The sequence below is a fragment of the Pleuronectes platessa genome, chromosome 9 (genome assembly GCF_947347685.1).
Source record: "Pleuronectes platessa chromosome 9, fPlePla1.1, whole genome shotgun sequence".
NCBI classification, from domain to species: domain Eukaryota; kingdom Metazoa; phylum Chordata; class Actinopteri; order Pleuronectiformes; family Pleuronectidae; genus Pleuronectes; species Pleuronectes platessa.
Window position 1 is genome coordinate 14128790 of NC_070634.1, and position 69193 is coordinate 14197982.

General features: G+C 41.7%; 7 protein-coding genes across 16 annotated transcripts in view; 3 read left to right on the forward strand and 4 right to left on the reverse strand.

Moving 5' to 3' along the window:
* Nucleotides 1–777: 777 nt before the first annotated feature.
* pole4 (polymerase (DNA-directed), epsilon 4, accessory subunit) lies at nt 778–3730 on the reverse strand. Its single transcript, XM_053430751.1, has 4 exons — nt 3353–3730; nt 1995–2079; nt 1751–1792; nt 778–1059 (listed from the first exon to the last, which is right to left on the reverse strand). Exons 1-4 carry the CDS (start codon nt 3629–3631, stop codon nt 1046–1048), a joined length of 420 nt encoding a protein of 139 aa, XP_053286726.1. The 5' UTR covers nt 3632–3730; the 3' UTR covers nt 778–1045.
* Nucleotides 3660–11600, forward strand: LOC128448168 (serine/threonine-protein kinase NIM1). The gene is made up of 5 exons (XM_053430728.1): nt 3660–3768; nt 5024–5053; nt 6929–7231; nt 7630–7898; nt 9465–11600. The coding sequence occupies exons 1-5, from the start codon at nt 3660–3662 to the stop codon at nt 10215–10217; spliced, it is 1464 nt and encodes a 487-aa protein (XP_053286703.1). The 3' UTR covers nt 10218–11600.
* A 3020-nt stretch (nt 11601–14620) lies between these two features.
* On the reverse strand, nt 14621–16725 carry ccl25b (chemokine (C-C motif) ligand 25b). 3 transcript variants are annotated; one of them, XM_053430529.1, is made up of 5 exons: nt 16570–16725; nt 16170–16262; nt 15493–15610; nt 15131–15245; nt 14621–15040 (listed from the first exon to the last, which is right to left on the reverse strand). In XM_053430529.1, exons 2-4 carry the CDS (start codon nt 16231–16233, stop codon nt 15131–15133), a joined length of 297 nt encoding a protein of 98 aa, XP_053286504.1. In that variant the 5' UTR covers nt 16234–16262; nt 16570–16725; the 3' UTR covers nt 14621–15040. The 3 variants fall into 3 exon arrangements, with proteins under 3 accessions (XP_053286504.1, XP_053286505.1, XP_053286506.1); XM_053430530.1 differs by having other exon boundaries at nt 16578–16701; XM_053430531.1 differs by having other exon boundaries at nt 16461–16575.
* On the forward strand, nt 16171–24730 carry gclm (glutamate-cysteine ligase, modifier subunit). 5 transcript variants are annotated; one of them, XM_053430523.1, is made up of 9 exons: nt 16171–16415; nt 17099–17218; nt 18242–19258; nt 20690–20752; nt 22062–22146; nt 22515–22571; nt 22653–22855; nt 22984–23098; nt 23386–24730. In XM_053430523.1, the coding sequence occupies exons 3-9, from the start codon at nt 19124–19126 to the stop codon at nt 23553–23555; spliced, it is 828 nt and encodes a 275-aa protein (XP_053286498.1). In that variant the 5' UTR covers nt 16171–16415; nt 17099–17218; nt 18242–19123; the 3' UTR covers nt 23556–24730. The 5 variants fall into 5 exon arrangements, with proteins under 5 accessions (XP_053286498.1, XP_053286500.1, XP_053286502.1 ...); XM_053430525.1 differs by lacking the exons at nt 16171–16415; nt 17099–17218 and adding an exon at nt 17246–17809; XM_053430527.1 differs by lacking the exons at nt 16171–16415; nt 17099–17218 and adding an exon at nt 17246–17788.
* A 4916-nt stretch (nt 24731–29646) lies between these two features.
* Nucleotides 29647–36067, forward strand: dnttip2 (deoxynucleotidyltransferase, terminal, interacting protein 2). Of its 2 annotated transcripts, XM_053430263.1 has the most exons (8): nt 29647–29781; nt 30800–32200; nt 32270–33159; nt 33601–33730; nt 33836–33931; nt 35025–35189; nt 35327–35436; nt 35630–36067. In XM_053430263.1, exons 1-8 carry the CDS (start codon nt 29671–29673, stop codon nt 35724–35726), a joined length of 3000 nt encoding a protein of 999 aa, XP_053286238.1. In that variant the 5' UTR covers nt 29647–29670; the 3' UTR covers nt 35727–36067. The 2 variants fall into 2 exon arrangements, with proteins under 2 accessions (XP_053286238.1, XP_053286237.1); XM_053430262.1 differs by having other exon boundaries at nt 30800–33159.
* spata6 (spermatogenesis associated 6) lies at nt 35792–50764 on the reverse strand. 3 transcript variants are annotated; one of them, XM_053430265.1, is made up of 12 exons: nt 50605–50764; nt 48712–48849; nt 48089–48137; nt 47919–47960; nt 47677–47801; nt 45954–46034; nt 42853–43287; nt 41363–41465; nt 41129–41169; nt 40569–40726; nt 39220–39293; nt 38291–38419 (listed from the first exon to the last, which is right to left on the reverse strand). In XM_053430265.1, exons 1-11 carry the CDS (start codon nt 50692–50694, stop codon nt 39257–39259), a joined length of 1299 nt encoding a protein of 432 aa, XP_053286240.1. In that variant the 5' UTR covers nt 50695–50764; the 3' UTR covers nt 38291–38419; nt 39220–39256. The 3 variants fall into 3 exon arrangements, with proteins under 3 accessions (XP_053286239.1, XP_053286241.1, XP_053286240.1); XM_053430264.1 differs by lacking the exon at nt 39220–39293 and having other exon boundaries at nt 35792–38419; XM_053430266.1 differs by lacking the exons at nt 39220–39293; nt 45954–46034 and having other exon boundaries at nt 35792–38419.
* A 902-nt stretch (nt 50765–51666) lies between these two features.
* agbl4 (AGBL carboxypeptidase 4) overlaps nt 51667–69193 on the reverse strand; it is a 266138-nt gene continuing 248611 nt past the window's right edge. The window contains exons 10-13 of the mRNA XM_053430423.1: nt 65040–65192; nt 61182–61344; nt 53193–53286; nt 51667–53044 (exon numbers count right to left, since the gene is read on the reverse strand). Coding sequence (XP_053286398.1) covers nt 52945–53044; nt 53193–53286; nt 61182–61344; nt 65040–65192 — 510 coding nt within the window. The 3' untranslated portion in view covers nt 51667–52944. The remainder of the gene's footprint in view (nt 53045–53192; nt 53287–61181; nt 61345–65039; nt 65193–69193) is intronic.

A 69193-nucleotide genomic window follows, 5' to 3' on the forward strand; every position in this document is an offset into this window, starting at 1 on the left:
TTTAATGGTGCCAAGACATTTGTGACATCAGAAATCCCCCCCTTAGCTCCACCCCCATATATCAACCTGAGCAGATCGGATCCACCTGAGCTGCACAGGAACCTTAAAAGGAAGCTACATCAGCCAATGGTCTGTCAGGTTCACATCTGTAGTTTGAGTCACTTGCAGGGAAGCTTGTCTACAAACACCTCACTTGCATTCTTTTAAATTTGCATGTTTTGAATAAGACACTAATTCCTTTCATCCAGTGCTGCTAGTTTCCCCAGATAAACATCTTTCTACACTCTCAGCTACACCCAACCACTGACATCATCACTTGATGATAATGGGAACATGTGATACTAAGTGGAAGCGTCCACTCTGTTGATGGGAGTCCTGCGGGGGTCTTTACTGAGGAAGGTTTGGTCACTTCAGATTGCTCACTCTGCTGGTGTGGCCAAGATTAGGCATTCAACTGAAAGAATCAATGATGATGCAGAAACATGAAGCATGTTGCTAGTGTTTAAGGGATACCATTACAATGAAAAAGTAAAAAAATATAAATATATCAGAACTGATTTGTTTGTCCTGAATGTCATATTGTGGATAAATAACGTATTGCTTCAGTAATATGTACACTCTGGCTAAAATGCATTATTGGTTTTAATCTCAAGCTCTTAAGTGAACTTGTACTCACTCATGACATAATATGACAATATTTGTGTTGCAAATCTCAAATATACTGGTATCTAAGGCTGGTGAAAACGATGACGACAGACCTTTTCAGTTTGACAGAAATTTAAGGTTTTAAACTTAAATTTATTCCACTGTGCAGTATTCAAGTATATACAAATAATGTACACATCACCATCGATGTTTTCAAAGTATGACAACTCTTAATGGCACATTATAGAAAAGAATTTACAAACAGCAACTGCAACTTGTGGACAGAGAGTGTCTTAGAAAAGTACCAGAAAGTTTTCCACAGTAAAATGTGTCCCTGTGATGGAGAGTTTCTTGGATGTTTGCTGATATTCAATGTCTTATTGGTCTCCTGAAGCGGTCTTTAATCCAGAGTGCCTGTAGATAATAAAGAAGAGTTAGTACTTGTACTGGCACATACTGAGGTCAACAAAGTCTATTATCTATGTGAATACTGAGTATGCTGAACATTATGTCTCTGATGGGATTTGATCCCTGCCTGTCACTTGATATTGAACGTAGTAAAAATAACGCAAACAGAACAAAAATGTCACTTAAAGTAATTACAGAACTAAATCAGATTTAAATGTACTGGATGTACCTTGCAGTGTGAACATAGGCTGGTTTATACTTCTGCGTAGGATCAACATAAAGCCTTTGTCATAGTTAATATTTAAACATGCTGGTCTGTCTGTAATTACACAGCCAAACGCCAGGTCCCAGTGAGGTTTCTATGATACTGTGTGTGTACTTCCAACAAGCAGGTATTTGGGGAGTTACAACGAATGAATGTTGAGCAATAATTGAAATAACTGTAAATTACACAGATTAGAGAGAAGTCAGCAAAGCAGATGATGTGTAGGACCATTAAATTCTAGCCAAAGGAGGGAGAGATTTGTGTGATTGTCCGGCCAAAGAAAGACATGGAAACGCTAACAGGTGTAACAGGTCTTGTGATCTGTGTTAACACAACATGAAGTACAGTTTCTAGTGAGGTTCACATCAAACTAGGATGAAGGCTACTGCATGGATAACAGGGATACGTTGTACCTACAGGGATCAGGCTTACCTTCAAGAAATGCAAATTCATCTATGGCCTCTATTGCATTGTCTTTGGAGGAAAAAAAATAAGAGAAGGGAAATTATTTGACTGAGACAAATGACAAGAGAAGATACAAAAGTTCAAACTGATTTATAAGTTTGCAAACGAAAGTTTAGTTTAAAGTCATTAACATCAATATCATGAACCCATTTTCAAGCACAGTCCTCCTGTGTGTTATTATCGCACAGGAGAATTTCTTTAAAGTGATTACCTAAGTCTTTTCTTTGCAGAGTTTTCCTCTTCCCTTGCTGGGCGTACACCAGGGCGTCTTTGGCAATCATCTCAACAAACAGTTCCTAAAAGAAAGAGAAACCATATTATTATTATTCAAAACTAAAACAAGGTCAAAAAGCTGCAGACGGTGATCAACCAGTCACCCTCCCTCTTTCACAAACACCTTGGGGCATCCGTCACAGTTGGACTGGTTATGGGTGGCATCAGGAGAATCCCAGTTTTGTCAGTGGAAAAAAACTTTTACTGTCTTGGTAAGCAGAACCAATCATAACACAGCTAGTTACGCTCTTGACATACACTTTTCAGCAGGCTGTGTACCTATCATTTGAGTGTGTGTTCATTGGACAAATGATCAACCCTCATCAGCCTGACTCGTGTTGCTCGGTGTTGGTACTTTTTCATTTCTGCCACAAACCTGTGAGTTGTGTTGATTTGTGCTCTGCTTCCATTCTCCACAGGCATAGAGGCTGTGCCACACTGTTTTAGCTTTAATGTTGACAAAACAATCGAAGCAGACACAAGACACTGCTGAGTCGGATGAGATTTAAGATTATTAATTAAAAAACAGGCTCATGGTAGTGTGTAAATATTGGTATCATGATATTTAAGCAGCTTTGATTTAGGTATGGTGACACTGCTCACTTTTAGCCATTGCTTCCTAACAAGATATATTATGTTTAGATAATTTATTCAATTGCGATTTCTTAAAAGCTCAGATCAGTCAGAAATGGAGTCTGGGTGGTTTCTTCGGTTCTACCACCACCTGACTGGTGGGTGGTTAGGTTACATAGGTAAAGACCAGCAGAAGTTATAATCCTGGGACCCCCGTTTGATGGTTGGTGCTGGGGAGGCCTCCTGGATGGGGATGTCTTCGGAGGGAGCCTTTGAGCACACTCCTGACGACTGGTGAGACAGTTTACTCAAGTTCCTATTTTTACTAGGGTCCATTGGTGTGTGAGTGTTCGTAATAGGAGGTTGGTTTTATGTGAAGCAGTTTGTGTTACATTTTGTTTAGTATTAAACGTTGCATATTGACAAAGTGAGTGATTGAAAATGTTAAACACTATGTTCTCTGTAAGATCTAGCTCCATGTTTACAATACAATAACACTAATGTTGATGATAATATGACACATTTACACTTCTTGCAGCCTATAAACAACAATCATTTCAAACATTTCTTCAGATCTTCAGTGGCTCAGTTGGAGTTTATACTTTACACTGATCATATATTATGGAGAAACACCATCAGTCTGTAGACATTTGTTCACCAGCTTCCGTTTAGATGCGAGCTAGTGTCACATGGACCGGATCCGCGTGGTGCTGCGGCTCTTACTGTGGCTTTAGCGATGATGAACACTGACTCCTGGCTGGCGAGGGACACGTCCGGGTCGGTCTTCATGATCGCCTTGATGCGGGACAGCGGGAGTTTGGACAGCCGGCTGTGGCTCACTGCGGCCGGGGGGCCTGTCTGCTGCGGACCGCTCTCCTCCTCCGCGCCGCGGCTCTCCTCCTCGCTCCCGCACCGGTCGTGGTCGAGCTCCGTGGAGGTGACAGGCGTCGCCACTGCTGCGGCCATTTTTAACACAATAGCTGTATATATGAAAATACACATAAACCAGTCGCTACAGTTAACAAGCTACATGTCGCACATGACAATAACATGCGCAGCGCCACATGTGTTTCCGTCCTATAGGCCTGCTAGCCTCCTCAAGCCCCGCCTCTCCCTCTCCCGCCAACTAATCTTCGTCGGTGATTGGTCAGATTATAAATACGGAATTCGCTATTGGCTAGAATTAGACTTCAATCAAAACAGGTTCTCGCTTTGGAGCATTTTTTTTTTCAGTCACCCAGAAGGAAACAGACTCGCGTCTCTCTCGCTTTTGATTGGCTTATCCTGGTACTCTTCCCTACATCTAACCTATCATCACTATTCATGCTAAAATCCAAACCAATCAGAGGCATGGGGAGGGGCGGGTCTCCTTTCACCGAGGTTGGGATAAGATAAAGCAGAGTGGATAAGTCACAAGCAGCAGTATGGATATTTAAATGTATTTTTAAAAATAAATAAATAGAATAAATCTATATATATATTACCCCCAAGTTGTCTGCAATGTTAGCAAACATGTGCTCATTAACACATAAGGCAAACATTATTATTATTAGAGTTTCAGGTAAGCAACTAACTAAGTTGAATATACTCAATAAATCTGTTCTCCGTGAGGGAGATGCTAAAGCTAAAGCTAGTGATTATGCTAAATGCTCCACTATGTTCACCAGCTTGTTGTTAACTTTGTCTGTTTTGGTGCAGGCCAGGTAGGGTTAGCGTGTGGTGAGTTGAGGAGATTCTGACGAGTGAAGTGGATGTGAAGCAGATCAGTAAACTTGAGGGCCGTAAAAACCAAACCAGGGAGCTGAAAGATGCTAAAATGTGTCAGAACACATAGATTGCAGCATCAGGTGAGTTCTTCACTTTGAGCAACTACATTGATCGTTCTGCATGGGGTCATATCTAGTTATTTCTGATTCCTTTTAGTAATAGAATATTGAATATTTAAATTTCCTTAACAGTCTAAACTTAATAATCAGAAAAATAAAGAATCAGCAAAGACTTGAACTTGAGGATAATTTAATAAAAGTACTTCTTTACCTCTATATTTCCTTTTCCACATATCCTCCTGACAAATTACATTTTCTGCTGATCTTAAACAGCTCCCTGAATTTGCTTTACATAATCTTTATGTTAATAATGTGAATAATTACATTTTCTGGCAAAGAATGTACCTGTTTGTTGATCATTAATTTTGACAATGATTTACCAGGGAACATTTGGAAAATAATCAAAAGTAATCTTAAAACTGTACTCTTAATAAAGGTTCACGTAGCTGAGTTTTTCATCATTTCAGAGGAGCTAATGAACAGACCACTAATGCACTGTTAATAGGATTGTGAGGAGTGACTTAGTTCTGTGAAGCTCCTGAGTCACAGTCATGTGTTTCAGCCTGAGGGACGGACTTGAAGGACCCGCAGCTCCCAGGTAAAATTACACACTTTGTGCTTTTCTATATCATTTTAATGTGTTAAATGACATCATTTTTAGAGGGTTTTAGGAATTATACTTAATGACTTTAATGATCATTAAGTAATGGTTTATAGTTTAGGTATACACGTCAATAAAATAGACTGGATTGCTAAATTCAAATAAATACTTGTTGCTGGTCTTTGTCCTTCTGCGTAATAACACATGCTTTGTATTTTTATCTCTTTAATTCATCTGTTACATGGATTATTTAAAAAATCCTCCATAAATGACTTATTAACATTTATTAATGATGCATCGTGGCCTGTTAGAATGTGACCATGACCCTTGTTTTACATATAACATTTATAACAGCACTGTTGTCTGTTAACCTGAATCTAATGATTGATTTACCTCGATGAAGCCATTGCTTGCAATTGTCATTACATACAAAGGCTCCTTATCTTATATTTTTGAATCTGCAAAAATAAAAACGATGGAGGGGTATTGAATGGCTGCTGAGTATATTTTACCCATGGAGACTTTTTATCCAAGGTAATTAGAGTACTACATTTGTGTTAGGTAAGGAAAGTCAGTTTCTTATACAGTAAAGTGCATTTCTTAAAGTCAAAGTCTACGTTCTTTAAGTTGAAATGCATATAGCCAAAAATAATGTGTGGAGATGATTCCAATAAAAAGAATAACAGAAAGTGAATAAAGAAGAGTTCAGTGCCAGTGGTCTGTGTTTGTATAACAAGAAGTTTAACCCTAATTTTGAAGCTCTGTTAATTCATATTATGCCGTCAAGGTAGACACTATCAGTATAAATAGCCGTCTGCATTCAGACGTGGCCCACTAATACTGTATCTAAAAGCAGTAATCCTGTGCTCTGAGCCGACCGTCTTCTAAATTTAACCCACTATGACCAGGAGGAGACACAGTGTTACACTTTAAATACGCAGTTTAAAAGTAATGTTTAAGAATAATAACTGTTGATTGTCATTACCTGCTTTATTAAAATGTTAAACACCTTCTTCACATGTGCTGAGAAGTTACTGTATGTATATCTGCGTAAAACACCCACATAGTAAATCCTCATGGATTAACAGTTTGACATGTGCCCCTTTTATCTGGTTCTTTGTGTAACGTAACACCGTTAAATTAAATATTTCACGTAAAAAGGAAAGACCGGATTTAAGGTTTACTTTTTAAAAGGCAGCTGTAATACACCTTCCTGTTTGGGTTCAAGAACTGTGTCTCAAGAATAAGACTTTCCTAGAACACAATGAAAACAGGAAGGTCGACACATCCTGTTCTTGTGCATCATTAAAAAAACGAAAGCATGCATGTGGAAATTGAAAATAGTCCAAAGAATATCAGCATCAGCATTTAGACCTACAAAACTTATGATAAAGCAAGTCTTTGTCAAATTAAATACAAAGAGCAGAGTGGCCACTGTATCCTGAGAACAGCTCAATCATAATGTAGTGAATGTCTAAAATAAATAATTAAATAATAATAAATAGCCATATATGTGAATAAACTTAAAATGTAAATAATAATTTATTGTTTCCATCCATGTCATAAATGATGTGCATCATTTTCACCACGTTACAAATTGAAGATGTGAGGCTGATGTAAGAGACCAGACGTTTTGCCTCATTTAGGACAAAGTGAGTTCACACGGAGGTTAAGCTCATTATCAATGTCCTGTACATGCAACACTCACACTATTTATCTACACACGTCTTGTAAGAGTTCAGAAGGCTAATACTGATTACTGAGAAAAAAAAGTAACAACACAAGGGAGTGTGCCTAAACCTTAAACATTTGTTTCTGCATTTTTCTTTTGCACTGATGTCAAACCCTTTGTTTCTTAAATTACTTTTCAAGCCATCAAAGCACGGCTATGGCCGAAGAAGAAATCAAACAAAATCTCCAACGATGAGCCTAAGAAAGAGGAAAAGCTGGTCAAACCAGCGGCCTCCGCAGCCAAGTGTGCCTTACCAAAGCTGACCGAAATGGAGAGATTCAGGCAGTCGCCATTCGAGAGGGTCGTCTATGACATGGCCCACAATGAGAAGATCGTCAACGACCTGATGCTTGGTCGAAGGATTGGCTTCTATGAGCTGCGAGGAGAGATCGGGCAGGGCAACTTCTCCACAGTCAGGCTGGGCATCCATGCCCTCACGAAAGGTCAGGAGGTTTGCACCTTGAAGAGTATACCTTTTGAACACTTTGTAAAAGTTCGAGGTTTGGTCCTATCAGTATCGATGACATTTGATCCCCTGATCCCTGACCCCTGCAGTGAATTTATTTTCTGTTATGAAAATGTGTTCCATGTACATGTCTGCACACAAGGAGGGTTCTTGATTCTTTGCCACATTTTTGTCATACTTTCGAGTAAGACTGAAACAATCTTTCAATTAAATTAGCTGCCAAGGAAATTCTTTCTCATATTTAGCCGTGGCATCCAATTCCTTATATTTGTGTGTGTTTAAGACTCATAAAACTTGTTCTTTATTCTCATTACTTCATCAGACCCTCTGTAAATCACTCTGACATCAGTGTCTCTCCCTCCTCTTCTGTCTCAGAGAGAGTAGCGGTCAAAATCATGGACAAGCTGCGTATGGAGAAGAAGAGTCAGTCTTTCACGGCCTCAGAAATCCGCAGCATGGAGAAGCTGTGCCACCCGAACATAGTGCGTCTTTATGAGGTGATGGAGGGCAGCAGGAAACTGTATCTTGTGATGGAGTATGGCAGCAGTGGAGATCTGTTCTCCCGGATCACCACCAGGGGGAAGCTGAACGACCTGGAAACCAAACTGGTCTTTGCACAAGTCGTGTCTGCTGTTAAACACATGGTGAGCTTCAGTTTCATTGTTAATCATCATTTGACGAAAAGCATGAATCTGTTCAAACTCTGTGTTTCATGTCCTTGAGTTTTGAGAGGTATTTATGATGCAGATGAATTATATGAAAAGTAGACAAGAGATCAAATTTAGGCTCAATCTGTAAATGTTCTGACCATAATCATCATTTGAGGTAGAATGTATTGACTTGAATGCATTTTAAAGTTTGGGGGAGATTTGAGACTTTATTGTCATGGAGCCAGTAGAGAGTTGACAGGAGATGGAAGGAATGTGATGTGATGTTTCTCAGTCACTCTTCAACCAGGGATGTTGTAATTTTGTGATACGCATCTTAAAAACAATAGGCAGCATAACTGATGATTATGAGTTAAGAAATGTCAAAACATTTAATCTTCTCTGCTTCTTTTCTGATTGTATGATTATAAAATCATTCACGCAAACAAACATTGCACAATATTTGAAATAAATCAATCAATGAATCAAAATATTTTCGTATAGACCATACTCGCAGATAACAATTTGCCTCATAGGGCTTCGAATCTGTCAAAGGTGTGTCATCCTCTGACTTCAACCCTCGACAAGGGTGAGAAAACAAAACGATGGGGATGTTTAAAAAATTCATGTGAAAATCCAGTGTATAACATAATTAGAGAAGAGTATCCATGCGTTCAACTTTTCTGCAAAAAGAAAATGTGTGACAGAGATGAAGATGGGAGGCGATGACATTTGTAAAGAACAAAACAAACTGAGAATCAATTGTTATCAAGTGTTTATAATGTTCCCTCAGATCCTTTAAGTGAAAAATATGTGAACTACAATATAAAAAAACATGAGAACTACATTGAACCCTGTATAGTACTGAGTCGTTTTACCCAAATGTACAAATTCTGCAGAAATGAATCATGTGAGTGACCCTTTAATTATATTTAGGATGAAATAAGATAATGAGATTGATGCAATAATAGCATTTCACACTTTTAGCTGTTCTACATCAAGTGAGTTTTAGCAGTTTAGCCGTGGGGTTTCCAACGTCGGGCCTCAAGCAACTATTAGAAGGAAACCATGTGAGAGGTTTAAAGTGGAAATTAAACTTTGATTGAACAGATGACGAAAATCATAGACATCAATAATATGGCACATGTTCCACAGCCAAGAGAATTGGAAACACTTGTTTCATAGCTCAGCAATTTGCAAGCTTACACTGCGTTTTTATATAAAGTTATAATTGGAAAATTCCACCATTTCTTGCAGATGTATAAAGAGCAGTATTGACTCTGATATGTGCTGAAGTAGAAGAAAAGGAAGAATAAGTAAAAAATATTTCACACTGATTTTAACGCACGTGATTTGCATAAATGTATTTTGTTGCCTTTCACTCAGATAATAATAATAATGATGGAAATTATTGTAATTATATTTGAATGCTATTTTTAGTGCTTTTACATAGGAAACAGATACTACTCATCATTAACCATCAGTAAAGGTAAAAGTAAATATATCCTGTTCTAATAGCTCTTCTTCCACTCACCTCTTAAAATGCTTCTTGTGATATTTCAGCATGACAACAACATCGTCCACAGAGACCTTAAGGCTGAGAACATCTTCTACACCACCAGCCACTGCATCAAGGTCGGAGATTTCGGCTTCAGCACTGAGAGCTGCCCCAATGAGCTCCTCACCAATTTCTGTGGCTCTCCACCTTACGCTGCTCCTGAACTGTTTAAGGAGAAAGGCTACTTTGGACGTCACTGTGATACCTGGGCGTTAGGTGTCCTCTTGTACTTCATTGTGACGGCCACGTTGCCTTTTTACGGAGACAACCTGGGGAGGTTGAAGCGCAGCATCCTCCAGGGGGCTTACAGCATCCCTTCCTATGTGCCCAACCCCTGCCAGCTGGTCATCAAGGGCCTGCTGCGGCCTGTGCCTGCCGATCGTTCTACTCTCACGCAGATTATAAACGATACTTGGCTGAGGGGGATCGAATACCCTCGCCCGTACGTCCCGTTGCCGCTGTCCCCGGCCCACTTTGCCCAGGCGGGGCAGGCTCTGTGTGTGGAGGAGCAGGAGGTTAAGGGTTTGCTGTCGGATCTGGGCATTGTGACAGTTCATTTGCAAAATAATCCCTGTTCGGACTGCAGGAGCCCATTGACCGGGACCTACCGGATCCTCCTCCATCGGGTCCATAAGAGGAGGTCGGTGGAGGCTGTAGGTTATTCAGCGCTTGATCCTGATGAGTACGGGTGCCTGAAGAACTGGTCTGCAGCTTCTGTGACCAAACACTCTCCTTCTGCTGTCTGTGTTCTACTATGATTATAAATAGCTGGACTGCTTCAGCTAAGGCCTCACAGGCCCTTTATCACATGCAGATGTGCCCATATGCAAGTATTCAAGTAGGATTGTGCAATATTGGACTAAAATGGTGCACACTAAGAGGTTAAGGGGTTAGTTGCAGGGTTCTCTCCCACAGTGTAAGTCAATAAGAGCTCACAGAGTTTGAGCTGTGGATTACTGTTCTGATTATATCTCCAACAACAAGCTCAGACAGGCAAAACATGCATCTGTACAGCTATGAGCATCTTCCAATCCCACTTAGTCAGAGCATAAATCTACTGAACTAATCCGAGGCCACAGGTAATCCTAATAGCACAGCCCCCGTCCAACCGAAATGAAACCTGAGACTGAGAGGGGGAAGAGACTCGTCATGGAAAAAAAAATACAAGGCCAGAACGAGAGACTTTTAAAATGTAAAATGTTTTTCTGTGTTTTGAACACAATGAATGATCTCTTAAATGCCTTCATAGAAAGTAGACATTTTCATGTTGTTAATATCTATGTTGGGTATTGGTCTAATATTTTATAATCTATGGCATTTTATTAACCACCTGGTGGAAGGATGTAAAATGGGTCAGGATAGAGCCCACGATATTATGGTCTGTTTTTTTTTCTTCACTTTCTGTAATAGTGTTTGATAGGGCATTTTCCAACAAGAACGATTATTGACTGGATCCAAATAGAAATCTGGAATTTAAATGTGCTTTCATGAGCAGCCCGTTGGCCCTTGGAGGAGGTATGTACTCTGAGTGCTGTTCTAGTCATTACAGTAATCAGTAAGGCCAAGTTGATTAATCACAAATAAGCAGGAGGTATGTTAACACAGGAAAATATTATTGTCGATCTTTATCCTCTGAGTACCAGGCTCGAGTCAGTATTTAAAAACAGACTTTCTGGGACTTTAAAATGACCCCTCGCCTCGTAATGAGCCCTGAGGTTTGGCTCTGGAGACAGTGTGCAGAGACTCTGGAGGCTTCTCATGCACATTCGTCAACCGAGCTGATAATAAAAGCTGATGCATCTGTGCACTTTAAAACACTTGATTTCATTCTGACCGGTGAAGTCAACATTTGAAAGCTCTTCCTCCACATAGAGTAAGGATCCTACAGTTCACCCTGCCATGGGAATGCTCCTCCAGGGTGCACCAGTCTGAGAGCCAGACATCACTCTTGGCCTGTTACCATCACCTTGAGAGGTGTTGGTTCTGCCAGTGTCTGCACACCCCTGCTGAGTTTCTGATAAGCTTTATGTTTTACAATGAAATGTGGAACCTAACGGCTTGTTCACACAGAAATGTGTGGGCAGGAGCAGACAAACAGAGAAACTACTGAGGTCCCTACGGGCACTAAAATAAGTCTTGACATGCACTTTGTTTATTTAGGAATCTTATCTGTCCACAAGTTTCACTTGTGGGAAAATCGGAGTTGTCATTGCCACTTATGCAATATTTCAACTGCAGGGTGATTTTCAGATAGGAAGCCATCACTCAAGTTTAATGAGCCACTGAAATAAAAAATGTAACATCAATGTACTGCATCTGATTGGAAATGAGATCACGATTGAGAAAAGAGCTGATGCATTGAGGGAAAGAGAGTAAGTTGTTTACACCATAGTAAATAATTGACCTAATGTGATCAAAGGTGTATGACCGAGACATATCAGGTTCATCCAACATGTATTGAAACACTAAAACAGCAATTGCCACAAAATACTCATGCCTGAATACGACTAGGGACTAAAGCCATTATTCAAATATCACCCATCCAACAAATACTTTCTCTTTTGTTCTTCTTTCCTTTCTGTCACAATTGTAGAGACTATTTTCTCTCGTCCTTCCTCCCTGGGATGCCAACTACCAGATATTAAAAACCAGGTCAGCATTTGTTTGTAACTTGGCAATGGAAGAGCAGCCTTGAGAATGTAGGAACAATGGCTCAGATTTAGGGGAACGAGTATCCAAGCTGCCATATGAAGACAATGTCCCCAAAACAATTATGGAAATTTCAGTAGTTCTCGTCCAGTGAAGGACCTCACATGGTACAAAATTGAGGGATAAACTGTCTGAGTTTGAAAATTAGGTTGTTTAAGTCACCAAAAACTGGAAAACCATGTAAATCGCATAGAACACAGGTTCGGTGATGAAGAAATTAGACTGGCAGCTTTTCCTGCGGGAGCTGAGTTATATAAGCAGTTGAAGTGAATGTAAACACACAAGACACCCACCTTTTGTGGATTTATATAAATGATTTGTCTGCCAAAAGGCAGTACTGGTACATTTTGTGTTACTGCACCCTCTAGGACATTACTGTGATGCAGGAGGTTGCACCGCATGTTCTGATATCAGGTATGACAAACGACGACTGGTTGGTCGGGGGGGTTCACCCCACAGCAGGATAAGGATCCGAAACATGACAGTGGCTTCACATGATGGAAGAGCAGCAGACTGACGCCTCGTATGGAGCTGGTTTGTGGTGGAATGGACAGAAACTGAAAGCACAGCAGCTCACACATGAAAAACATTTGTGGATACCTCTGAAAAGATGTTGGGACAAACTGTCTGAGCAATATTTTATTCCCTTCACAGAAGGAATGTCAAGTGTGTTGATGTAGAATGGTACTCAGTATAGGGGATTTCTCCAGCAAGGCCCGACAGCTGGCCTACATTCATTCCAAGATCCATGAAAATGACATGTGGAAATGTTGGTAATTATCTTTCTCGCAATGTTAAACAAAGTTAAAACGAAACTCCTGGATCTGCCTCAAATTGTAATGGTTTCTTCCCTGACACATACCACATCCTTCCAGACATTTTTGTGGAAACTCTTTATAAGTGTTATTAGGTTAACCTTTTCAGTATATACTCACTTACATCCCTTATACTGACCAGTATATAAAGTACTACCTGAGTTTTCAATACAACAAATTTACCATTGAGCACAAGGTCACTGGTCGAGAAAAGACCACGAGATTATACACTGGGAAACTAAGATGACTTTGCAGGGCCTATAGAGGACTGCATGTTTCTGAGAAATAATCTTCTTTCTAATCGAGCCCTGCAGCTTGTGGGATTGTGATTCAATGTTGAAATCACTCATTCAGGCAGATTCTTTCAACAGAACTGACTGTAAACTGTCTCCAGACATTATTCACAGGTGCATGGCATCATGATGGCCGAGGGGCAAAGACATGAACCATCCATTCTAGACTGTAGATAATGTTACTGGTTCAAAGCCAACATATAATTGTCATGTTTTTTTTACTTTTTAAAGTGCAGACTTTACTTTATCATTTTACTTTTCCAATACTAATACACCCAGAACTTGCTTAGTAATAATTATTATAAGTGATCAATGTTAGGAAGTGAATTTAGCATTTAGACATTGTGAGCTCTTACAAACAGATCAGAACTGATTCAATTTTACATAATAAAGGAAACAACATTAATTTGTCAGATTGTGCACCAATCATATACAATCTGAATTACATTTCATGTGGGAGTGCCTGGTATGTAGTCATCATGAGAGGAAGAATCCAGACCATGATAGAAAACATAAAATCAAGGGTTGTCAGGAGCAAAGTTACAGTTATCCTTGTTTTTCACACCATAGAGCATCAACAAAGCACTAATCAGTGACCAGCGTGGCACAGTTGACCCTGTTTTTGGTTCAGTGGATGAGAATAATGATTCGGTGAATGTGGAAATGATAATAAACGGTAACATTGGCTGAGACCCCGAAGCTGTGTCTCTCCTTCTCAGGTAGCTCCAGTTTTTATGTTCACCTTCAGTTGCCGTCCTGCATTCCAAAAGACCAATATATATGTTTAATTCAAAATGTGAGGGTGGAATTAGAGAGGTCAGATCATACTTCAATCGTTCTTGCATTTGAAAACATAGGGCCCAATTTGAAAAAATACAGGAATTCCACATTTTTGTATATCTATCAAACATTCCATATAAAACAGAAACATGCACTGATAGATGTAGATAAAGAGCCAGAGTTGGACTGGATGTCTGAGAATCTGGCAGATATTTAGCTGTTGAGTCAAACTTTTACAATCAGCGTCATAGAATAACCAATGAAAACCAGCTTAGTTTATCGTGAGTGAGTTGTGAAAGCCTTGCTTTAAAGTGTTAGATCTTATTGTCAGTTATAACCTTAGGTTGATGCCAAAACTAGGATAAGTGAGCAGTTACTGGAATAAAGCTGAGCCTGCTTTTTTTCTTTAACAGCCAGTAAAAACGTCACCTTTGGGGAATTGTGCAACCGTTTCCCTCCATGTGAACCTTGTGATCAACAAGTCAGGACAGAAATGATTTAAAACAGCTTCATGTTAACTGTCGTGTTACAATATGTTCTGATGAACTATTTCAGAATGCTGAGTATTTTATATTTTTTCTTTATTTGATATTGGGACACACAAAGCAAAAGGAGACTGCTGATACAAAAATATCTCTTCTGTTTCATAAAAAAAACTCAGAACATGCACACACACTTATACACAGGCCCATATACACTTATACGTTCCCTAGCTGCCTAATAGTGGCTCATTGGTACCAGGCGCTACTTATCACAGAGCAGTGAACAGCACTGGCTCATTTACATGAAATTTGAAATAATGGCTCCAATTTTCAGCAGATTATATGTTTGCGTAATAGTTATCTGTTTACAAGAGATACATTTTTCTTTTAGAAACAGGAAATAGCTCATCTACTGAAACCTACAACAAACAGTTCTCGGTTATATAAGAACAGCTGCTCTCCTCTCCCCCGTTCTGTCTTCTTCTTTTCCCCTTTCACTGGTCTGCAAAGTCAAAAGATATAGGATGAATAATTAACTCAGTGGTTGACATTGTCTATGAGGCATTAAAGTGCATTATTTAAGAATTTTTACCTAATTCTGCACTTGCACATCCATGGTCCTGATCAGCTCCTGGACCCAAGAATCGTTTGGATTGGCGCAGACAGTCCTTTGTTTATTATGTGACGGCTTCTTCTTCATCAGAAACCTGCACGATTCAGTGTAAAAGGTTTTAATATAATCAAGCTTACACATGTTTAATAAGCAGCCAAAGACATTTAATAGTGTACATTTCGTAGTCCTGCAGTAAGTCTATATCTCTCATTTCCTCAGAAGTTAGGATGTTTATTTTTCCGTCACCCTTTGCCAAATTAATAAAGTAGGACATTCCATCAATGTGCAAACAAAACGCTCGGCGAGGGCCAAACATTTATTTCAAAACATTTGTTACTTACACAACAGCTCTGATGTAGCAATCCCCATCTGTTTCCTGCATCCTGTAACTTTCGATATTTGCCTTTGCTTTAGCCCTCATCCTCTGAACTTGCCCGAGGCAGCAGTTGCTATAGGAGCCTGGAGAGAGGTGTAAGGTTACGTCGGGTTAAAGAGGGATAAACTGCCCCACGTGACGATGTCACTCTCACAGAGACGCTCTGAGCAAGGTACACAAAACCTCTGAGTAAAGCTCAACTGGAACTTGTCCTTTATGTGTGTGCACGTCTGTGTTATAGTAGGAATGTTGCCAATGGGGGAAATGTCCTTAAAAATCAATAGCTTTACTTTAAATAAAGGCGTGTGTGTGGTTTTCAGTTTTTTACCATATCAAACCTCTGAGCAAGTCGAGATAGATGACTCTTTGGTAAGAAGTGTTGAGATTTAATTTGGTCTGAATAATGCATCTCATTTAAAGAATCAAGTAACCATAGAAAAAAGGAATCGGTTTATAAAATACAACTGCTGACACATTTGAAAAAAGCACCAAAAACCGCATTTTAAGATTTTAGCTTATAATGTTTCCTGCACAGTATTAAACTAATGCAGTAATTACCACTTCGATCTCTGCATCTAGCCACATTTAGCAATAACGATACTGTAGTCGAGGAGTTAATCACATCTAACTTGTTCCTCTTACCTTGTGCCAGACTCTCGTACATGCAGGTTAGGAGCAGAAGGAAGAAAAGAGCTTGAAACTTCATGGCTGCTGCTGCTGTTTGTGTGTGGCTCACTGCACAGAAACAAACGGATTAGATCACAAAGAAGAAAAAAGCAGACATCTGCGCTGTCCTGTCTTTCACCCATGATTAAAATATTTAAATCCTGGTGTGCAGCTGACCTCAGTGCAGCTCTTTCCTCTGAAAGCTGTTTTTCTGAAAATAAGGTGAGTTTCTGATATTCACATCTGGATCCCCCTTTTTGCTCTTACCTCTGACGCTTCATTGAACTCAACAGTGGGAAAACACATGGCTGGAGTTAGGATTGCTAACCAAGAATAACATGAGGGAACTGTTTCGGAAGCATGCAGAGAAACGTACCTGCTCACATTCAGTATTTGAGAAGTCCTGGGAGGAAAAAACACTTTTATCCAGTACAGATCGCTGTGGCTCTTTACTCTTATAGGACACACAGTGAAATCTGCCCTCCCCCCAACACAAACTCTGTCCTTTACCCCACCTCCTCTGACATGTAAACACTCCAACTTTTACTATTGCTCAGTTGAAGTGCAATTTGATCACTGAATCCCACAAGGCTCATATATTATCATGACTGAGTACTTTCCAAGCAAGAGCCCCTGACCACTCTTACACAAATACCGCCGGTTTGTTCTGCCCCCCAAAGTGTTCAGCAAAAACACAGAGCAGCTTTAAGAAGATGAAGTCGCTGGTGTAATATTTATAAAAATATACTCTGAGGATAGGGGCCAGAGGTTGATGGGTTACTTCCGCTTCTGCTCTAAAGCATCTCACCCCTGCAGTGATTTGATTGCTTTCAAATGCTCATGTTGTTTGAATCATAAATCTGGGCAGTGTTTTGAATCGGTCATGATAAGTGTTTCTTAAGCAGTTTTCAGGCAGGACCTCCAGAGGATGACCAAAGAATTGGGTCGGGACTTTCTCAGGACACAGCAGGAGATTCTCCGCTCTGACACATTCACAACAAAATAGAAATCTCTGGAGCATTCAGGTGAGGGGGGGGGGGGGGGGTGGAGCAGACGGAGGCAGGACGTAATTTCTGCCGAAGAGATCAAGTGCTTTTGTTTACAGATATTTGTTTTACTTTTGTGTTTTTCATTTTTGCGTCTGTCGAGTGTAAGACAGACACACTCGCTCGCAGTAAATCCAGCGGTGTTTCTCCTGCTGTGTTCTCACATACATCCCCTGCTGAGAATGTCCGGAGCATGTCTGGAGTTCAGTGCATGTCTCAAAGTATTTCAATGGTAATGTGAAAAAATCAAAGATTTATTGATGTTTCACAGAGTCATTTTTAACACATTAAAAGTATATGAATTCCTAAACATTTTACTCATATGTGATAAATAAACACATCTCATTTCAAAGCTATGAACAATAATAGGATGTTGCAACAGTCCCTCCTCTTCCAGTAAGGCTTACTACAAGATTTGGAAACCTGTCTGCAGGGATTTCCTGCCATTCAACCACAAGCACATTAGGGAGGCTGGGTACTGAGGACGGGTGACAAGGTCAGGCGCAGTCAGAGTGTCAGCTCATCCCAAAGGCGCTGAGGGGAATCGAGGTCAGGACTTTATGCAGATGGGTAAAATTCCTTCCCTTTGATCTGGGAAAAGCTTTTTTTCCCTTGAAGTGGCTCCATGCACGGGAGTACTGTCATTCTGAAACAAGAAGAAGTCTATCTCAAAACAGATTAAAAAAAAAAACATCACATGTCAGTGTCTTGTCATCATTCAAACTTTTACAATTGATTTTAAGTCACAGGAAGGTAAAGCATAAAAACTCATTATGACATTGTTGATTGTGTAATTATATTATTGGATATAAACTTTTTGTAGAATAATGTTATTTTGCTTAAAAAATTGAAATCAAAGTTAAATGAGTGTAGCAGAGTTCATTATTATATTCATACACATTAACTTATCCGTAGAAATCAATTGATGTATTGATAATAATATAACCCACATAAACAATGTCCTTTGTTTTGTTTTTTTGTGTGTCTGTTGTGTGTTTAAAGTGTCATCAACCCTACAACTCACTCACAGTGGGGTTCTCACATCGACGTCTGCAGACTTTATACAAGGTGCAGAATCTCTAGATCTGCAGGAACTGCAGCAGTTACTTCGTTCCTGTTGATGTTGTCTCGTGAGAACTCTGCAAATAACTGCAGTTACTGCAGTAGCAACTAGGAGGAGGATAACAGCAGACAGTTAGGCTTAAAACTTTGAATATGGAATGTCACTTGGCTGACACCACACGAGCAGCACGGAGGCATTTCAGATTTTTTGTCGTTATATATTTATGTTTGATGAAGTGGTCACTATTTACTTCAATTCTATTGGATTTGGCTGCAACACTGTTTACCCCTGAGACTCCAGTAGTGTTTTGTGGACTCAAATACTTTACCCACCCCTCCATCGGCATAGTGGTGGGTAGAGAATGAGTGAAGTTTCATTTTTCCGTGAACTATCCCTTTAAGGGCTTGTTGCGTGAATGTAGGCAGCTTAACAAAAACAATTAGAAAACCCTACATCACCATCTAGCGCTCGGAGCAGAGACTGCCCCAGCACCGGGATCCTGTCCGTTGATTGGAAGCAGCCCTGTCTCGTTTCATGGCGCAGTCCATTCCTCAAGGAGTCGTGCCCGTGTTTTGCGGGACACCCCCACTGAATAGCGGCTGACGGCTGTAGAGCAGCAGCCGCCTCGGGTCAGACAACGCTCCTGCAAGTCATCCTGACTCCAGTAGTTCTTAAACAGTTGTGTGTGTGTGTGTCGAGTTGTCGGGTGTGTTCCTCCATCAACCAGCGGCTCGGCGGCGCAGTGACAGCACCTGTCTGAGCTAGGTTCAACCAGCCGTCACCGGTTTAGCAACTTGGGCAGCTAGCAGCGCCAAAACCACATGGACCCTCAAAACACCGACAGCACCGGGGCGAAGATGTGGCTGAACCACGCCAAGACCCTGCGGCTCCACACCGGGAACCTGGTGAACCGCAGCCGCCTGAAGAAGAAGTGCCCGGGCTCCCCCGGCGAGGAGGTGAGCTCGCGGTCTACAAATCAACATGTCTAGTTTGAATGCAGCTTCCTCACCGTGGTAGCTTATTAGCTTAGCCTGCCGGGCAACGTCAGGCTGAATGTTTAACCAGCTTTTATTTGTGTTAGCCGAAATTAGCCTGTTAACCACGTTTGAGTCGTTTATCACGAGACCATTTTAAAACAAGTTTTCCAGGTGCTACTTGTGGAGGCGCCTGTTTAAGGAAGTGTGTGTTTGTGTGTTGAATGTTTGATGTTGACCCTGAACTCGGCACATCACCTGCAGACAGGTGCTGCTGTGCCTCTTTCTAAATTCACTTCTAACCAGAACACATGGCAGCTCCAGGGTCAGTATCAGTTGCAATAAACTGTTATCTAAATCTATTGTAGGTCACAGGTTTAGCCCCATTCAAAGCAGAGACCGACTTCGATTTTACCCTTTTCTCTCTCGGATCCTAATTTGACCTCTTTACATTTCCTGTTTCTGTCCAGCTCACCATCTCAACATCAAACATTGAGAAGTAGTACCTCCTCTCTCCAAGGAGCTAGAGCTCCACCCCGTGATAGTGTATGATAGCTCAACCAGTGGCTGATCTGTGTCAATTTGTCAGTACACTTTGTTTGCAAAACGTAAATGCACTGTTTGCTCCCGAACAATATCTTTAAAAAGTCTGTCCGGTCAAAACCTGAACAAATGTTTACCTTGTTCCTTTTGAAACATCAGACAGGAAAAACCTGCTCAGGCAACAATTTACCTGTGTAGAGAATCAGACTTGAGAATAAAGCCAAGAGGAGGAATAGAAATGCAATAGAAGTCCAATAATTTGACTTGCAACACTATCAGACTACTTTTTGTTTTACTATATAACAGCCCCCTGAATTTTACAGTTTTCCTGCAGCAAATTAAAACTATAGGGTTGGGGCCCACATGTACAAATTTAGCTGCCAGAACTACGAGATCATATACGTAATTTTTGCTTCTTAGAATGAAAATGGAGAAGGCCTGGATTTTTCAGTCTTGGTGACACACGTCAGATAGGATTCTGTAGAAGTTTAATGGAAATAGCACTATATTGTGAAATCAGTAGTTTTAAACCTTCACATTACTTTCATAAAACCACCTTGAGTTGTCCAGTGACTTAATCACTTGCATGATGTAAATGTGATCCTCGGTCCTATCTCTACTATCCATCCATCCATCCATCCTATGTGATATCAGCACAGCATCAGAGCTGAAGCTTCTAAACTATGTTCAGCCCCATTCTCTCATTGTTACAAGTTTTGTCCAGCTGTTGTCTTCATTTAAATCACACAGCAGCTCTCCAGATGTGAGTGTGGATTCTGTTTATTTAAGCTTCAACTTAGTTCCTCGGATCCTTTCGTAAAACTACAGATGCATATCTAACCCTGTGTTCTTTCCAATTTGATATTTCAGCTTCAAGACTGCATTCAAGCTACACTGAGGGACTGGTTTTCCACAACAAAGCCGTCAAGTGAGGTGGGGTCACACTTACAGTTTTCATAGCGCATACTTGTTGCGCTGCTGGTCTCTCATTGGAAAAGTTGAGACCTTTATCAACCAGTTTTGCTTGCATTTCATGTGAAAAGAACACACACTAGTATTTGAACCCAGCTACTATGCTGTGAGGCGGTAGAATTCCAGTGCTTGAAAAAATAAAACGACTGTAGGGATGGACTTCAAAGGCGTCCTCATGGCTCACTGAAAAGACGCTGTCACCATGAATGTTCATGCAGCGCTGCCTGCCAAAGGCTCCATTCCAAGCGTGCGTCTGCTTGTTGGGTTGGGTGCTGGGTAAAGGTGGGGGCTCAAAAACTTTGCCCTAGAGTTTTTGTCTATTAACTGTGATATGATTTTTGCAAAGAGTCCCAGTGGGATAATTTGCATTCATCAAAGTTTTCTGAAAAGCCTGAGGTCAATATTAAAAGGCTGCAGGATCCACTGTAGTGAGCCACCATTTCTGCTGATCTCACCCCTGCTGCCGATAGTTTTGCGAGGCTCAGCTAATCTGCCTTTTATTACCACACCCATTGGAATCAAATGGGGATGGTTTGAAAGAGGTGAACTGGGGGTCATATATACTTGCAAATACAAAGCCTGTAGAAACGTCCTTTACTTGAGGACCTGTGATTCCTCAAGTTGTGTTTGCTGCATATCTTGTAGAACAACACATACACTTTGAAATTGCTGTGTCACATATTTATATCATAAAGCTCAACTTTTGCTGTGTTTGTGCTCTGTTGTTCTAAACACCTTTCAAACAAACAACGCATTATGTAAAGTGATGTCAATTTAACACAATGGAATCATGTATAAAAAATAAGCTCACATAAGTCACAAAGGTCTTTTCACTAACAGTTAACAACATTTCCATTCTACACACAACATTTTACAGGTGTGAACTTTCAGATTAACATAAAATTCACAACAGTACTATGTCACACATGAACACAGCAAATAAATGTACTTCATGCTCGCCTCATTACCAGCATTCGTGTACAGAACGGCTGACAAACCTTTTTTCAATAAAGGGCAATTTAAATTTCCTTATCATCCTTAAATGCCACGCAAAATTATTGAACACATGTATCATTTTTTGGAAAGGTGTCAGATGGTTGTGATGACGATGCTTCTCACAGCTGGTTTCAGCGGAAAACGACCGCATGGACATTTAGTAACACAATGATGTTGGAATAGAAAAGTCAGAGCTTTTACAGACAGAAGAGTGTAATCTTATATATTTCACAAAATTAGTATTAGTCTCTAAAGTGCTTCTCATTTCATGCAGAACTTCACAGATACACTGGACTGCTCCATTCCCCAGCCAACAGATGCCATCACACCTGAGGAGAGGGAAGAGGTGAAGGTTTCTGGTCTGTACTTCTGCTCTGTCGTCTGCTAGAACAGCATAAAATCTATTAGCTGTCACATTCAGTTGGCTTTAATGAACTTGTTCAGGTTACTTCAGTCATTTTTAATAAGGGAGATCATTAGTATAAGTTTTGTTTATTAATGTCTACATTTATTATTGATCATTTAAAATAGAGTTAATTCAGAAAAGGTCCCCGATCAAATAATTAGTTTAAAACATTCTCCAATTCATCTGGCAACTAATTGAGTTCCCCTACTTAACTGGCTCAATAAAAAAATGCATACATTAATAAGTAAGTAAAAAGTAGTACCAATGATTTATAAAATACTACATTGTGTGATGGACAACATGTTTGCCTTGTTCTTTCAGTCAAGCTGTTCCTGTGTGAGTCACTTCAGTCGTCAATCACAGATGCAGTGGAGATGGGTGAGTTTTTTTTTTTTTATCTCATGAGCAAAACTTTGATTTGGTCTCTATGTACTTCAGCTGTATTTCTCTCCCTCATAGCCTGCCAGACTCTGGCAGTGTCCCAGCTTGACTCGGTTATCATAGCGCCACCTGGGCCCCCGGAGGGTGACGGTCAAACACTGGCTCACCTTCAGCCAGCCTGGGAGGAGCTGGAGACCCTGGTGACGAGCCAGCGGATCGCTGCCATTGGCACCTCTGACCTGGACAAAGATCTGCTGGAACAGCTTTACAACTGGTCGAAGGTCAGTGAGGTTAATATACATGCGAGGCCTAATCCAGAGGAAACGGGGATGTTGACTCTTATATAAAGGTCAGAATGGCAGTTTTTTGTTTGTGAAACCAATAACTGACCATATTTCCTCTGGAGCAGGTGAAGCCGAGCAGTAACCAGGTCAACCTGGCCTCTTGCTGTGTGATGCCTCCTGACCTCACAGCTTTTGCTAAAGAGTTTGACATCCAGCTGCTCACACACAGCGATCCCAAAGGTGAGAGATCATGCATTTTTGTTTTTGCCACTGAGATGAGTTTGTTTGATAACCCAAATTAGGCATGAGGTTCACAAATAGACTGAAGATGACACATTTATAAAAACTCCAGCTTTATCCCTTTATGCTTTATCACGAAGAGATGAGTTAATGCATTGTAGGTGGGGTCAACTACAGCTTTAGCGTATCTAATTTGTATGCGCTTTGCATAGTGTGAACAGCAGAGTTCACATGAACCTGTTTTAATTTAAACTGCTCATCTCTCTGCTTCATGTTTCTGTCCTCAGAGCTGATGTCAGCAGCCACCTTCAAAGAGGCGTTGAAGGAGGGAACACAAGATCTGAACATCGCCGACTGGAGGCTGGAATGGGTTCTGCGTTACTCCATTATTGTCAAGAGCAGGGGCATCATCAAGTCTAAAGGCTACCTTGTCAGTGCAAGGAAGGCAAGCCCTTAGCAAACCCCCACCAGAGAAGACGACCGGGATGAAGCCATTTTCATTCACATTTTCATTCTCACACACACACACTCTCTCTCTCTCACACACACACACACACACACACACACGACATGCAGTAATGGCGCTGAATACTGGATGCTGCTAATCAAAATGGGTCCTGAATTCATTGATTTATCTTACAGATAAGGTTCCATCTTCTTCTTATATGATTTGTTCGGTTTAACAGATGCAGGTATCCATCACATCGTCTCAGTGAGATCAAAAATTGTAGATGAATACGCGATATGAACCCCACTGTCAGTTTGGAGAGACAAGACTGTGAAACTCTCGTGTTTCACCATGACCAGTACACTGACAGTCTTTTACCACCACAGCAGAGGCTGCTTTAACTATGAGAAATGACGGTTGATCCAAGATGAAGGTTCCCTGACCCTGTTCTCATGTGAAGTGCCTCAACTTTTTCTCCTTCTATCTTCCTACCTGCTTTGTCTCCACTGGGTCTGTGTGAATTGAGCTTTAAACATGTTGAGTCTGAATGAAAATATTATGATTGCAGCAAAAGTAAAGGCTAGAAATCTATTGTTTTTAGCATAAAATTATACCAAACATTTTTAAAAGAATAAATGGAAACTAATATAGTTCGAGAAGTTGTATATTTGTGCAGTTTTGGTTGTTACTGCTGTATATGACACCATTGCATTCCACAATTGAGAAAAACATGCACTTTCACATTTCAATACCCAAATATATATGAGCGGTTTATTTTATGATGCAGACTTTTAACTGGTTAAACGGACAACTGTAAAAGTATAACTTTAAACTGTCGTGTTTTCTAACCATGCAATATTTCTGACGATGCATTGAAATATATTCCCCCCCGACGCTCATGTGATTAATTTGAGGGTTGAAATTTCAGCACTGTTTTGAGATTGACAGAAATAGGCCGATGTCATCTGTGTGGTGTTATTCTATCACTGGAAACTGTCTGAACTCAGATGAGGTAGAATGTTAACTCTGAGAAAGAAGTTATTGTTTACGAATCATGCTTGGTTTTTCCAGACAGGGTCAGATCTCATGAAGACAAATTATCTGTTGCGCTGTAAACATATTTAATGCTGTCATATATCTGTATATCATGACCTGGCTTTATTAAAATTATGAAATGAACCCTTTTTAAAGATGACACTGGTGTTTTTAATATAGCGGAAAGTGAGTTAGTGAGTGATGATGCCATAACTGTTGGGTGTCATAAAAACAATGTAACATAGTAAAACTGACCTTTCACATGTGTGTACTGCTGAGCCAACTGACTTTGAACCTGTTACACTGAGCTCATCGAGCTCATATTTCCTTTAACTGTAAAGATAAAAGCTGGTGATTAACCTGAGGAAACCGAATTGCAGTGTTGTGCATAAACGAACGCAAAATAACGCATTCACTTTTATGAGAACGATGAACTGAACGAAATTCAATGACAAATAATGAATTTGAGCGGTGAACACGTTCATATTGTAGCGTCCTCGTGTATAGACGACAGGAAACTTCTCTCTTTATGTGTAACTTTATTAAAGTCCAGCGAACACGACACACTTCCTGTTCGTAACTCCGACACTCCTATCATCCACCACTGTATTCTTCACTCCCCTTCCTCATTCACCATTGATACGCCATCTCAGTCAATGAGAGCCTGGCATCCCACAAAACCCTACAGCCATTGGGTAGTTGGGAGCTCAGCTCACTGATCAGGGCCGGCCCAGGCAATGTTGGCGCCCTAGGCAAGATTTCAAATTGGCGCCCCCCAACATACACACGCAAACTGTCATGCATCCCCAAGAACTTTTGGACTGTAAACAGATGCACACACAGGCAGACAAATTGGTAAGCTATAAAAAGCAATACAAATATATAATAAAAATATCAAAAGAGTCCTGTACTGATAGCATATCATGTCATGTCGACACAAATAAACAATGATGTCCACAATCGGGGTGATTCTTACCTCTATATTGTTCTTTCTTCTCCTCCTCTACTTTGCGGTGCTTTCTGAATTGTGCATCTTATAATTTAATCATTTTTTGATTCACCTTTACTCTAACCGCAGTCTATCACAGCAGCGTGTACGTCAGGGACACACTTGAGGCGGAAGCGCAAATTCTGTGTGAGCCACCGCCTGACTGTTCACACAGGGAGCCATCCAGGAGGATGTTTCAGATGCTGGCTTGCCTGTCCACGGAGCCACGGGTGGTGACATCAGCAAATGTCCCTACTATGCCGCCAAAATGAGTAGGTTTTTATACATCTCTTTGTATGCATCATGCTGCTATGAGGAACTGTTGTGAAGTGAAATGAAACTCCCTTCTTTTTTTTCTATTCATGCTGAAATAAAGTGGATTCACTTTATTTCACATCGATTCACATCGCTATAAAATACCTCATTAGCTTCACACTACAAACCCTATGGGGGGGGGGATGTTTTTTGAGAGAAGATTCCAGATTCATTCACTAGACTTGCACTCAGTAGAGCTCAACAGAGCCGTATAGGTTCATCTCTGATCCATGCAGCTTCCTTCTACCAAGTTGTGTGGTTATTGGTCCATTATTACATAAACCTGTTGACTGACAAATCATGAAAACATAACCTCCTTAGCAGAGGTAATAAAACCTCCTCCCATTTGTCAAGGAAATGTCATCAACATTAATAATTATTAGAAACACAACAGGAAATTAAAAGTTGAATGAAATGTTTCTAGAATAGGTAAATAGTTGACGGGTAATTTTCTGTTCGTCGACTAATCAATTAATTTATTAAAAGCTAGTTTTCCCCTGCTACTTAGTCTATAGGGTTTTTATACTGTGTTTTATTTACATTGTATATATTGGTTTATTTTTGTTGTGCACTGATTGCTGGTTGTACATCAAATTGCCCTTGAAGGATATTAAAGATTTTCTTTTATGGACAACTTTAGTTAAACACAAGCTGCACAAACCAAGCTAGAGCTGCAGAGGAACCCAGCAGCCAGCAGGGGGCAGCCTCAGGACATAAGCAGACTGTGATTCTTGCAAGGCGTCCGAAGACAAGGTTAGAAAGTACTGGGTTATTCTCTAACAATAGGTTTTTAAAGTGTGTTAAATCATCCAGTATCTAAAAGCCAAAAATATCAAAGTAACTTTTAAGTAAAGCTGTCAAATATATGTAGTAAAGTAGAAAATATTTTCTCTGAAGTGTTTATCAAAAGCAGCATAAAATGACCAAACACGGACACGCGATAATTTGTCCATCCTCTTAGTGTGCTCAGTTCCTCGCGGCAATTATCAGGTGTTGTGGCGTAGTCGGTAGAGCGGTAGAGCGAGACCCATCTTCAGTCTGGCAAAAATACTGAGCTCTTAAGATTGGCGGAATTTGTTATATTAATTGCTAAATATCTTACACTATGTAAATTTAAATTTATTAAATATAAAAACAGGAAAAAATTAAATAAAAAAACAAAAACAAAAAAAACGCACGCGCAATTCCTGCGCAATGGGCTTCTGCGCAGGATGTGCGTTGGCATTTTTTTTTTCTTTAATTTTTCTTTAATTTTTTTTTTTTTTAATTTAATTAAATTTAATTAAACAATTTTTTTTATATATTTAATTTGTCATGATCATCATCATTTCTCCGCGCTGGCTCAGGGGTAAATGATGTTGGTCTTCACAGGTGACTGACCTACATCATTTACAGCTTATATAAACTGCCATTCTGACCTTTATATAAGAGTCAACATCACCGTTTCCTCTGGATTAGGCCTCGCATGTATATTAACCCCACTGACCTTCGACCAGTTGTAAAGCTGTTCCAGCAGATCTTTGTCCAGGTCAGAGGTGCCAATGGCAACGATCCGCTGGCTCGTCACCAGGTTCTCCAGCTCCTCCCAGGCTGGCTGTGTTTGACAGTCACCCTCCGGGGGCCCAGGTGGCGCTATGATAACCGAGTCAAGCTGGGACACTGCCAGTCAGAGTCTGGCAGCCATGAGGGAGAGAAATACAGCTGAAGTACAAGGAGACCAAATCAAAGTTTTGCTCATGAGATAAAAAAAAACAAACTTACCCATCTCCACTGCATCTGTGAGTAGAGATTATGTGCTTGTGTGTGGCTGCGGCGCTTCCTGGTTCTTCCCGGCACTACGCTGCCGGTGCCATGGCCGGTGCGAACAACCCAAGTATTTAACATGGGCGAGGAAAGGAGGCGGAGCGCTTTTCACAGCGCTTCTACCTCAGGTGCGTCCCCGGGGTTAGAGGATGATGGTGTGACGTTAATGTATTGTTTAACATTGCATGTGTCACGTCATGATAAATCAGTCTCCTATGTCGCCTGTAACAGGAGCCGCCCCTGTCACTGGTTATCTTGGCTCGCTGTCTGGCCGGTAACCAGCCGTCCGCTCCGTGAATAAGGAGGAGGAGATGTTTCTTTACTTGGAATGCGGCCACTTTATTTCTCGGATATACAGCAGGAGCAACACTCCCATCACCTCTAGGTGGTCCGTCACTTCTCGTTATACACACACTTTTAGCGTCTTCTCCCACAATACCCAGGTGCACTACGTCACACACTACAAACTTTCCTTAAAGGGGCAGGCCATACCTGCAACACAACAGCTCTCGGTCTCATATACAGATGGCAAGAGAAAGCAGAGAGGGATTTTTACACACTGTCTGATAAAGATTCCACCAGTAAAGGCAAGGGGTAGTGATGGATAAGGTTTTCTTTAACAAGTTAAGTCTTTCATTCTCACTTTCCACCTTAAAACTATGAAATGAACTGAAATATGAACTAGTTCAGAATTTAAATGGTGAACTATGAACGTGAACTATTCATGTTTACTTGTATGAACTGAACTTTGAACCAGTTCATGAGAGTTGTGAACTTGCACAACACTGCCAAATTGACATTTACATTACAGATGTTGTAGGAGTTGGATCGCAGTCATTGGCCTGCATCTCCATCTGCTGGAGACTCTATGTAGTGCACACTGTATCTAAACTCTTCTTTGCACATACATTCCGATGAAAATGTAGGCTTCAATTAGCTTAAAACACAACAGAAGTACGTGTCTATGGAGGTTGTGCAAATAGTCAATACCATCAAAGGTGGTCCACGTTTCTCTACTTCCTCCCACTATGCAGAAATGACGCCAAAACATCCAGGATACGAATACTTCCATACTGCACTCAACCAATCAGGTCTCAGTTGTGAATCATGATTTTTAACCTTGTTTTTATAGCATCAAATCAATAGTAATTAAAACGAAATTTACCATGTGATAACTACCTGAAATGACAGTAACCAAACTTGAGAATTTTTTACCACGACTTTTTTTAATTTGGCCTAGGCGGCAGGATTAGATCAGGGTGTGATCAAGTTGCCTCTAACACACGGGAGTGACTTTCAGCTTCTCCTACTTACATACAAGGTTCTGAATGGACTAGAGTTACAAAGCTGACTCTATAGTTTACTACGTTGCCTCTAGAACACTGAGATAATCTGCAGCAAGTCTATGAGAGGTTCCAATGCAGCCCAAAGAAAATCAGAGATGCAGCTTTTATGAACTACTGTCCAAGTTGTTGAACAGACTGCTACTAAATATCAGGGAATCTAATTAAGTAATTGTCTTTAAAAGAAAACTTGAACATTTCTCTTGACTTCAGCCTTTAACTAGATCTTGCACTTGCCCCTTACTCCTTTTTTTTCACTTTCTTTCTTTTCTGTTTTTATGCATTATTGTATTTCCTATATAACTATATATATATTTCCTTTCGTTTCAAAGGTAATGTTAACATTTTCTTCAAATAATTGTTCTCATATGAATTTCTTTATTTTGAAATGAATGGTTTCAACATATTTTTTATTTTATAAACATGTTTTTATTTTATTAACATGTTTATTTTCTGTCTATATTATATGTAAAGCACTTTGAGCTCGATTTCTTGTATAATAGGTGTTATTCAAATTAATTTTAGTATTATTTTTAATAATAAAGTGTATTTTAAAAACACAGCCTCTGCTCTGTGATCGTCTGCTCAGGCCTGTTTTATTCTGTGACGCGACTGATCGAGTCTAACCCTGATACCGGAAATGAGGGAGTGGGGACAGGCGCGAGGAGCGTCCAAGATGGTGTCCACCAGGAGAGGAGTGCGTGTCAGCTCCCCATCTAAAACTAACCCCGACCAGTCCTCAGACGTCCCGGTACGTGTGGAGCACAGATGAGATTTAAACGTGTAGATGTTCAGAGGTGATGTTCAGCTTGGGTCTGAGCTGTGACGAGTCTGTCACGTGGTTTTTAACCTGGCGACAGGAGACACGTGGACACGTTTGTTTCCAGCGTGGAGTTTGTCAATGTTAGATGTTATTGTTTAGAGGAGTTTAACGTTAAACATGTTTTACTGGATCTGATCAGGAACCGAGCCAGTGAGGCGGACATTTTAACAGGAAGTGGAAGAAAAGATTAAAAGAGACCACTACAACAGGCTAGAAAAGAGACCACTACAACAAACGGAGACATTATACAGTTGTCCTTAAAATTAGAATATTGTTTTATTACAAGACAGGGGTTTAAGCTCCTAGTTGTTGTTGTTTCCCTCCCACATAAGGGCCTCTATTTATAAATAACCCCAAATCAGCCTCTTTTTTTAAACATCAGTGATCTGATACGTGTAGATTATACATATATGTGGGTCATTCTGTGTCAATTCCTCACACTTTCACAGTTCGTTATGAAAACGTCCAGATTTACACAAGAAAACTTATATAATCAGGAATTTGTATCATTCTTACAGTGTCGTTAAATTACCTTTTAACTTCCTGTCTGACTCATTAATGTTATAGCACATCATGGCTTGACATCATGGCTTGATTTAAATTGAAAATTATTTTCTGTGTGACGGCAGCGAGCTCAATTAGCTTCCATGAACTATTATAAACCTAAAGTGCATCAGATGTAATCATCCGTCATAAATCTGAAAAGTTGCTGTAGATCTCTAAACGTGTAATGATACGCAGCAGAAAATAATCCCCAATACATTAAATCACTTGCGTAACGTAATGTTGACAGTTCATCATTTCACGACAGATAAAGAAGTGAGAGAAAGACGGAATGTAGGTCTTTGTTAGTAATAAGAAAAAAAGTGGAATAGCAGCAGCCCTATCCTGTTCTTTTCTGTCTGCTCTAAAAACACCTTTTTACCAGCTCTTCTCTGTCACGCAGGCCACTCCCTCCACTGTTCGAAGATCAAGGAGAACTGCTCAACAAGCAGAGAGTCCTACCCATGATGCCCTTGTGGAGACAAGCCACCAGCTTAAGGAAAGTAACCGTGGATCTCCAGCATCTTCGCCACCCTCCTTGATTAAAAGATGCACCAGAGCTGCCAGACTCCACAGTCCAGAGCAGTCCTGCACACCCGTGGACTCAACCCATGAAGGAGACCTGTCAGACGCTGGGTCCTGCGGCTCTGCACAGTCCGTGATCGAACTACCGGTGACACGGAACAGAGGCAGGAGGGCACCGCCCCGAGCAGTCAGTCCAGAGGATGAGGAGATGTCTGGGGTGGAGTCGTGCTCCTCTGTAGTGTCTGCATCAAATGCTGGTCAAATTATTCGCAGGAGCACCAGGAAAAAGAGGGCTCCTGCATCTCGTGACCTGGCTCCTGCATCTCCTGAACCGGCTCCTGCATCTCCTGAACCGGCTCCTGCATCTCCTGACCTGGCTCCTGCATCTCCTGACCTGGCTCCTGCATCTCCTGAACCGGCTTCTGCATCTCCTGACCTGGCCATGGCTCCTCTTGAGGCACTAGAAGTCGACCAGATGCTGGAAACAGAGTCCTGCAGCGCTGTGGCGTCCGAATCCAAGAGAGTCACCAGAAGTCTGAGGAGAACTGCTCGCAACAGATCAGCTGCTAAACAACAAACCGAGGATTCGGAGGTCTCAGATGCTGACAGCTGCGCATCAAGTGCCACAGGAGCCGCGGTTACTAGTTCCACTGCCCGCAGATCCACGAGATCCAGACGATCAGCACATGGCATCCCTATAAACCTCGACGAGGCCTCGGACTGCTCTTATTCCCCGCCTCGGAGAGGGCAACAGACCAGGGCAGCAAGAGGAAAGGCATCAGTGACTGTGGATGTGAGTGATCCCCCGTCTCCCAACTCTGATGGGTTTGAGTCAGGGCCCACTTACAGTATGACCACTCGTAGACGGAGCAGGGCACAACCCCAAGGCCCCAAAGCCTTGGACTCTGACTCTGACCTGACGGACAGAGGAACTCCCTGCAGCAGCCGCACCGGCTCAGGGAACAGCAGTCGAGGTGTTCGGGTAACTAGAAAGTCCGTCAGAAGTCTTTCAATTGTTCTAAACAAAGTCTGCGAGTCGATGGTAGAGAACGTCTCATTAAATGACTCCACGTTAGAACGCACGCTGATCACTGAGGACGCAGACCGCACACTGTCAGAGGAACCTATGAGCCTAACGCTGGAAGAAAAAGAAGATGGAAAGGAAGCTGATCTCACATCCAAAGAGGTGGATACAAATGAAGAGGAAAAGGAGGAAAAGGAGGAAAAGGAAGAAGAGAAAGAAGTTGTTGCGGGTACAGTTGATCTCACATCCAATGAGGTGGATACAAATGAAAAGGAAGAAGAGGAAGAAGTTGTTGCGGGTACAGTTAATCTCTCGTCCAATGAGGTGGATACAAATGAAAAGGAAGAAGAGGAAGAAGTTGTTGCGAGTACAGTTAATCTCTCGTCCAATGAGGTGGATACAAATGAAGAGGAAAAGGAAGTTGTCAGTGAGCCTGCAGTAATGGTCAAAGGCCAGCAGGAGGAGCTGTCTGCTGAGAAAAAAGACGAAAACACCTCAGAAGTGGAAATGATGCAGGAAATGATAGAGTCATCAGAGCCGTTAGAGACTTGCCAATCAGTCACAGTAACGGAATGTGAGGAGGCCACTGGAATCATGGCGGAGGAGGAGGTCGACCAACCCATGGAGGCGGCTGATGTGGGGACACACTCATCACAGGGAGATGAGGCTGCGGGTGAGGATGCAGTTGTAGAAGCAGGGCCCAGTGATGAGGAGAAAATGGAAGTGAACACAGATGCTCAGCAGGTGGTCGACTCCAGCGAGGTCCAAGTCGAGTCCATTCAGGTAACTTCCAGCCAGCAGCTAACAATCACAGTGGATTCTGAACCCGAACAGCAGCAGAACGACGTCATCGTCCAGAAAACTAAAGTCATCAGCCTGCTGGACAGCAGCGACGATGAAGAGGAGGGGGACGTTTCTGGAGACGAGGAGGAAGAGGAGGAATTGGGATTGGGGAAAGAGGAAGAGGTAGCAGGACCGTCTAAGACGTCAGATTCAGCATCCGCAGCAGTGGGAGGATTGTTTATGATCGACACGCGGCCCGGACAAGAAGCTGACGAACATTACTACAACGAAAGACCAACAGAGGAAGAGGAGGCCCAAAACAGAGAAGCTGAACAGGGGGAGCAGGATGAGGAGTTTGTGGATGAGGAGGGGGACGATGATGATGACGACGAAGACGCAAAAATCCTCTTCTCGTGTCGAAATCCTCAGCTGTAAGTGAAAGAAAATTCTCAGCCTGGTTCGTTCACATAGGAATTCACACATGTACTTCAACTCACAGAAAAGTAAATAATGAAGTAAATCAATCTGCAACTTATGATGTTTAAAGGACAATGGTGACTTTACACAATGTCTTTGATGTTTTAACAAACCCCCAAAAGATACATTTTGGTAAGAGATGTTCATAGATGGAAAAAGAGATAAGCACTGATCTCTGAGAATGAAACCTTAGAATTTACACAGTTCCCACAATGAGCAGCACTTTCCCAACTGTGGAGAGAAGATATGGAAGCTTTGTCAGACTGGTCGTTAAGATGAAAACCATAATCTTTGCTTGTACCTTGGTGTCATCGGGTGTGTCAGCCTTTTAATCGCAGTAAAATTAAAAGCCTAATTTTAATACCAGGAATGAAGTCTCTGTCACTTTGTTTCAGGAAAGATTTCTCCACCCGCATCGACCCGGGGATCAAAATGAAGGAGCTGGGGGGTTTGTACATCAACTTTGGCGGCAGCAACTCAAAAGCTGCGTCCACTTCGTCCGGGGAAAAGAAGATCCAAGATGAGGTAACTGTGTGACTCCTTCGTTTTGAATCTGTCCTCCTGTCAGAGTCGTGGACTGTTTGCCACTCTGCAGAATTGATTATTGATTATTTTTGTTGTGGTCCACAGGTGATGAAGAAAAGTGTGATTGGACCAGAATTTGAGAAGATGGCCGCGGTGCCTCCGTACAGTGAATCCAAACAAGCCGTAAAACTGAAGAACAGAGTAAGTTTTACAACTGAACGCTGTGGTTCTTAAGGTCTCAGTGATTCAGTCTGTTACCTGGACAGTATATGTCAAAGCCAGTTGGCCAGCTGTGTAATTTTACCAGGGGGGGGTAGTCAACAACCAAACTATGGCTCCTGTGAGCAGCTTCTACTGCAGGATGCTCACCTGCACACACGCATTCTCCATCTGCTCACGCAGCCCTCTCTCGTGATGGCTGAGAGCGGGTGGCTGCTTTGTCAGGCTGCTTAACCCATTTAAGACAAGAACTCTGGAGAATGTCCAAACAAATGGATCCTGACTTTCTGTGGTGTTTGCCTTTCACACATGAACGCAGCGGGACAACGCAGAAATCTCAGGAGCGTTCGGGGGGGGCGCAGCCGACAGAGGCCTATAGAATGATTTTCTCTGCGGAGATCACATGTTTGTGTTTACAGCACATCAACACTGAGGTCAGCTCTCATCACCAAAAGCTCTCCTGACATCTACGTGTGTGGCTCCGCTTTTTCATCCTGAGATTTTCTATCCGTGGCCGCATGCCAACGTGTCCATGGGCAAGATACTGAACCATGAATCGCCCCTCATAGAAAAGGAACTGTATGAACTGTGTGTGACTGGATGAATGGCTATTATCTGTACTGTAAAGCACTTTGAGTGGTCATCAAGACTAGAAAAGCTCTAGTTAAATACAGACCATTTACCATTTTAGTTTTTTTCCTTCATTTCTGCATCTGTTGCGTGTCAGAAACGTCCTCAACACCTTGAATATGAAATCTCACACCGACTTAAGGGAATACCATCAACTTCAGTTGGACAAAGTGATTACATTTCATGGGTCAAAGACCAAGGTGGCACTGAACTTATATATATGTGGAAAACAAAGTTATGCAGACGGAAACAGCAGTGGTTTGTGCAGGTATACAACCGCAGTGCTATTTTTCTAGTTTATGGTCATTTTGGTTTAAAGGGCATGACAACCCCCCACAAATCATAACTGATTTCTCAAATTGTACAAGAGATCCTCTGCTGTCCTCATAAATACTGTATGTGCGTAGAGAACTGCTTTAGAAGTAACTGAACTTGTGTTTCCCAGGCAGAGAGGGCGAAATGTACAGGAGATTCTTGGTTCAATATGAAAGCCCCTGAGCTCACTCAGGAGCTGAAAGGAGACCTCCAAGTCCTGAAGATGAGGAGCACCATGGACCCTAAGAGGTTCTACAAGAAGAACGACAGAGACGGTTTTCCCAAGTATTTTCAGGTCAGGAAAGACAACCACAGAATCCTTCACATTTATTTGGAACCATGATTGTAATTCTTTATCTTTTAACCTTCCAAAGGTATAACTGTTTACTTCATACTATAATTGTCCGTGTTGTATTTGTGTGTGGTGCACAGGTTGGCACCGTGGTGGACAATCCAGTCGACTATTATCATTCCCGTATTCCCAAGAAAGAGAGGAAGAGGACGATGGTGGAGGAGCTTCTGGCTGATGCTGAGTTTAGACAGTAAGTTTTGCCACACAGACAAACAGCATCAGTGTGTGTGTGAATCTGATCTCGATCCAAACCTGGAAGTTACATTCTGTTTCTCTATTTTGCAAATCCCCTTTAAGGCAACTGTCTGTATTTGTAATGACTGACTGTCGTCTCTCTTAAATGTAAATAATATAAAATCTTATTTTTCTCTTTTCTTTTTCAGTCAAAACAAAAAGAAATACCAGCAAATCCTGATAGAGAAAGCAGCACAAGGAGCCGGCAGGAAGAACAGGAAGAAGAGTAAATTCCATAAGAAGTGAATGTAAAGACTTTGAGTGGATTTAGCTCCTGCTCTGTAGCAGTAGGTGGATGTTTTTGTCGATGATTGAAGCTTTAATCATATTTTGGATCCGAAACCTGAATCTTCACTGAATCCTTCTCTTTGTCGACCTTCATCTGAACATTGACTGAGGTTGTGTGTCGACTGAAACATCGAGCAAATCAAGTGATATTACAACTATGGATTATTTTTTGTGAAACTGGTGCAGGCTTCTATTTACAAGTAAAGCATATTTTTAATCACACCGACGTGTACACTTTGCTGTGCAGAAATTAGTCTCAACACAGTGCATATAACATTAAACTATTAAGTTTTGATGAACTAATGTTTGAGCGTTTCTTCACATCACATTCTGAAAACACAGATTATCACATAGAATAAAATATCAGACAATTATGACAAAAACAAACTTGTGATGTTTATCATCAAATGCTGAGGTCACAGAGAGGTCACATTATTCAAAACTTTAATTGATTTTTGTTTAGATACAATAAGTGATTTGTCTCACAACAAACAAAGCAGAATGAGCAGGAGATGAACTGAATTAGTTCAACACATTGAAACATGACTGAGGAATCACAATCAACTTCAAGCAGCTATTTGAATTATCACACTTTTTAATATTCAGAAACACTGACAATATTAATACTGAAACGCAATGTAAACCTAAACTGCAGAGCAATAAAAACAACTTCAAATAAAGGGTTTTATATGAATTTAAAAATGTTCAATATGCTTCCTTCCTTTGAAAATCCAAACTGAATATTTCAATTGAAAATCACATGCATTTTGGTGATGGCCATAAATACTGTTATAAATAATACCTGCAGTCAAGATAAATATAATCGTACATAAAAACTTCTATCCCCAGTAGAGCCTGACTGATTCATCGGTTTGCAGATATTTTCGGCAAGTCTGTCAGAAATGCACCAATTTACCCATCGCAAAATGCATTGGAGTGTTTTTATCAGAGTATCAGTGAAATCTAAATTGAATCAACAGGGATACCTGTTCAGAAAACTAACTGCTCTGCTTCATGATCAATCAGAATGACCTGATATATCTACCTTTAAAAAATGCCCGCTTTAATAAAATGTTACTGTCGCTTAAAGATGACTGACAAGCGACGGCAACAATAAGCCAGATTTTTAACTTCATATTAAAAAGTCACAGGAAAAGCAGTGCAGAAAAATGGTTGACATTTTAAGAATCATTGATAATTATATATACATACAGGACCAAGAATCTGTATCAGTCGGACATTTTCTGCTGTGTTGAGGATTCACAGAAAATTTTTTTTGCAGCGTATTTGACAGTAGTTGGAGTTTCTGTAACGTGTCGTCTTTGGAAGTGAGCAGCACAATCTGACACCTGCTGACTGAGTTGTTCATCAATATGGTGAATACACATGGAATGGAGTTTGATCATTAATCAGATCCTTTGCACATTTAGTTAAATGTTACCAGTGCTTTGAAGAAAACCAGATCATTCAGTGTAATCACCATCTGTAAAATTTAAAATATTTCCCTTACTTTATACAAAATAAATATCTAGTAACACATCTGCACTTAATTTAATCTAAGTGTAATAAAAGATGCAAGGTCCTTTGTTTAATACTGTCACGTGGGATTTTATGCCGTTGCGCCGGCGACAGAACACTTTATCTCTACAACACCTTGAGGACATTTCTTGGAACTCGGTTCAGTCAGACTAACATGTCGCAGGTCAAAGGTCACAGTGACCTTACAAAACCCCTCTTTTGCCATTGGAACATGTTATCTTAAGAATGCCTCGAGAGAATCCTTTCAAATTTGGCACAAATGTTCACTTAGATTCACGGATTAATTGATATCTGGAGTCAAAGTTCAAGGTCACAGTGTACAGTAGATTACTGTGAATGCAATATGTTTGGAACACCAGGTGGGACTGACACTGCACTGGTTGCTTGAGGGACACAACAGCAGGGTGGTAAGTCTAGTTTTGCACATGACACATTCTGACATGTTGCAGTAGGAAAAGCTTTGGTATAAATATTAAATTAATGAAAAGAACAGAGTCCATGGTACAGTAACTACAAACACCTGGGATCAAATTATCAGCTGACAACCTCTGTCAGGAGAGTGTGCACGTTGGCAACATTTAACATATTTCAGTGTAACTTGCTGCTAAATATCATTGTGTCTTTCATTCAGGATTATATTTTTGTTCCTCTCTCTTAAATCTCTACCATGGCTCTTGGCTCCCTCTTTGTTTTTCTTTTGTGTTTCGAGGGATGAGCTCCTAACAGCTGCAGCTTACATTCACCATGTCCCCCCCCCCCACCTGTCTTAAAACACAGCCTAGCTGACGGGTAGGACGGATGAGGAGCCGCTCCACACGTCTGAACATCACCTTCCTTTTCTGAGCGTAATGACGACAAAAACTGTTCAGCAGGTGCCTCGGGGGTTTGAAATGTAAATGAATATCGAATTGAGTGGTGATTCTTAAGTTTAAAAAATTGTTTTTGTGATAGTATGCATCAACAGGTTAGTGCAGACGAAAGAGGCTAGATCAGCAGGTTAAAGGTCAAACTTCACTCGGTGGTCCAAGGTTGTTCTGTGAGTCTGCAGGATCCTCTGGACTCGGCTGTGGATCTCCTCCCAGTGGGATGGACTGGGCTGACTGGTCTGGAGCCTAAGAAACACCAAGAGACGAAACATTACTAAACGAATCTAATAATGGTGATGGCAACAGGAAGTAATCTTTTTACAAATATCATTCGATTTACATACATTTTCACAGTGTGATGTGGCTAGACATCGTCCCTTCTACATTCAACCCTTTGTGCAAAACAAGTAATTTCTCAAATGACACAACCAACTGATCTGGAGGCATAAACATGTTTCATCGATACAATATAAATGTGTGTGGAAGTTGGCCAAGGGCAGTGCTGAGATGACAGATTGCACTGACAGACAGATATGGATGAGAGGCGATACTGCAATTTATTACTGCTCACTTCACTTCTGTCTATTTGAAGGGGGGGGGGGGGGGGGGGCTGACTGACAGACTGGTGTCTTGTCCAACAGGAGCTTTTCATGTGTAATCACATAAACTCACTACCTGCTTCAGAAAGTCATCAAGGACAAATCATCCAGAGACATGAATAGACTGAGACTTTGGGGCTTAGGGGGCAAACGTTGCCACTGGCATCTGTCATTCTCTTTATACATCAGAGTCGTGGCAAGACGTGCCCCTCTCCCTGTCGGAGGGAATCTACAGAGGCCCGCTCTAATCTCCCGCCCTGCAACTCCTGTCGCGTTTTCAATTGAGAGAAAAGTATCATTCATTTCCTACAATTTACTTTGCGATTTAAGATTGCTTATTGATTTTAATGTTTACTTATGGACTGAGCTGAAGGGACGGGGGAAAGGAGAGCAGAAGCAAATAAACAAACAAATGGAACATCGGTCCCATCGGTGTGTTCAACTCACTGCTGCCATGATCGATGACAAGGTCTCTCTGGATGTATTAAAGCATGCATCGGGTCAAATGCATCAGGCTCAGGCTGAAACACAAATCAATACCATTTTCCTCTTTGTTCTCTTTTCTCTCTGCCTCTTCTCTCAGTAATGAACAAACATGACAAGACATCAGCTTCTGTAATTTAAGAGGTGGAGGGGAATTCATCCTGCCTGTCGAATGTGATCAAAATTAAAGATTGGACGTGTGTGAGTGCACGCAAGCACACACACAAAGCGGCGGCAGTGTATGACTAATGTCTGGGGGGATTGCCATATATTTGCTGTACACAGTAATTGGAAACTCACACAGGTGTCTCTTCTGCTTTTAAGATCCTTTAAGCAAACACAGATGATTTGCACAGATGGATCAGGATAAATTCAGGGCAAACACCAACAAAAAAGAGGATTATGTTTTTCCCTCAGACGTGATTGTGAAGAAAATCTGCTGGTTTTGTGGCTGGAGAAGCCAAACTCAGAGTTCAGAGGTGATGTGCGAGTGGTGCACACATGTACAGCTGAAGGTAGAGCCCTTCACTTTTAAGGAGAGATTACAAAGTTTTAAAAAAAACATGCAAAACCTGCTGCTGACTCTCTTCTTCTTACACAGTAAGAAAAATCTACTGAAACATGTTTGTGATGCAGCCTGTGTTACTAACTTAACACAGGATGGGGAACCCTTTACCTTTCAAACTATTCATCCTGGAGAGTTGCCCAACTCCTAAAGGTTTATTGAAGGATCCTGATTGAAAGACTTTCACAAGACCACATTCTGACAGAGACTATGTTGTACACGGAAGTTTTGTAGTGAACAAGCTAATAGCTAAGAAGCTGAAACCTCATAAAGAAGGAGCATTTGAGCAAGGACCCTTGTTGCTGCTGCAGAGCTGCTAGAACCAAATTAATATTGTTCGAAAGTGTCAGTTTGTTTTTACGCAGAGGAGATTTTTGATACAGCACAAGATATAAAAACAGGTTGAGCAAACACTGCATATCTAACTATAATTTTTAGTGTGAGGGATGACTGCAGAGTTTGATCTGCAGAAGGATTCACTGACGTTGCAAGCCACATGTGCCACTCCCAAAGGTGAGGATTACCTAAGCAAGATCTTTTCATGTCATTAGACAGATGCCAAAAGAGAGTTGGGTTAGTGTGATATATGTCTTAAATAATTCAGTCAACCGCACAAAGGATTTTATGATAATTAAAAGGAACCTTAAAAAGTACTGCTTATAACTCCTGGTATAAGCAGTACTTTTATAATTGGTAGGACGATGATGAACGCTCATTTTCAGGGTCAAGTCGAGGGAAATGTTTTTACCTCTCTCTGATGGAATTGTTGCTGAGATCCAGACGACGTCTGGAAACTGGCGTAGCCAGGGCAGCTGGAGAAGGATCAGAATCTATCACCGAGTTTTTGGCTTCATGTCTGGACTGTGTCTCTGGAGATGACCGCTCCCTCACAGATCCTGACTTCACCTGGGAGAGGCCACAGGGTTTAGGTAAAAGTCAAGAAAATATTTCTTTCAAAATCAAGGAAATTACTTTTACACAAAAATGTAAACATAATATCAAGGAAACTAATACAATTTTTCCAGTAGAAACAGGACAATTTTAGATTTTTGTGTGTAAGGATGACATGAGAGTATTGTTTTAACTGTCCAAACAACACAGCACTAAAAAACTAATGAAACAGAGTCAGTTGTGTAAATAAGTCCACTTTGTAGTGTGTGTAAAAGATTTGTCTGAAAGTAATGAGACAATTTTATAATGATAACCAAGCAAACTTCAGTACACAACATTTAAACACTTTGCTACTGATGTGCTGTTGCACTGAGAAAGTTGTTGACTGTTTGTCTAAAGTGTAATGATTAGACTTACTCTTGCTGTTCTTGGTCTGTAACTACCCAGAAGGGATGAATCTGCAAAGATAAAGACAAGTTAGAGTTGAATAAAATCACAGTAGCTCTAGGTCTCCTGGAGGTTTGAACCTTTCCTCCACACGTTGAATGGTCATCAAGACCAAAAAAAACACTATATAAATACAGACCATTTACCATAACTGAGTAAAACATAAAGGGTGGCTTTGGGTGTTTGTATTTTGTTCTACAGTACCTGTTTGATTAACTGAGAAGCAAAGAGAGCGTCGATGCATGCTGTCACTGTGGGGAGAGGAGGATGGAGTCACCACCATCGAGTCACTACAGGAATGAGAGACCTGGTGTAAAAACATGAGAGAAAAAGAACTGGCTGTTAAACAGCAAAAAACTAACAGTGTAACTTTTCTGAAACTAAACAGGAAAAACAGATATGTTTTGTCTTCTGTAATGAATGAAATAAAGCAACAACAGCAAACATATTAGTTTGTCCCAGTCCCAAAGCCTTTCAACCAGATTACAATCAGGCATAAAAAAAAAAAAAAAAAAAGATGTTCACAGACTAATCACCTTCAGTACAGAACCTCAAACAACACCGCTCAGGCTATCTTCAGGAACGTGCTTCCCTCTACACACCAACCAGGAGTTGAGGCTCTGCAATGTGCAGTGATAATGCATTCACCATGGGGCTAAGCTACTTCATTAGATATCTATTTGTTAATTGCAGCTTGACTCACAATTACCAGGGTTAATTGTCGACAGGAGATTCCCCCAGGAAAAGTAGAGCAGAAATAGCAGTGCTCCTCTCTTTAATAAAAAACGGCAGTTGTATTGAAGTGAGTTTCCATTCATGTGTGTGACAAAAACAAACAACTCTGTCCCTAATCATTCCCTTTAATAACAGCATGCCAGTGGATTTTTATATTCATACCTCGGGATTAGATTTCATGTAAATGAGGACGTGGGGGATTCAGTGGGGAACAGAGGGGGGGAGGAGTAGAGGACTAGAGGCTATGTTGTTCTTGTCCATCGATTGTATATTATTCCCCAAGGCTGTGTGATCAGAAAACCTTCCCTTTTATATGCAAATCTCTCATAACAATTATACGGTCATAATTCAAGTGTTAACAAATAACTGTGTACAAGCCTAATCACAGGTTCTGTGCTATTAAAGAACATTCCAGCCCCTGAGTGAAGATAAAAGACCGTATTACAGGTCTGAAACATTTTCATGACGTCAAAATGCATTAACAGCCCAAGTAAAAAGATTAACACTGCTCTTATTATACCCTCCACTTAATCTGCCCGTTAGATTAAGTCAAAATTTGGGAAGCTCCCGCTGAGGTTTGAGCTGCATCAATTCAGGATCCCATTAACGTTATAACCCCTGATTACTGAACATGTGTATTACTGGTATTAAATAAAGACTCATAGCACTTTTCTTATCGGTATCCTTCCGTTTGGATGCGTACACATAAATCACTTGCAACATTACAACAGGCAACTGTTTTTTTGCTGTGGTGGCAGATTGGTGTATTTTTGGCTTGGTCCTCAAGCCATGAGAAATAAATAAAACTCTAAATAAATAGAATTAAGTTTTAAATCACAGTGATGGATCAGAATGAACTATTTTAAAAACAGGTTAGAGACATACACGGATCAGCCACAATATGAAAAAGCATTTACTAGTTTTCATGTTAGCTGAACGTTGTATTTGATGTTACTAACCAAAAAGGGCGGCTGGCTCTCAGTCTCCTTCCTGAAGTGGTGAGGCCCCAGCTGGAGGTGGCTGAGCCTCTGCCTGGCATCCTCCGAGAGCTGGCACATCTTGCGGTGAGTGTAAGGGGACAGGGCTCGAGTCCTTGAGGAAACTGTGGGCTGCTGGTAGCCACAGTCGACAGAAGCTTGTTTTCTTTCCTTCTTCTGTTTCTGGTGACTGTGGCCAGACGGCGGTGAAGAAGGAAGGGGATGATGTCTGGATGATGATGATGGCGGTGCAGAGTTTGCAATGTTCGCCTCAATATTTTGCTTTTCTTTTCCATCTCTCAAAGAGACGTGGTCCCCGTCATCCGTCCTGGAGAAATGCCTGGACGGTGAAGACTTCTTGTCTGAGCTTTGTCTGGCCAGGGTTACAGATGGCTTCACGGGAGAAAGACAGCAGTTCTGTGGAGGCAGGGACAGAGTATGAGAGAGAAACAGAGAGAATGTTTATGTGCTGTTCTAACATGTCAAACTACTCTCTCAGGTCTCCACCTCGAGGTGACACACACACATTTGTCTCAGCAGTTCAGATTTCTCTGCAGACCAACGTGTTATTCCTCCACTGAAGCACCAGGCCTTTTAGCCATTAAGGCAGGTGCTTTCACTTTCGACACAGACTTGTTCTCTCTGGACGAAAACCATTAAACCATTAGCTAATCATTCGGCTTAACTGTTACAACAACAACAGCTCTCACAGTCGCCACTTCCATGGAGACAACCTCTGCAGAATTACTTCAATAACTCTAATGGCCACTAACATCATTCTCCGATGCAATATCCCTCTTCCTGTGGGTAATGCCAGCCGGGGATAAATACATTAAGATAAAATGTTAATTGCATTTGATGGCCATCTCCAGTCTAATATTATAAAGAGGCATTACCTGGCTGTAAAAAGAGATAATCGAAATGCTAATTGGGGAATCACACAACATTAAAACTATTTCTAAGAGAAACCAAATTATGAATAAATCTTTATTAATGTTGCCATTTGAGAGTGGTCTGATTTAATGGAATTAAGACGAGTATGCCCTTCGGTCCACTCATCCTCCACCATCTCACACTTGCTCAGCTCCTCTCCTCTCCACTGTGGACAAACACTGACTGTCACTGTTCCTGAGTGGAAGAAGCAACTCTGATGTGATTAGCTGCTTTTGGTATTAAGACCAAAGCTTTGGTTGTGGATTATTAATCAAAATAACTTTGGGATTAAAAACTAGCAATTTAAAATAGAGTAGACAGAGAAGGAGAAGACACTGCGTAAAAACTGCACTGCTAAAGAACAGGGTGTATATTCACAACTGCAGTTTCAGTTTTTTGGGGGAGTTTTTTGGAAGTTGCTATCTGTCTAAATCTATTAAAACATGGTTTGTCAGCTGGGGGGCTGACAGTCAGGGAAATGCCTACGCTGAGGAGCCATTAGGAAAGAGAAAATGGAGAAATTCTACTGTCTGACAGCCACAGCGGTGCTCTGATCCAGACATCCCCCGAGGGGCCAGGAGAACACTCTGACAATCTTCTTTGCTGTGAATGACATCCCATTTAAACAAATAGCTTAGCCTGGGAAATGCGCGGCGGTGTTTTTGGTACCGCATGCCAACCACTGTGTGATGGATCATGTGGTACTAAGAGGATTGCTTGTGAAAGACTTTTATTCATCCTGCTTAAAAAAAATAAAGAGTCTCTTTTCAGCCCACCTCTGGAGCTTTTGTCTGCAATCTAAGGATTCAGCAATGGTCTCTACAAACAAAAATATTTAATTTCATCCTCACAAGTGATAGAAAGTCGATAAATGTGAAACAAAAAGCCAAAGAGCAAAGAGAGACTGTTTGGCAATTTTGCTCCAAAAATGTCCATTAATCATTTAGTAAAAGCTTTGTGCTAATTGATGATTAAATAAATCAATTAGGTGTATAAGCTCTGTGTTGAAAACAGTGGATGGGAAGCTGACAGATAGATAGAAAGAATAACAATGACATAAATCTCTTAAAGTTATTATCTGAGAGGGCTGTCTATGAACAAATCAACGTCAGATATCAGGAGACGCAGCACATGCAGGTGATGAGGACAGGATGGAGGTGTGTCATGCAGAATTCCTTAGAGCGCTCACAAAATTGCCAGGTGAACTACAACCGCTTCAAATGTAATAAAAACATGACCCTTGGTTCAAGACTTCCGGGCGCAACCCTGAGTCTGCCATGTCTCCTCTCATCCTCACCCCCAAACAACACATGAACACAAACAGACCCAGAGGTCGCCGTGCACATCCTCCCCCTTCCTCCGCTCATATCTGATCTCACAGGTTGCCGTGAGATCAGATAAGCGACTTTTTAATTGGACCGAACCCACAAGAAGGACAAATGTCAGTTCAGCCAGTTCTCTTGTAATCAAACCGATTTAAGTTCGTAAACTGGACCTAAGCAGGACAAGTGGAAATCAACCCAGGTCTAGGACACAGTGGAGGAGAATCATGTCTGTAATGGTAAATGTAAGATGCTGACCGACTGGTTCTGTGACAAAAAAATGATGTCAACTCCGAGCTAGTCGCAGATGTGAGAGAAGTCTCGCTATCAGCAACACAGATCTGCCGCCGCGTAATTACATTCACAAGGAGAGAACGGACACCCTTGAAACACTGCCAGTATGGATAGATAGATGCAGTAGCCATGGCAACAAGAGAAGGTGGGTATGTATGGTGAAAACAAACAAATCTGATGGTGAGCGATACTCATTAGAGGCCACTGGAGATGAGTCACCAGTGTTGTAACTGAGGTCAACACTTGCATAGAGATGAGATGAGAGTATGCAGCTGCGACGTGTTCTCACCTCAGACACTTTGAACTGTCTGTGGTGACGGTTGCTCGACTTATGAGGAGCAATTTGTTGAATTTGAACTGTTTATGTTTGGACAAAGCTATTCTGAAAGGCCACAAACACACAACAACATTTAGATAGACTTGTTCCAGAGCATTTTACGCATCAACAACAAAAGCACCAACAAATGTAAAAAACTATACCATGTGTGTGTGTGTGTGTGTGTGTGTGTGTGTGTGATGAAATAATATACGTACAGGCGAGGCCTGCCAGCCTTCTCTACCATCACTCTCCTCTATGACTGATGACGTTGTGAACTGCACTTTGAGGGAGATTCCCTAGAGGGAGAGAGACAAAAGGACCAAGCACAACACCTTGAACAGTGAGATGAAGACAAAGGGACAGATAAAAGAGCTTGTTTGCTGCACCAATTTACAACCACAACACTTCAATCTACGCATGGCTTGAAAAAAAACAACAAATTGCCGAACAGTGACAGGCTCCAGTGATGTTTAAATAATATGGCATTCAGAGAGAGAGACATCTAAATTGCTATGTAGGCCTTCAAACACAAACACATAAAAGCAGCAGAGAGGGGAACGGTGTTTAAAGACATTTAAATATGCCGGTTACGGGAGGATAGAAAAGTAACCCGCAGCCACGGAGAGATGGAGCAATAAAAGAGGGGGAGAAAGAAGCGAGGAGAAGAGATGATATAAGAGTTGAGGTGATTGAAAAGAGAGGAGGTTCTTACTTTGTTTTTTTTTGCAAAGACAGATGACAGATGAACAAGGAAAATGCCATCTCGTCTGAATGAATAACCTCACTTTGTCCACGAGGAGACAGTGCTTTTGAATAAGTTACCTTGGTAGCGTACCTGCCTGTCATGTGCATATATGTACGAGCCACTGAGATTAGAAGGAGACTCACTTAGAGAAGGCAACAATCTTCTCGGCTATGTGAATGACATGTGTAATATTTCCACTCAGGCAAGTTCCATTAGCGGGCCTAAATGACATGTGTTACACTTGTGCCCACATTTATATTGTTTGACTGAAGTGTGTGTGTGTGTGTGTGTGTGTAGGGGGGGGGGGAGAAAGTAAAAATCCTTCACTTTTAGTCCTCTCGCTTTCAAGATTATAAGTTATTCATTCTATTTTCAAATTTTAAGTTGGTTAAAACTAGACCAGCTTGTACATTACTGCAGTATAGAATTAGAGGCAAACACGAGTCACTTTTCAATGTAATTGTGCAAAATATCATTAATCATGATGAATAATCTGTTAGCTGAGGCAGCGCAATTGAGAATAGTAATAGGCCACAGCACATATTTGCATTTGACGGATGTTACAACACTTTTTCCCTTTTCTTTTTTGCATTTATCATAGAGGCACACAACAAGAATAAATCTGGAATTGATTTTGTTTGCAGTCACTTTCCATGCATCTTCATTTTCTGCAATAGTCACCGTGGAACTAACTTCTCCTTATTATACAAGTTCTCTGACGTACCTCATCTACCAACAGGCGAATCGGAACAGAACAGATTTTAGTTTCAGCCAGTTTCCTCTTAAGTGCTATTGTTTTCATATGCTAATTACCACTGGGGATATTAAGGATTTAACACAAACTAAATTTAATCTCTACAAAATTACAATTGTATGTGTTTTCGCAGAGTGAACTACTTTTAAAGAAACAAACCACAGCAGATGTAAGGGGAATCCATATCTGTGACAGGCTATTCCTTCTCTGAGCATGCATGTGAACCATTTTGTGTGAGTTATTGTTTTACTGTAAAAAGGAGTAAATCACTTGATAAATCTTGTTTAATGCTCACAATCAACAGTAAGAGTTCTTGACCTAACTTGACTCTGTAGAATATATACGTGTAACTCATAATTCATTTTTAGATGAATATAGACCCGGGTGTTAGAAGGAGGATTAAGAAAGAAACTAAAGGAATAGATGGAAAACAGCTTACAGGAAAGAATGGGGACTTCTTCATCAGTATTTCTCTCTCTACCGCTCGTTCTCCTGAGCTCAGTCTGGGACCAGGGAACAAGAAATCTCTGCTGCTTTCCTCCATTGTGGCGAGGATCTCACCCCCTAAACAGGCACACAAACAGGCAGTAAACAGGGCCACAAACCAAGTTAGAAATCCTGTTTTGCAGTCTAATGACTGGATACAGTGGAGACTTAAACCTGCATCATCACAAAACGTACCTGGAGGCACCAACTGAATCAGCTCAAAAGATGTTGTGTCAGCTAAGAGGAAGAAAAGAGCAAATTGACTGTGAGCTAATGATCAGCCTCACAGCTAATAGCCTGTAAGCTTGCATAGCCAAGGATTCAGGACTAAGAGATGAGGAAGCAAATCCCAGAGGGCCGTTTACCTTCGAGGAGGTCAGCTACATCAGCAGGGTCAACAACGCCGGGGAAAGTCTGGTGAAACAGACAGAGTGCAGACAGATCAATAGTTATAACAACACGAGGCAGACTGCCCGGTGTCTAACTCTGCCACTCTCCCCAAGGAGGAGAAGGCCTCTTCCATCAGGAGTTAGGGCAGGAGCGTTCATGCTGGAGGGCTGCTGATTTACATCTTCAGACTTAGAGCAAAACTCTGCTCAGTTGCTTAATTAGCTTCTCACTACTCAAAAAGAGATGAGCAATTATGAATGAAAGCTGCGAGCCTCAAGCCTGCAGTGAATCCAAGTGCAAGTAAGCAACAAGCACAAACATAAGCATAAGCATAAGGATTCAAACAGAAAAAAAGAGAAAGAAAACACTGGGAAGGAGATTTATTTTGTGCTTAATCCAATGCAGATAATATGAACAGATGTCAATATCCCAGAAGGGTTTTAACATGAGATGAGGTATAAAATGCATATCTTTTTGACATTGTACCAAATATACCACAAGTCAATGAACCAAATCTGAACAAAGACGCCAGAAAGAGACAGGAGTCCTATATTCTGTGTTCCAACCTTATTTCTGAATGAAATGCTATTGTTCTCACCTTGACAAACACCATTTTGTGGTGAAAGAGGACAGGGAAGACAGCAGGTAAACAGGGAGTCTTCCTGTACTGGCCCATGACACACACACTCAGGTAGATCTTGTTCTTTCTAGACAGAAGCACTCCTGGACATGTGACCTGTAAACAGTGACACACGCATTTTGTTGTTTATCGCTCTCTAGGTTCTCTTTAATGACAAAATGTATTTATTTTTAGAAAAATAAGCACAAATTAAGAGAGCAGTTTAACCTTTAAGGGAAGGGGGATATGACTGACAGTCGAAATTGAGAATTATCAGCATAAATGTCAAATTTGTATTTCTGTTAAGTTAAACGACTGATTTTTGCTGCTGGGTGATGGTTGTGGTTTTAAACTCTTCCTTATGAGACTGTGGTCAAGCCAGCCTACACTTGAATGTCTGTTGTTAGATCAGCCGACGCAGAAATTCTACTGCACTCATATACGGACACTTATGGTAAACGCTTCCAAACCGCCCAGAAAGGGGACCACAACGGAGTACTCGATGTTAAAGGAAGAATGCTTGTGGGCCTACGTCCGGTTTTCAAAATAAACTGTTGACATAATGTACAAAATGCATAATTGAAAAAGAATGACTTGGATTAAACTCAAAAGTATATATTATCTTAACTGTGTCATTTTTATGAATAGTATTTTGACAATATCAATCATGAGATTTTACAACATAAAAATCACACATTTTTATCTAAGAGTAGGTAATTTCTGGATACTTCAAAGTACTGTAAAAACACTTTGCTCAATAAGTTCAGAGAGAGACTGATATGCCTGTGTTCAGGACCTCTCTGAGTACCTACATACTGAATATAAAACATATTTACTCTATAGATTAAGAGATTTTTCAATGTAAAGTCCAACATGTGTACAATGAAATCAGTTCATTTCTGGATATGTCAAAGTTCTATAAAAACATTTTGCTCAATAACTTCAGAGTGAGACTGATATGGCTGTGTTCATGACCTCCCTGACTACCTACATACTGAATATTAAACATTTTTACTGTATAGATTTGGAGATTTTCCAAAGTAAAGTCCAACATTTTCACTGTGGAATAGATCATTCAGGATATTTCAAATTCTATAAAAACACTTTGCTCAATAAGTTCAGAGTGAGACTGATATGCCTGTGTTCAGGACCTCTCTGACTACCTACATACTGAATATTAAACATTTTTACTGTAGAGATTAATAGTTTTTCTCCAAAGTGAAGTCCAACATTTTCACTGTGGAATAGATCATTTCAGGATATTTCAAAGTGCTATTCTAGTTCTAGTCTCACTCGGAATTTATTGAGCAAAGTTTATTTTGAATAAACGCTTTGGATGCGTTTACCATAAATGTCAGTATATGCGCGCAGTAGAATTACTGAGTCGGCTGATTTGACGCAAGTGACAAACACTTAGTAGGTAGATCAACTATGTGTTGTATCTCAATATTTCTGGTAACTATTCAGTGGTTGAGATGAGAAAGCACGAATTTAACCACATAAAATAAACCATTTACATACATGTGTACAGCAGAAACGAATACAAAAAATATTAAATTCTCTGAATGTGTCCTCGTACTTAAACACGAGGAATCCAAACAATGAGGAACATGTAGTTTTGTGGATTAACGGTCAACAGCAGAAGTTAAATAGTTAAGCTAAGCTCTTACTTCTGCTTTTACTTCCTCGTGTCGTCATCATTATCCGTAAAGACGAACTATGGACGTCATTCTTTGAACTAAATCCGTTGTAAGCTAGTTCCCAGTCAGTATCTACAACCTTTTAGCCCAAAGCTAAGGATTATAAACACAGATTACTAGACGTTAGCTACGGGGACGTTAGCTTGCTAGCAGTAGCAGGTGTGAGACTCACTGTGTGAATGTCCAGCTGAGCATGACACTTCAGAGACTTCTGGTGAACTTTAGAGGAGGAAACCCTCTTCTTCCTCCTCAGAGAAGCCATTCTGAAAACTTTCAAACTTCGTTGTCATAGCTGCCAGAACACCAACGCTCTTGTTCTCTGCTCTTTAACACTGAACGAATAACACCACAAGAAGCTCACTACCGCCACCAGCTGGTACGGAGTAAGAAGCGGACTGTCCAGCAGGGAAATATTCCAAAATAATGCGAAACTAGGGCTACGTTGCAGCACTAACGGGGCCGCAGTGCGCCAAACGCATGCAACGCTTCAAAATGCATGTACTCGGGTCCGTTCAGCTTCTGTTAGAGTCTTCATTTGAATTAATTTGTTGTTGCTGCATCTGTGAGGATCTACATTAGTGTATGCATGTTTGACATTTTAACTCTCAAATCAGGAAGGTGAGAAAAAGCAACAGTCACTAAGCAGTTGTGGAGTCATGTGACCAAGCAGTAAAATCTAAATCTTTGTTAAATCTGCCCTTAAAGCCTTTACAGCATTTAATTCAAAATGTCCTAAAACCGAGAGTTTAATAAAGCAGCTCATGTTCAGACACCACCATGATCACAATCAGATCAATCCATGATAACGCACACACATATACACAAACATGACTGCCCGGGGTCTTTGTCTCTCTTTAGTTATTTGGTCTCTTTATGATGATCTGGTGAGTTTTGATTCTCTCTGTGGTTACATTGTGCATTTTGTGGGCATTTTCTGTCATTCTCTGGTCAGTTTGAGTCCATCTGTTGTTGTTTTGCATCTTTAGGGTTGTTGTACATTTCTCTGTGGTCATGTGTCGTGTTTTTGTAGTCTTTAGTCTTGGTTGTTTTTTCTCTGTCAGACCCCACGGGCCACTGAGTCTACAACATCACGATTAGGTGATAAACGTGTTTATTGCGTAATTGATAATAAAACAAACAGTGACTCCGTTCACACGACATTAAAAAGCATATCGACATATTTAACCTGATCACGTTTACACCAGGTGTTAATGCGTCTCCAGTGTCATCCATAAAAAAAACTAAATCAGCTCTTTTCTTTCCTACATTTATTCTTGAAAAACATCAGGACTGAAGAGCGGACGGCTTCAAGTGTTTACTGGCTAATGGTTGCTAGCTGCCTTGGTGCGGGTTTGAAACAATCGTGAGGAATAATCAAGTCAACACTACTTGTTGTATTTGGATGAAGAAAGCAAATGGATGTACACTTATGTGTCCAAACACCAGACGTTTTAGGGCTGAACGGATCACCATCCGCCCTCATTGTGTCTTGGATGCATTTATACCTTTACTTTCATGTCATCAAACACTATGTGATTGCAGTGCGATAAACAAAAACACATTTTAATGGCAGGTGTAACAATAATAACATCATCCATGTCATGTCATAAAGAAAGTCAGGAGCAACAGAGAAGCATGCATCTATTTACAAACATATATAAATACACAAAATATGAGCTGCTGAATGAAGGCCTCAGATTAAATCAAAACAAAGTACTTTTAGGCGAGTGTCATCACTTGGCAGCCACCTTGGTAGCATCTCTGGACATTCACTTTAGAATAAAATGAACGGGGAAAGAGCTCTAACTGCACTTTCAATGGTCACCACAACAAAAAATCCATATGTTATAAGTCTAAAACCGTCAAATCCGAATAAAAAAACACTTCAAATGTTTGATAAGTTTGCCCTCGTTTCAGTGTGTTTTACTTCTACAACATATGTGCAAGGTTTCATGACACTAGCCTCTTTTCTGGTTCAATCCAAGGTACTGTGACACAACACTGTCAGCTCATCCCACCACAGCACTTCAAGAAATGAGGGATTTTGTGTCTGCTGTTAAAATAAATACAGTTGATGATTAATAATCATCAGTTGAAACTGTCATGAAACATGTCAGGATTTTCTTGCTAAGTTTCCCTGTTTTATTTGCTGTTTTATGGGAGCGGCAGCACATGTGTCATAAAAGCACCATCTTGAGCCTTAGGATCTATTCTATTTAGAATTTTTTAAGTGTTTTGTCTCCTGATTTATAACGTGTCTGATAGAGATGGTAGCTATAGTCTGTCTTCCCTTCGTTTACAACAGTCCACATTTCATACTCATTAAATAACTCAGGGGGACACTCTGATTTTATTTCCTCCAAATACCAGTAACCCCACTGTTACAAGTCTGTGAATATAAGTCTTCAAAGCCAGAGAAATGTGGAGCCTCTAAAGGCAATGAAGTGTGAAGGATTCTCCTTCCACGGTGCCTTGCATTTGATACACGCTCAGTCTGTGTCCGTCTGTCTGTCTAGTGCCTGTCACCCTGGCTCTTCTCTCTCTGTCTGTCCACTGCGTCTCTGCCGACGCCATTGTCCTTTCCGTTGCCTGTCGGGGACTTCACCTCGGAGCTGGAGACAAGAACATATGAATGTGAATGACTGAAGTTAAGTTCAGGAAATAGCGAAAATGCAATAAATAATACGCAAAAGGAAGAGGTTAAATCTGTGAATGGTTTATTTTCTACTGGTATTTAGTCATGACACGATTCTGCTTTACCTTTGTATGTGACTTGGTCTGTTGTCCTTGATAAGGTTGCTGAGTTTGTAGTAATCAAGGAAGGTACGAGCCACATTCCTGCCCAGCTTCATGTCTGAGGCACCAGAGTTAAGAACAGTTTTCTGGATGATCTGCAGGTGAAAACATTTCCTACCTCAGAGGTACCCAGATTGGGTGGTGGGCCATTGGTGAGGAGCAGTGTCATTGTACTGTGGAGTGAATGTTATAGCTGCAGGTTAATATGTCAGCACAGTGTTTACACAAGTGGCCAAAACATTTTTTTTTGATCCTCCTCCTCCCGCTAACCAGAAATGAAGTCAAAATATCGAACTGTCAGATTCAGAGTCTGCTCAGTAGCAATCGAGAGATATAGTTGTGAGGTCCCGTATGTGCTCGACCAATCGTGAGTCAGTCTCAGCTGTCAATCATGATGTTTCACTCCATTGTTTTTAGCAACAAATATCTTATAATTAAAATCAAATTTACTGGAAAAATTTGCGGCCGCCAGCCACCAGGTGGCGATCAACATACTTTGGCTTCCCATCCTAGAAGAAGTCGTGTCGTCCATCTTCATAGTCTATGGTTTGTGCCATAAGTAGTAGGGACTTGTTTTTGGAGTTGTACTGAAGTAACTAATAACATTATTATTTGATGTATTGTTTTAGGGTATTTGCTGGCATGGACCTGTTGTTATTATTTGTGCTTGTAATGCATCTATGACTAGTTGTGAAGTAGTTCATTTTATAGAAAGGTCTGAAAATCAGATGCATTAGGGAAGCAGCTGAAAGTAGGAGATTCCACAAACCTCAAGAAGTAAACTAAAGATTCCAACTTGAAGTGACTTGAGGTCTTAGCTTAAATTACAACAGACCTTAGGAATTAATTTAGAATGTTTTTCTATGGTGCATGACACCTTCAAATTTACACTGAACACACAAAAGTAATTACTTACACGCTGATGCCTGATTTAAATTCAGAGGTGAGCACAAACATCATCCGCCTGCTCAACTGGCCCTGACTACATTAGTGACAATATCAATAACTTCACTGCTTTTACAAAACAGCCGAGCGTCCATGAGTGGTGTTGCTACGGCTGTGATCATTAAGGCAGCAGGGCAGGTAACGATTACAATCATACACACATAATGAAGAAGTGGCGAACCAAGATAGCGACAATGTTCCCAATCAAGAGTAAGGATATAGTAAATACAGTTAAATACAAACAATGACGCCAAATATCAATCCATCCTTTCAGACATGTGTCTCTGTCTCTTCCATCACCCAACATCAATACCTACCATCCTTACATCTGTTCATAAAGACGCCAACACAAAACAACCTGAACCATAAATGTGTTCAGCCTATCTTGAGGCATTGATGTTCAGCTTCCTCCATACTTCACAGGACTGAAGTATGATCGAGCAACACAGCGACATTATCTGTCACGTTGCCCCTGTCATTACCTTGTTGAAACGCAGATGCGGCCTGTCGACCGCTGGACCATCTATCCGTCACAACTGTGTAATTGAAACAACTGGCATACAGACAAAGATGAAGATTCCAATTTCTCATAATGATAAAAAATGACCTGCGCTGCAAATCTCGTGGTTGCTACAAAGATGAAAAGCTGTTAACTTGTAAACAATCCATCCTCGGAGTGAGCGGGCTGCCTGGGCGTAGAGTTCAGGCTCTGTAGTTTGTCAAACAACACACAAACACACACAGGAACACACCCACACACACACATTCAGGGGTACACCTGGTAAGTTATGTCTGTGAATATGCAAGAAAGTCCCTCTGTAAGTCTGTCACCTTGGCCTGTGAGGGGATGTTCTTGTGCGTGTTCAGGAGTCTGCACAAGACTTCATTCTTCACCCGGCAGGCTGATGGCAACTCTCTCCACACGACTCCAGAGTCTATATTTACACCCCATCTGGCTGTTTGTCTGTGTGTCCTGTGTGTGTGTGTGTGTGTGTGTTTGTGTGTGTGTGTTGGCGGATGGGTCTCACAGTCTGTCTCAGGCTGGATGATGATACTGATTAGACGAAGATAAAACACAGATGGAGAAAGTGAGGTTGTGTCCTCACTTTTATGCTAATCTTAGCGCATAATTGTTCTAAACAAGATAAGAGTCTGCAGTCGGGCTAGTCGCACAGCTGTGCTTTGAGCTAAACGCTAACATCAGCATGCTACCTCACTGATAATTTGGCCATGTATAACATGCTGATATTTAGCAGGTCATCATCTTAGCTTAGCTTTGTTAAATGTTGACTAATTAGCAATGAACACAAGGTACAGCTGAATCTGGGAATGTGGTACTTATATGTTAAGTTATAATAATTCATCAGGACAGACACTGTGCATTCACATGCTCCTCGGAAAGTCCCATTTCCCGAGTTATGACTTTGTTGTTCCAACTTATAAAAACGGGATGGCTGTTAAGTCACATCAATGTACTAATAATATGTAAATTTGTGTACTATATTTTATACCAATACTTTCAGCAGTCCTGATTATTGTTAGGATGTGAAATATTGTCACAAGTGAAAGGTTTGGCCAGTTGTTGGTGCTAGAGAGCACTACTATGAGCATTTGTTCATCCTCTTGGAACCATGAACCATCTAATGGTTTGCGATATTTCAGTCTCAAGTAAAGACATGCTCATCTCTACAGCCATGCTGCTGGCAAGCCCAAACTAATCTACCAGTTGTGAGGAGCCGATACACTAATGTACAGTTCACTAACAACCATGTTCACAATAAAGGAAATGAGCCACTCTTCTTGCATCTGTAACATCTTCTGACTGACCTCAAGAAAGTTTTTGGTGTTTTCCTCTGCTCTCTTTCATCAGCAGAGCTCAGTGCCAGTCCGGATTTTTTTGGCCGCGCACGCTCAGCGACACAAATATCTCCCGGACGACCCCTCCATGCGCAGATGGCCTCTCAGCTTGGCTTGTCACGACTCACTGTCTATTTCAGCAGGTTTCGTGATGGACGGTCAGCTTCCGAAGGACAACCTCATCCACGGACGCAAATCGTCCGAGACACGGAGGATGCCCTGATGCTTGTCTGGCCCGTCGCCGGGGGAACCCATAGGGCCTGGAATGAGGCTGCTGCTGACGTGTGTCAGTGTGATTGTGTGTGTGTGTGTTTTTGTGTTTGTGTGTGTGAGCCAGGAAACAGTCGGCCAGCTGTAGAGACGTGGGCGGCAGTGGAAACATTCAGACAAAGTTCAGGTGCTGCAGTCCATGTGAAGGCAGCCACATCTGAATGCACGGTGTGTGACTGATCCTGATAATATTGTTCATACTGTATGATGAACTCGACTGGATCTCTTAGCATTATCATAATCATTGTGTTATCATTATGCAGCTTTGAGGAGCTCAGAGAGGTGAATGGATTTGGCCTTTCCTGTCTTGTCACTGTGAGGCGTATTCTCCAACATCTCCAAACACACAAGGGTCTTGTCTAATCAATAGCAGGTCATTGTCATGGCTCAAGGACGTGGCAGTTTAGGTGCCGATGAGATTGGGATACGTGAGACAAATGGGACGGGGACATCATGACTTGTTTACTGCAGCTGTTTACTGTCAGCGTGGCATTTAGCAGCTCGTGTCCCTCGTGCCTGGTCCTGGCAGACAGACAAGGTGATGATCAGACAACAAGGCTCCCAGTGGTAAAATGGACAAGACACGTGGAGGATGCTGTCAAGATCAGACGGGAGTTAACAAGGAGACAAGCAAGGGGACATTGGAGCCATCAATACGGACCACTGACAGGTCCTGTCACCGCGCTGACGCATAGAGCGCTAATTATCAATGCTAATTAAGAGGCTAGTCAACAACAGCAATACAGAAAGGCACATTTTTGTCCCGAATAACGATTCAACAGACTGAAAGACCTCACGTCCTATTTCCCAAAGGGACCAAGAGAGGCTGATTTAGGAGGAACTGTCACTGCCAAGGAGACACGCGCCGAAACTTGAGCAATAAAATGAAAGAGGTGTGAGAAAGGCTTCTGTTTTCTCCCTAACAGCAACACACGACACTGATTTATGCTGCTCTAAAACAGTGAGAACTCGCAATTTTTATCTTCCTGCTTTTTTTCTTTTTTTTTTTACAGGAGTTCTTCTCTTCTTGTTGTGAAGAAAAGTCTCAACTTTGTCTATAAAATTGTGCTGGAGAACAAAAGGTCCATGATGATACTAACAATATACATGCAGGTCTCATCTGGGTGCCTGTGGTTTATGGCATCAAGTCTCTAATTTAGTTTTTTCTTTGTGCTGCTTTGAGAGTTTTACTTTTAAAAATGTCACATTTCAATTACAGCAGAGATGACTAAAAAAAATAAATAAAAATAAGCATTAGATTCTGCAGTTATATTTCAGATATTAATTCTCATTTCAACTTTTACTTTTCCAACTGCCAATTCAACTGCTTTCACAATTTTTACTACTATGACTATTTTGAAAGCTTCAACTGCAAGGATGTGAGTTGCTCAAGTTTCGTCATGAAGTTCAGTTTTTTTTTCATATGGATGCTCGAGTCAAGTTTTTGAAAAGTGCCTTTTGCACTTCACATGATTTTAAGTAACATCCACAGGCCTTTCATGAACGTCAACATTTGCAAAAACTACTGCAAAGCAACTGGAGGTGTGTGTTTGTGCATCTTTGTGAGTACCCATGAGGACACCAGTTCACCTGAGCACGGCATTGATATTTGTGAAATCATCTGTGTATGATTGTGTGTGTGTGTGTATATGTGTGTGTGCGTCTATGCGTTTCTATGTGTGCACTTGTCTGTGTGTGCACGTGGGTTTGATGTGTATGATGTCTGGTAGTGAAGCATATTTGCCTCCCAGCTATATCATTTGCATAGTTGTCACAGGCTGTCCACTGGGTGTCAGGCTCACTGATGCATGGCTCTGGTATTCATGGAGTCTCACTGTTATGACGAGGTGCATGCTAGGGTGTTGCTTTTTGAAGACAATGGAGAGGATGACAAATGTGTGTGTTTGTGTGTGTGTGTGTGTGAGTGACAGAGAGAGAGAGAGAGAAAGAGAGAGAGAGAGAGAGAGAGAGAATGCACATGCACTTTTAGGACGAGTTACAGCCAGTTATATAGGCAGTCAATCCGTGCTGCATCGATGCATTTACCTGTCCACTGACGTCACACAGTTATACTGAAGGATAACACAACAATGTTGCCCTTGACGAGAATGTGAGTTACCACTTTAGATTGGAAGACCACTGTTTCCCCTACACGACTCACTCCTGAAGGGAACAAGCAAAACATTACACTCGTCTTTCTCTCAGAATTGTGCGTTTGAGAAAGTTGAAAATGTGCACGTCTATACTGTGACAGAGATAAAGCTACTGCTCAAATCAACGCGGGAAAAACCAGAGCAGTGAAGCTTTACTGTCTGAATGACTTTTAAAGTTTTCGAATAATGCTTCAAAGTCTTCAAACAACACAAAAAGGCACACACACCAAGGTAAGTAATCCCACAAAGCTCACCCACTCACTAACGCACGCACACACACACACACACGCATGCACACACTGGAAAGTGTCAAGCTGAGTTTTGAACAACGTCCCAGATTCTCTCAACCTTGATCCATTCCACTTTACAGTTTCTACTTCACAGGCTTAACTTGAAGGTCCATCGCAAAACACAGTTGGACTATGACGATAAAGAAAACCTGGTAAAATTCATAGGCCAATATGTTTAATTACAGAACTGGAGTGTACTGTACTATTCAGCATTTTACCTGAAACTAACTTTATGGACAGTTTGATATGAAGCACACACAAACACACACAGACACACACACACACAGAGGTGCTAAATGATTAGAGGACGAAAGGAAGACAGACACACGACGGAGGTTGTCCCTGCTGTTTCACAGAAGAGGATTCTCAGCTTGACTAGATGATATAATGAGCTGTTATGTTCTGGGTGACGAGATGAGAGGAAAGGACGGAGTAGAGGAGACAGGAGGACATTAGAGGAGATGGAAAGATGAGATCATAAAACAAACACACACAGACACAGACACACGATGCATTTCACCTTTTTCCAGAGCACTTTCAAACTGTGACAAAAGTCTCAGCTGTGACAAAGGTTAAGGTTTCAATTTTTGGTGGCTACAAGTCACAGCAGTGGAGGAGGAGAGTCAGGAAAGATTAAAGGGGAAGGGCATCGCGTGTGGAAGTGGTGGGAGTTAGGAGCCCAGGTTATTACTTATTTGTCATGTATTAGTTTAGAGGACTGTGCGGGCCTCTTGAGTGTATGGTGTGTGTGTATGTGTATGTGTGTGTGTGTGTGCGTGCGTGCCAGGTGAGAAAGGTGGAGGGAGGGGGCGTTGAGATGCTAAAGGTCTATGTTGATGATTTGCACGCTCCATCGAGCAGACTGCTGGGGCATAAAAAGCGACATGGTTGGTTCCTTCAACCTGCCTGACCCCAATCTCCACTCTACACCAGGTCCCTGGGCTAGCTTGCCCACCCTGCGGAGCCCCTCCTCCTCGTACCCCTCCCCATCTCGCAGGCAAAAACACCCACATGCATGTACGATCACACACTCACACACACCCTTCTGAAAAACAAAAAGATCAAGCAAGTCCTCCCACCAGAGCTGAGTCCTCTTCAAATTTGACCTTAGGAAGAAATATCCCCTCTGCAAACACACGGAGGCTCCACATTGCTTATCTTGCTTTAATGAAAACACCGTGTGGAATTGGTTATGTGCAGCTGTTTGTTTGTTCTGCATAGCAGCCAGACACCTGTCCCCTCAACGTAAGGCAAGCTGCAAGTTCGTGGGTGTCGTGGTGCCACATGTGTGTGCACGTACATGCCTGTATTTCTATCTGTGCATTAAGACTGTAATTTAAAGACCTGAGAGGATTCTATGAGAAACATTAAAGTGAGACACACACACACACATACACAGATCCCTCATCAACGTTATAGTTCATCCTTTTCATTGTATCCTTTTTCGAGAACAACACTTAAAGTTTTCCAAAAAAGGTATAATGTCGATTTCTCAAAAAATTTCCCATCAATGTGATGTGAACTGACCAGAATTTCACGAATCCCTCATGTGGGAGTGAATCTGAAATAACTACATCTAAGACTGTGCTGGCTCCGGGCACTAGAGGGCACTAGGGCTGCGTCTATGTCCAACTTCCCCTCCACCTGTGTGTGAGCGTGTGCAGGGGGAGCACATGCTTTCCATATGTAGGGTCCTTATCTCTCTCTTAAAATCTCTCTTCTCCCCTCTTCTCCGTCTCTCTATCGGTCAGATCAGACCGCCATCGGCCAGCTCTCAGGAGCTCTTCAGCCCTGAGAAGGTCAGCTGAAGGAAAACTTCCTCCCATCTGGGTCCATTAAGGCACCTGTGACCTTGGTTCCCATGATGAATGTCTGTGAGTGTGTGTGTGCGTGCGTGCATGATCGTCGCTGACAGGAATCACGTTTGTTCCATTGTTCCATTGTTTATTGCAATCAAAGCCTCCACAGCACGCACACAGCTCTGCACATGCCGCCACAGGCCCCTTTCTCCTCGTTCCTTTGTAAATGAAATCAATAGACGCAGCGATCACATCCTTATTCTGTCACTGCACATCTGTCGCAACACAAGGCAACAAAAGAGCAACATGCTTTTCTAGTGGGAACACGTGACCTGACACACGACACATGCACACACACTCACCACCAGGAATGCAGATATACAAATAATGAGTCCAATGATTACAAGATCAATTGGCCTGATTTCAATGGGAGAAATACACTGCAGGAACACTGTGTGTGTGTGTGTGTGTGTGTGTGTGTGTGTGTGTGTGTGTGTGTGTGTGTGAATGAGTGTGTGTGTGTGTGTGTGTATAGGCTACCTTTTCCGACTAAGATCAGTTAAACAGGGTCTACTTGTCCAATCAGGGACAAAAGCTGTGTCCATAACCACTACATAGATCACATATGTTGAAGGATACATGTCTCCTCAGTATAGGGCACAGGCGCGTTGCTGCCAGCCGGCATGTAGCTGTAGAAGGACACTTCCAGAGTGTAGCAGTAGGACGTATCGTCAAGTAGACCACCAAGGAAACGTCTACCGGTACCGGCCTTCACCACATCTCGGTTGAAGGACGTGTTGGACTTAGGGGATAGAATAGAAAAACAACATCAATGTGAAGTAGCAGAAAGGACTTGGGCCGGAGTCTTTGTGTCTGCAAAATATCCACTGTGGTAAATCATCTGACAGCAGGACACTGTAGTCTGGAAATCTTCCCCAATGGAGATGATTGGCCCAAACTATGACATTAAACTTGAAATACCAGTATACATCTCGAACACCACAACAGAAACTGTTTTGAGTTCGCACCATAGACTGGATAAAGATGGACAGCACTTCTTCACTTCCTGGACACGGGGGCCACCATCTTGCGCTTTTGAGCTTTTCAAAGAACTTTTGTTTTTGAAAGATTCAGCTGCGGGGCTACTAGTACCAACCATAGACTGTATTTAATTATGCAAGAGATGACAGCTCCCCAAAAGTTAAGCCAAACCATCTTGATCGCTCCCTGGTGACGGACTGACATGCCTCCATGTTAGGGGAGTGGACAAGTCAAAGTACAAGTTAAAGTACACCTAAGATGGCGGCACACGTATCCAGGACGTTTTTGGCTTCATTTGATGGGCGAAAAGGAAATGACTGTTTTGTTAATGTGTAGGAAATAATTTGCTGCTCAGTCATCGGGTAATATTTTAATATTAACAATACATAAAATGACTTTACTGTCTGCAATGTGAAATGAGTCATTTTGGGAACCCGCAGAGAATTAACTCTGAATAGATCAAGATATAATCATTTCTGTGATGTTTTAAGGCAAAGGTTTAAATATGAGAGGTTACAGGATAAAGGTGAAGTGAAGTGTCATGATAGGAACATTAAGGTGTTTCTGTGTAAATAGATGACAAATCATAAGCAGGATGATAGAGTCTGATAATATTGTGAGTCCAGTTAAGTGTCATGACTATTACCACCATTATTAATGGTGTAAACTGTATATTCTGAAGGGTCTTGAGTCGGTCGTATGAAACCTGAATCAATCATGTAATAAGTGAATTGGCCTTTGACAAGCTAAATTAAAATAAACCTCTTATTACAATATTAATAATATATCCATTGACATCTGCCCAAAAAACATTTGTATCATAAATATTTGACTCCAAATCTGATCTGACTTGTGCGTGGCCGTCCACTGCTGCTGCGCTGACAGGAGTTTGCTGGTTGATAAATGAAGAAACAAAGTAGTTACGGTCAGGGTTGTTGTCTGACAGGTCTCATCAGTGGAAACCCATTTGTTTCTCCGTAACTTGCACTTGTGCTGCCTCTGGAGAAGCCAGGAGAAATAATGAAGGGTAGAGTTTATTCTAACAGACTCACTTTGTTCAATGTCATTACGGAGCTTGGTTGTAAACGGCTTAAACAGAGAGGAGAGAAAAAAGAGAAAAAAACGAGTCTATTTTGGGTTTGAGCGTGTCAGCGGTACACTACACAAACACACACCATGCTGTCTTGGGAAGAGTGTGGAAAAAGTTTCCGTTCACTGTCACTCCACTCTGCTGCAGTGAGAGTTGCCTCCGCTGAAATGCAGACTTAGCAGCTACCAGTGGGAGTTTGCCTTGATTGTGTTGTGCTGCTGCTGCTGGTTGCTGCTGGGCTTTAGGTAGTGCTGAATGGGCAGGGGGGGGGGGGCAATGCACAGGGAGGGAGATGACCCCTGGGCCAGCTGTCACACAAGTAATACAGATACAGAGAGAGGGGTGGGGGGATTTGACCTGTTCGCCGTGACACTGGATACAGTAGAGACACTGACAGTCAGTGACATTTCCACACATATATGTGGGTGAACATCGACCTGTCGGGCTCCTCTCCGTATCCAGGTTGGCACACTGGCCGCTGGGTGTCAATGGGCAATAAAGGTTACTCTTTATGACGTGTGTAAGTGGCTCCGCTAGGAAATGTCACCATCAGTGACAAAATGAAGGTCAGTGGAAGCGACACAGGCCCGAGAGGAAACGCTTTGATGGATAATGCACCTGTGTGAAAAGGTGTTATTACAGTGGGTTATGCACATGTGGCCGGATGAGGCGCACCGCAGTCGGTGGATGGATGTTTCCTCCCACACGTTTCCCCTGTTAAGTGTCTCTCCTCCATTAATCTCTAGCGCTTTAATTTCCTCCTTGGTTTTTCCTCGCCACCCTCACTCTCTGCAAAGTCCCTCCTGTCCAACTACACCGGGTTTTTAGCCAACTAAGAGGTGCTTCAGCAGAACACCTGCATTGCTCACACAGAATATCCTGACCCACTTTCACGGCCCTGTGCTTCCTCATGACCTACGTTAGCTATTTGTGTTCTGCACATACGTAAAGTGCGAGTGCACAGCAGGGGGCGGACATGACTCAGGAGGAAGAGTGGGTCTTCCACTAATTGGGAGGTGGGTCGTACGTTCGTTCCTCAAGTCTGTGTGTCGAGGTGAAGACGCTGAGCCCCAAATTGTCCCTGACTGCTGCTCTGCTGGATATAGCAGCGCTGTATGAATGTGACTCATAGTGTGAAGATCTTTGAGAGGTTGTTAAGGCGAGAAAAGCGCTGTGTAAGTTCAGTCCATTCATATGTCTGCGTTCTGTGGATCTGCATCTGTGACATCTGATTAAACCTGCAACTACAAGTCAAATCCATGACATATATAGTGTGAGAATTTACAGCCTATGTCAATAACTTCATTATTAAAAAGACATTTAACCAAAATCCAATCCGCTCTGTCTTTTCCTGACCTTTGAAAATTATTATTCACGTCTTTGTCAGAAAACTACATTGCACATTAATATGTACCAGTCAATCCTCAGTGTCTCGGCTTCATCTCGTGCAGAACGCGGCCGCTCACACTTTCATTGGCTGCAGGTTAAATTAAGGATTGTTTTTAAACTTTTGAAGCTCAGCACAGTCTGGCCCCAATTAATATTACAGAGCTATTAACTCCCAATGCACCATGTCGTATTCTAAGATCTTCCAATCACCACTTGCTAAGACGAAGCTGGTAACTAAGAGGGACGAGGGACACAATCATTGCTCAAAACATATTTTCATCAGAAAACCTTTAAAAGCCTTATTTCTAACTGGTTGTAATGGATGTTGCTTGTTTTTTTAAATATTTTCTTTTGTGCTGTCTTTCTAATTCTTATTTTGTTCTGCGTTGTTTAATGTTTTTATTTAGGTATAGTAACCTTGTTTAGAGGCGTGCTATAGAAATAAAGTTTTTTAAATTTCTGTATTTTACGATTCTTCTTATTCTTTGTCCTGTTATAAGTTACTAACTTTCCCAAATTGTTTAATACGATTCATTCACTCCTCTTTATACCCAACAAATATTGAAACAAGTATTATAGATTATAGGGTTAGAGTTAGGTTAGATTATAGATATATTTAACACCTCTTGCGGGTATGTTGCTGAGCTCACAGTTTCACTCATGAATATGTCTCTGCTGGCTTCATAACAACAGCGAATGAAAACACACAGAACATGTGTTCTGTGTGTTTTCCTGAATCAACACTCCGGCTCACATGCTAGCACTTACACATATTTACACCAGGGAGGTGGTCATTGCAACCAGGGTCTTCACTCTTGTGCCACTAAGTGCAGCACTTACACCACCTCACCAGCCGTTGCTGAGATATGGCTATTTCATGTTTTATTTTAGCCTAAGGACTGAAGCCGGTGACATTCTGCTCCTGAGCGCCCCCCCTCAACACAGTGTGTTTGTGTGCATCTGTTTAAGTGACTTACGAAAGAGAAGTCTGGTGCATTTTGGCACAGCAGCCTGGGGAAGACTGCCTGTCTCTGGACACGCTCCTCATCCTCGAACACGTTGCCGTACATGAAGCCATTCAGCATGGTGGAGTGGGCATGGACGTCAATGTAGAACTCCAAACTCACCCTCTGATGGAGGGAAAAAGAGGGAGGACAGTGGAGGATAACAGAAGGACAGAGAAACAGAGAGAGAAGGAGAAAAACAGCAGGTTAGCGAGGAAGATGTCATATTTGTCTGACACTGTCTGCAACAGTCCATACCACAGAGTATCCACTGGGAGAGAGGGGAAGGCCTGTCTTTGCTCTTGGGACACTATGCTGAGGAGAAGCTTCCACCCAGGAGACGACTCCAGACCCTCCAGGCATTACAAACTGAGAATACACTCATATCTGAAGAGAGCCAAACCCCCACAGGAAACTTCAAAGAGACTATCCTCCTGAAGGGCACACCTACAATAGCTTCTGCAGACACACACACACACACTCATGTGGATGTCAGAGATTCGTCATATACCCGATACTTATTTATCAGGTTAATATAGACTTCATATTGAGTGTGTAATGCCTTTTCTCTCCAGTATACACTGTGTAAAATGGATTTGATAAGATCTGTTTCACTCGCTTGACTCTGTTATCACTCTACACACACACACACACACACACAAACACACACACACACACACACACACACACACACACACACACACACATACACAAACACACACAAGCACACACACCATATGCTTTTATCTTGTGATACAAAAATGGAGCGTGCACAGACTTGACTTATTCTCTGACCTTTAACTAGAACCCTCATCATAGAGATGCACAGTTTTGGATGAATCTGTTTTAACTGCTCGTAAAGTAAATTATTGGACAAATATTCCTATAACAAAACCACTGCAGGGTAGGTGAAATTAGTTTGAGGGTTTTGTTGTTGTTGAATAGATGAACATAATTGCTAGGTACACTGCAAAAACATATGATGTGCTCACAAACTGTCTTATTTTGATGGCTTATTAAAGTGTAGTGTGCTCACATATTCCCTAAGTGCACTGTTGGTTGGACACGACTGTCTCACTATACAGCATCAAATGTAAAAGTAAATTATATCATCTGAAATTAAGAGGAAAATGTTCTGTCCTATTTCTAGGTCAACGTTCATGTTAAGTTAATTTGGGGCAATGAAAAACTGAACTCCTTCGAATCAAAGGTCAGATTTCCTTCCTTCCATTGAGCCAGGCAACCTCATCAGTTGGACTTTATCAACTCATCTGAGGCTCGCGCACATAACTCAACTTGCAACGCGTTATAAGATTCAAGATAAGATCATTACTTACTAAGTAGCATTGTGATAGTGGGAAAAATGGCAGAACTAAGTGAAAGTGTCAGAAGTCAAATTGTTATTCTGAACAAAGAGGAGCTTTCTCTGCATCAAATCCTGGCTGGACTAAAGGTTTCCGAGAGGGGGCAGTGCATGAAGCTCTACAACACTCTGCTAAACTGAGATCATGATCAGGCAGAACCAAAGTGACCCCACCATCAGGAGATCAATACAGCAGGATCACTTCCCTGAGAGACAGAACAAAAACTGTATTATACACAATCTGCTTAATATAAAACACCAAACTGCCGTCAGAAAGAGAAGTGTCAAAAGAAGGCTGTCGCATGGTGGTCTCAGAGGACAAGTTGCCGTTTCTCAACCACCTCTCGGGAGGGGAAACAAGGCCAGTTGCTCAGGGAGGACAGAGAAACACCAGCATTTCTCAGTGGACGACTCCCTGTAAAATGTCCCATTTACTGATGAATCCAAGTTTAATGATGAATCCAAGGTGTAAATGGGAGTGGGACGCCTCCGCTAAATTGACGACACTGTGACGAGGAGGAAACAGCGCTCCACTCCTCAGAGACATGCTGTACCCTCTGGTTTTTGATTCTTTGTGTACAAGGATTCAAAACAATGCCAAACACACCTCAGAGCTCCACAAGAACTACTAAGAGACTATAGAAGACATAGGACTGTTGTGGACTTTCCTCCACAGTCACCTGAGCTCACCTGGTGACTGGTGGCAGAAAGTTGGACTGTGGGCAGAAAATCCGACGGTGGTCTCTGGTTCGAATCCACGGAGTGACACCAAAAAAACAACATACCTAGACAGACAACACCTGGATCTGTTCCACACTGTCAAAGTGTCTACCCCACCCCACCCCACTGTCTAAGTGCCCCTGAGCAAGGTACCTTACTCCCCTAACACCTGCTCCCCGGGGCGCCGTGCATGGCTGCCCACTGCTCTGTGTGTCCTCCTGTGTACACCAGATGGGTCATAGCAGAAAACAAATTTCCCTCCTTGCATGTCGTATGTGTGTGGGACAATAGATGTATCTTATCTTATCTTATCTTAAACATTTATGTGGCCATTTAAAGACTGAGAAGGCCACGCATTCAGTGACATGACAAGAAGCTCTTTGGAACATATCCTGGTATATCAAGGTTCAGTTCAGCACAAACTCATGGCGTTGATGCCTTTGGATTAATTGAATTTTCATTTATCACTTGTAAACAAAATGATTTTACTACATTCAAAATTAAAACAAAATAGAAGAATCTTGACTATTTGACTTGCCTAATTAAATCATTAAATGTTATATTTATCCCCATTAGACCTATTAAAATATAAGATGTATTAGAATATTTCTCCTCAGCCTCCTTTCTCTATCTCATCACTCCGTTCTCCTCCTGGTTTCATCCTCTCGCTCTTCTTTTCCTCTTTATCTCATTCCCTCCCTCCCTTCTCTCTCTTTCCGCTCATTCCACATTCAGCACCACACCTTGTTCCCTGTGGATCGTAAAGAGGGGGGGGAGGAGAGAAAGAATGAGAGGGTAGAAAAGGAGAGATAGTGGAAGAAGACGGGAAAAGGAGGGAGGGAGGGAGGGAGGGAGGGAGACAAGTGGGAAGCCGGACAAAAGACAAAGAGAGACAGCAATGCATAAGGTGTGTGTAGGTATGTGCGTGTGTGTGCGTGTGTGTGGTTGTGTGTGTGTGTGTGGGGGGGGGGGGGTGAAGCAATAGACAGAGGGGCAGGGAAGAGCAAACCGAAAAAAACATATAAAGACGGGGGTGATGGGGGTGCAAAGAGAGAGACAGGGAGGAAATACATAATAACAAACAGAGAGAGAAAAAGAAGAAGAGAGCTAGAGAGAGAGAGAGAGATAGAGAGACATATAGATGTGTGAAGAGAGGTGCAGAGAGATTGACAGGACAGAGAGAAAGAAAAAGAGAGAGAACAAGAGAGAGAGGGAAGCAGTGCTTGGGCGGCCCGGGCGACGCAGTGTGCCTGTGTTTGAAATTCCGCTCACAGCCAAAGCAATTTCCTGGCGGTGGCTGTGCTGTCAGCTGCTTGGCTGGCTGGTGGTGAAATATGGTGGCTGGGAGTCGGCCGCTAGCAGCCCCCGACAACCTGATGGATGGAGCCCCAGAGGAGAGGAACAGCAGCAGGAGAAGGTGGGGGGGGGAAGAGAAGGGGACAGTGGGAGGAAGGTAGGAGGGAGGGAGGAAGGGAGGGAGGGAGAAACAACAGAAAAACTAAAAAGGGAAAAGGAGCAAGAGGGAGAAGCGGGGGAAGAAAGCTAAATGCAGCCAGCTGATGTGGGGTGGTGATAGGAGGTACAGAGAGAGAGAGAGAGAGAGAGAGAGAGAAATATATAAAGACATAAAGGGAGAGTAAGATAACAAAGGGGGAGAGAAGAGGGAGGAAGTTGGGGGACTATAGCAGGACAAGGAGGAAGCGAGAGTGGTAAACCCAGTTCCATTAAGCAGAGGAAGGAGTTTGAACCAACAAACCAGGGTCCATTCAAGGACAACCAGCCTAATCATTACCTGGGTGTCCCCCTCTGGAGGAGGAGGAGGAGGAGGAGGAGGAGGAGGGGAAGGATAAAAAGGCAGTGGTAGGGACAGAGGTGGTTGAATTGGAGGAAGGTGCAAGTGGGCGATCAAAAGTGGCAGAGTAGTAACAGAGGTTAACCAGCTGTTTCATGCGCACGTGGAATCCAAGTGAGTAAGTCAGGTGAATGACGGATCTCTGTATTTTATTAACTACAATATTACACTGTGTGTGATTTTTGAACATCT

What these genes read in the sequence shown, in the direction of transcription:
- pole4 (XM_053430751.1), bottom strand. Translation starts at nt 3,631, where the DNA reads ATGTGTATTTTCATATATACAGCTATTGTGTTAAAAATGGCCGCAGCA. An exon ending in TCATCATCGCTAAAGCCACA is followed by an intron (nt 2,080 to 3,352) that starts GTAAGAGCCGCA and finishes TCTTTCTTTTAG; the next exon opens with GAACTGTTTGTTGAGATGAT. An exon ending in TCTGCAAAGAAAAGACTTAG is followed by an intron (nt 1,793 to 1,994) that starts GTAATCACTTTA and finishes TTTCCTCCAAAG; the next exon opens with ACAATGCAATAGAGGCCATA.
- ccl25b (XM_053430529.1), bottom strand. Translation starts at nt 16,233, where the DNA reads ATGAAGTTTCAAGCTCTTTTCTTCCTTCTGCTCCTAACCTGCATGTAC. An exon ending in GTACGAGAGTCTGGCACAAG is followed by an intron (nt 15,611 to 16,169) that starts GTAAGAGGAACA and finishes ACCTCTCTCCAG; the next exon opens with GCTCCTATAGCAACTGCTGC. An exon ending in TGCTACATCAGAGCTGTTGT is followed by an intron (nt 15,246 to 15,492) that starts GTAAGTAACAAA and finishes TGAATCGTGCAG; the next exon opens with GTTTCTGATGAAGAAGAAGC.
- dnttip2 (XM_053430262.1), top strand. Translation starts at nt 29,671, where the DNA reads ATGAGGGAGTGGGGACAGGCGCGAGGAGCGTCCAAGATGGTGTCCACC. An exon ending in ACCAGTCCTCAGACGTCCCG is followed by an intron (nt 29,782 to 30,799) that starts GTACGTGTGGAG and finishes TCTGTCACGCAG; the next exon opens with GCCACTCCCTCCACTGTTCG. An exon ending in AAAAGAAGATCCAAGATGAG is followed by an intron (nt 33,731 to 33,835) that starts GTAACTGTGTGA and finishes TGTGGTCCACAG; the next exon opens with GTGATGAAGAAAAGTGTGAT.
- spata6 (XM_053430264.1), bottom strand. Translation starts at nt 50,694, where the DNA reads ATGGCTTCTCTGAGGAGGAAGAAGAGGGTTTCCTCCTCTAAAGTTCAC. An exon ending in AGAAGTCCCCATTCTTTCCT is followed by an intron (nt 46,035 to 47,676) that starts GTAAGCTGTTTT and finishes CTCTCCCTCTAG; the next exon opens with GGAATCTCCCTCAAAGTGCA. An exon ending in AACAATTCCATCAGAGAGAG is followed by an intron (nt 38,420 to 40,568) that starts GTAAAAACATTT and finishes GGTGTTTCTTAG; the next exon opens with GCTCCAGACCAGTCAGCCCA.
- LOC128448168 (XM_053430728.1), top strand. Translation starts at nt 3,660, where the DNA reads ATGTCGCACATGACAATAACATGCGCAGCGCCACATGTGTTTCCGTCC. An exon ending in CCGCCAACTAATCTTCGTCG is followed by an intron (nt 3,769 to 5,023) that starts GTGATTGGTCAG and finishes TTTCAGCCTGAG; the next exon opens with GGACGGACTTGAAGGACCCG. An exon ending in CATCCATGCCCTCACGAAAG is followed by an intron (nt 7,232 to 7,629) that starts GTCAGGAGGTTT and finishes CTTCTGTCTCAG; the next exon opens with AGAGAGTAGCGGTCAAAATC.
- gclm (XM_053430523.1), top strand. Translation starts at nt 19,124, where the DNA reads ATGGACCCTCAAAACACCGACAGCACCGGGGCGAAGATGTGGCTGAAC. An exon ending in CGGGCTCCCCCGGCGAGGAG is followed by an intron (nt 19,259 to 20,689) that starts GTGAGCTCGCGG and finishes TTGATATTTCAG; the next exon opens with CTTCAAGACTGCATTCAAGC. An exon ending in CAACAAAGCCGTCAAGTGAG is followed by an intron (nt 20,753 to 22,061) that starts GTGGGGTCACAC and finishes CATTTCATGCAG; the next exon opens with AACTTCACAGATACACTGGA.